The 51,658-nt window shown below is 43.1% G+C and overlaps 1 protein-coding gene across 1 annotated transcript; it reads right to left on the bottom strand.

Moving 5' to 3' along the window:
• Positions 1-530: 530 nt before the first annotated feature.
• On the bottom strand, positions 531-22,874 carry WDR41 (WD repeat domain 41). The gene is made up of 13 exons (XM_056848136.1): positions 22,815-22,874; positions 19,625-19,737; positions 15,964-16,012; positions 14,428-14,559; positions 12,902-12,964; positions 12,530-12,641; positions 11,649-11,711; positions 10,027-10,134; positions 8,219-8,400; positions 5,535-5,656; positions 3,263-3,351; positions 2,535-2,668; positions 531-713 (listed from the first exon to the last, which is right to left on the bottom strand). The coding sequence occupies exons 1-13, from the start codon at positions 22,863-22,865 to the stop codon at positions 561-563; spliced, it is 1,371 nt and encodes a 456-aa protein (XP_056704114.1). The 5' UTR covers positions 22,866-22,874; the 3' UTR covers positions 531-560.
• Positions 22,875-51,658: the final 28,784 nt, after the last annotated feature.

Genomic DNA, 51,658 nt, shown 5'->3' on the forward strand with positions numbered 1-51,658 from the left:
TCACCCAGCTGGCTTCATATGGAGGAGTGGAGAGTCAAACCTGGTTCTCCAGATCAGAGTCCACTGCTCCAAACCATAGCTCTTAACCACTACCCCAAACTGGCTCTCTAATGGCTCTCTTAATGCCCTACACTACAAAGATAACAGCTTTAACCTTTGTTGGCCTGCAACACTTTAGGTTCCCAACATAACAGACAGACACACACACTAAAATGGCAAGCAAGAATATTTGGAAAAATTCAGGATCAATCTAATACACGCTTGATGTTATGGAGTAATCCCAAAACTACAATGATAATCCGGAAGAACAGAGTTAAAGCAGGTGTTATATACAAAGAGCAGCACTTAAAGTCCTCAGACAATTTCCACCTGTCTAATAATATCAACTGCAGATTCAATGACATCAAGACATATTTAATTATAAGGGTTTTAAATTTATTTTTAGCACTTGAGACTGTAACAGTGGAATCAAAGAGCTTAGACTAGTGTAACTCTGCATAGAATTGCATTGTACAATTTCATATTGTTTCATAAATACACTTATCTCTTGTTAAATGATCTCAGAGCCCAAGCTGCAAGTCTTCACTTCGTTCTAATTTATGAAATAGCATCAGGCTACGCATTCTAGACTCTCGTTCTCCATCTTTCCACAAAATAATGAGATGATCAGCAGAGCACGTTCCCAGACCATGTTCACCAAAATAAAGGAACATCTGCAATGAAAACAACATTATTAACATCATGTGATCAATTATCTGGCCTTGTTCAGCACCATAAAAAGTTGGTCAAAAAAGGTAATTCACATACAAAGAAAATGGCAAGCTCAAGATAACATGAAGTTTGATCCAAACCCTGTCTTCTCGTGGAAAGACACCTACTCATCTGAGGGATTTACACCTCTTACTGTAGTACACTACACAGATACTTGGCCACTGCCAGTGTCATACTTGGATCTCTATCCACTAGTAAAAAGTGGCCTATGTTATCACCTATTACGGTGGCAGGTAGTTTAATTAAAATACCGTATATACTCGCGTATAAGCCGAGTTTTTCAGCCCAAAAAAAGGGCTGAAAAAGCCGGCCTCGGCTTATACGCGGGTCAATACGGTAGGGGAGGGGGGAGGGAGGGAGGGAGGAGGGAACTTACCGCCGCCGCCATCGCCGCCTCCGCCGCCATTGCTGCCGTGCCCGCGTGGCTTCCCCCGGCCAGGAGCGCCCTGGAAGGGCCTCCAGAGGCCTCTGGAGGCCCCGTCGCCGCCCCTGCCGGGCGCAGCGAGGCTGCTGCTGGCCGGCGCCGGCCTGGAAGGGCCTCCAGAGGCCTCTGGAGGCCCCGTCGCCGCCCCTGCCGGGCGCAGTGAGGACCCTGCCGGCTGGCGCCGGCCTGGAAGGGCCTCCAGAGGCCTCTGGAGGCCCCGTCGCCGCCCCTGCCGGGCACAGCGAGGACCCTGCCGGCCAGCGCCGGCCTGCACACCTGGATTGAGGTAAGCCTGCGGGGGGGGGAGGGGTTATAAGTCGACCCTCGGCTTATACGCGGGTGCCTAATTTTTCCCCATTTTGGGGGAGAAATTAGGCACCTCGGCTTATACGCGGGTCGGCTTATACACGGGTATATACGGTAGGAGTAATCCATTGGAAAGGAATTAACACATCACTTGTTTGTTTCTAATCAGCTGGTTTCAATTAACTTAGGTTAACTTTGTGTTTTTTACATTTACACTTCATAAACCTCTGGAAAAACCTGCAATTACCAATCTTGGTAATAAAGAGCTGCAATATGGCAGTTGTGAATTCTGTGCAGGCAGCATGTTGTATGAGTAAATGCATAATAAGACAAGGGGAGAATGTCAAGGACTCAAGGGCCAGATAATTTTCTCTCTCCCCCAGCTGCCCCTCCTTGTTTCAGTCCCTCTCTGCTTGCTTTTTGTCTCTTGCTCTAGTTTCCCCCTTCATTTCCTAGCTCTTTTTCTTCCTCCAGTCTTCCTGTCTTCCAATCCGTTCTCTTGCCCACCTGCTCTGTCTCATCACTCTTTCATGTTCCTGCCTTCTCCCATCTGCTCTCCTCCCCCTCCCACATTACCCCATAATCTTTCACCTCCCCTCTCCTCAACTCATCTCAGTCTACTGTCTAGCACCTTTTGGGTTACTACAGCAACCTAAAATACCACCCATAGAGATACAGGTGGGGGGGAGTGGGAGGGTGAGAGAGAGGCAGACGTGCATGCACAGACATTGCTGTTTTGGGGAGGATTAGCCCCCCTCTCCCAATTTATTATTTTTTTAAATAACCTTTTCGTATTTTTCTGCAAATCTGGCTTTCTCCCAAGTGTGCTGCTACATTAATTCTATTTATGGCTCAACCTTGTGAATGTACCCCCTAAGATCAAATTAGGGTAAACATTTTCTCTTCCATTACAGGCTCACAGAAATCCAGTTTCTCTCCCCTGGTGTTCTAAATTACTGATGTTTAAATAGAAACAAACCTCAAATAAAGGAATGCTGAAATTCATCATTTACTATTCCCATTTCCAACAAACCTGCACAGCGGATGAGTGCCCAATCAAATCCCCAGTAAGATCCAAAGAATAAATAGTAGTACTCTCTGGTGCCTTTTTAGCTGTGTTGTTGGCTTGCTTGGTTGCCCTTCCAAATCCCCAAATACTAAAAAAACCTGGAATACAAATGATGTCACACATTAGACTAAGCCAAAAGTATTTAGAAAACAAAAGGATTGTGTGTCGAACGGGACATGCCTAGATCTCCCAGGATATGTGATCTGCCCAAATGAACTAGATATACTGGGAGCAATACACTAAACTGTTTTTCATAGGACTCCAAACAGGCCAGTACTATTCATGACCTGCTTGTTTCTTTTTGGTTTGCTTGGGTCATATGCCTGCACTGCCCAGTCATACAAAGCAACATAACAGCCAAAGCAACATGACAGCCAACCACAAATACATGGAAAGAAAGAAACTTCTCATCTGACCAACTCCACTAATTATAATCAGTGAAGGTTCTATTCAAGCAACAACCCTGTAGAAGCCAGGACACAAAGTCAGGAGGTTAAGTGTTTTTTCCCCTTTACCTGTTCTAAAGTTTGAATATAATACTTAACCTTACTTCAGCCTAAGGTGCTTTCCTCCAACAGAAGAGCCAATTAACTTGCAGGAAGGCTCCAAATCTGAGCCAAATGGAAAAGTGGGGTATACATATTTTAAGAAATAAATGTTATGCAGATAATCCTCACTCCAGAGACACAGACCTGATGGAACAGGTTCAGCTGTAAGTTGCTGCTTTTCTCTTAATTCCCATATCCGAACACTGCCATCTTCTGAACATGATATTAATTGTCTGTCAAAACCAAATGAAATACTTACATTTACTGGCACATAGTAAATTTGGTCAAATTTGTTAAAAATGCATAAAATTAATCAAACCCCTCCAGAACTAACATTCCCACGAAGACTGCTTTTGGCTCCAAATCCATTTAAGCAGTTGTGCAAGGTTTCACCTTGCCTCCAGTGTTCTTTAACATCTACAGTAGGGCTGTGCATATCGATACACCTGAACTGAAAATAAACCCGAAATTAGCCATCAGGTTTATTTTCGGCCGAATAACAAAACCTGGGAATCTGCCCGAAGCCAAATAGGCGATTCCCAAAAAGCCAAAAAACGTATTTGGCTTTTTTGGTGTTTGGCTATTCACCTTTGCTCAGATGTACGGCTCTGTGCCTTCTCCCATTTTTCTATCTTTGGTTTTGTCAGGACCCCATAGTCGGGGCCCTTTTGAGGTAGGGGTTGTGTTATTGGAGCTAACTTAGTCTGGCCAACCTTCCAGGTACATCACCCAAAAGAAGACTAGTCTGCGTAGAGGAAGTCATTTAAAAGACAGGGCTCACCCAGTCTTGTCCAGAGGGGTAAACCCTCCAACTAAAAGCACCAGCTTTAATAGCTGCTGACCAGGCTTCTGAAGAAGACTTCCTCACCCGTGCGGGTGAGCAATCTCTTGGTGTCTATGCTGCAAATCTGGTGACTCTACCTTGAAAAACACCACTTCCAGAGCCTCGAAAATAAATTCCATAGACTATAATTGACCCAATTTCTTTGGGTAAACCCAGAAATAAAGCTGAATACCCATTTACCAGTATGAGTACTCAGCTTATTTTGGGTTTAGTGAAAAAATTTGGGCCCAATAAACGCAAACCTGAAATTTACCGATGGTTTGGGGTTTTGTTTTGTTTTGTTGCACAGCCCTAATCTACAACCACTCGGAGTGGTCCTTCTTCAGTTTAGAGTGCAGTGCCATCAATATGCTGATGACACCAGCTATTTTTCATTTTAATCAAATCCACGAGCAGCAATGTAGTCTCTGAATGGACACCTGGGCATGGCTATGGGCTAGATGATAGCCAATGTATTACGATAGTCAGTCTAAGAATGTCAGTTCTGCCTGACCTAGAAGAAATTTCACTGACCTTGAGGAATAAGTTGCATAGTCTAGAGTTTCTCATTTTGCGGTTGAATTCCTGGCCACGAGTGCCTTTTACTAGGCTATGCTTATGAACCAGCTTCAACCACATCACTCCAACAGTGATATGGCTCCAGTACCCATGCTTTGGTAAAACTGTATACCAACTACAGCAATGTGCTCCATCTTGGGTTTGCTTCTGAGGCACAGGGCTGTGGCTCCTGCACTCCTCCAGCAATGGGTTATGTGACTTCTGCATGGAGCTGCATCTTCTTTGTGGTGGCACCCACTCTTTGGCACATGCTTCCATCAAAAATTCTATCTACCTACTGAATCCTATTTAATGGTTTTCAAGCATATCACTCCATAAAAACAAATGCTGATCCCCCATGTTATTCCTGAGCAATCAGGGGACCTTTCTGAACCATGAAGGAGTCAGCAAGGGGAGAGGAGATCTGCAATCCCATGAGCAAAACTCCTCTGCTTTACTGTGCTTCATAATCTCAACATGTCAAGGTGCCAATAAAATACCACCAAGATGAAATAATATGGGAGACTGATAGACCATCTAATTCTCAATGAAGACATAGCCAATGCAAATTCTTAAAGTCATGTAAGATCATTATCAAAGAAAACTGGCACTGAAAGTTCAGAGTGATATGATTTCACTGTTTTCCATTTTAAAAGTCATTGCATTTCACGTTGGCTCTTCTATTTTATTAAAGACGTAATGTAATATTTATACCATATGACCCAAAAACAGCTAGTAGTCATTTTGTTTTGGTTCTTTTCGGATGAATGAGCTTACTGAACACACTTTGTGTACCTGTTAATTTCATATCATCATTGCAAGTTATTCAGTATTAAAATTATTTCTGTTTCAAAAAGGGCAGCTGAGGAATAAGAAGGGCTTGTCCTGCTGCCAGGGGAATTACATATGGGAGACATGGTTAGAGGCAGGGGTGCACAGGAACAATAGGGTTTTAAAAAAAATGAAATATGGTCCTATTGATCTTTCAGAGGCTTACATATTTTTAGTGAATGAAAAACTTAGTCTAACTTGCACCTGTTTGGAACTTTTGTAATGTGTAGGACAGTGGAGTCATGAGCGGCCCTCTGGAAGGCAATCACACGCTTCATTTGAAGGTTATACACGTATATGCCCTTTCCAACAGCAGCAAACACACACTGTAAAGAAAATTCAATAGAACATCTTAACAAAACAGACATAACACTATTATTTTGTGTAATGGATTTCCAGCAGGACTGTGACATTGTTACCTTTACCAAATGACTAAGAAAGTAAGAGGTACACTGCTCCTTAAACTGTAATCACCACTATAATTACTAAAATACCGTTTTGTGTTATACTCCAATTCATATAAAATATGATATTCCAACCACTAGTAACATCCGGTAAGCCACAACTGCAGACATTTATTTTCATTCCAGAACCTTTTCAAGGCCTTTAAAACTTTTTTTTTGGGGGGGGGGGGGCATATTAGTGCCTAGCAGGACATGGTTTATTCTGAAACCCTGCTGCTTACTGCACTTTAACATTGTTTTACTAATTAGTGTGCTTCTATTGGGTCTTATTTAATAATATGTAATAAAAATACTGCATAATTAAATTTAGGATATTATTTTAATGGCTTTGTGTTGGTATGCTGCTTTGAGGGCCCTGGTGGACAAAAATGCAGTATACAAATGGAGAAAAAAAATTACCTGTTGCAAATCTGATGTAAAAAGATTATTGTAAAGGAAGCTTCAGTTTAAGCTTCTGAGTAACTTCATTGTGAAATGTGGACTATGAGAAGCAATTATTTAAATGGCTGTCATTTAATTAATTTTTACTTAACATTAGGAACAAATGCAAAGTGATTTTGCTCATGAATCTCATTTGGGACAATCCCATGCCACAGAAAATACTGTATTTTTCACTCACTAAGAAGCACCTAGTTTTTAGAGGAGGAAAACAAGAAAAAAATATTCTGAATCAAATGGTGTACTGCCCCTGGAAGCCCGGCGGGGGGGTGTCTTTAAACTCCTCCACGCTGCCATCCCAGGCAGCGCAGAGCACTTTCAAGACCCCCCCGCCTGGCTTCTAGGGATTCCCTGGAAGCCCGGTGGGGGGGGGGGTCTTTAAACTCCTCCACGCTGCCATCCCAGGCAGCGCAGAGCACTTTCAAGACCCCCCGCCCGGCTTCTAGGGACTCCCTGGAAGCCCGGCCGGGGGGGGGCTTTAAACTCCACCGCCATCCCAGGCAGTGCAGAGCACTTTTAAGAAACCCCCCCGCCCGGCTTATAGGGACTCCCTGGAAGCCCGGCGAGGGGTCTTTAAACTCTTCTGCGCTGCCATCCCAGGCAGTGCAGAGCACTTTCAAGACCCCCCCTCCCGGCTTCTAGGGACACCCTGGAAGCTCGGCGGGGGGTCTTTAAACTCCACCGCGTTGCCATCCCAGGCAGCGCAGAGCACTTTCAAGACCCCCCCGGATTCTAGGGACTCCCTGGAAGCTCAGTGGGGGGGGGGTCTTTAAACTGCTCTGCGCTGCCATCCCAGGCAGTGCAGAGCACTTTCAAGACCCCCACACACACCTGGCTTCTAGGGACTCCCTGGAAGCCTGGCGGGGGTCTTTAAACTCCTCCGCGCTGCCATCCCAGGCAGCGCAAGCACTTTCAAGAACCCCCCCCCGGCCCGGCTTCTAGGGACTCCCTGGAAGCCTGGCGGGGGGGTCTTTAAACTCCTCCGCGCTGCCATCCCAGGCAGCACCGAGCACTTTCAAGACCCCCCCGGCCAGCTTCCAGGGAGTCCCTAGAACCCCGGCGGGGGGTCTTTAAACTGCTCTGAGCTGCCTGGGATGGCAGCGTGGAGAACTTTCAAGACTCCCCCCGCCCGGCTTCCAGGGACTCCCTGGAAGCCTGCTGGGCAGGCAGCGCAGAGCAGTTTAAAGATCCACCGCCCCCCTTCCCGGGACTCCTGGGCAGGCAGCGCAGAGCAGTTTAACCTCCGCACCCCCCCGCGCTTCCCGGTCCCGAGGCTCAGCTGTTGGGCGGGACTCCCGGGAAGGGGGGCGGTGGTGGTTTAAACTGCTCTGCGCTGCCTGCCCAGGCAGCGCAGAGCAATTTAACCTCCGCACCGCCCCCAGCACTTCCTGGTCCCGAGGCTGGGCGGCTGGGAGGGGCATCCCACCCCCCAGCTGGCTGGCGGCTTTAAAGCCGGCTCCCGGGGCACGTGGGCTCCGTGCCGGGCTCCCGCTGCACTGGGGGGCTGCTGGGAGGGGCCTCCCGCCCCCCCAGCTGGCTGGCGGCTTCCTAGCCGGCTCCCGGGGGCGCCGGCTCGGGGCCGGGCTGCCGCTGCCCGGGGTCGGCCGTGGCTCCCAGGGCCTCTCGCAGCTTTGCCCTTCTCCCCGGAGGCCAGATTCACACACATTCGCTCCATAAGACGCACAGACATTTCCCCTCACTTTTGAGGAGGAAAAAAGTGCGTCTTATGGAGTGAAAAATACGGTACCTAGCTCGCTGCCACTTTGATTTCAGAAAAAACAGCACAACCCATACACATGCCACTATGCTATGTGTTCCATCCTAGCGAGTTCCATTTCCAGCCTAAGAAGGACGCTGGCACACACTCCCCTCCAGGAACGTCTCGACCACAAGCAACAAGCTGAAAGCCCATATTTAAATAAGCATTTACTAATGAGGGCTATAGTTTTGATTGGTCTTAAGTTTTATAATGTTTAAAGCTTTTACCTCTTCATCAGATGCTAAATGCTGAATTGAAATTTTATTTTGGCTGTATGATAATTTTATTTCTTGTTGTGGGTCCACATGAAGAGATGCATCCCAGTTGCATTCATATGCCTGCATTGTCCAGTCCAATGCATCCCAGACTATCAGCTCACCCACATGGGAGCCTGTGGCAAAAGTCAAATCTAGGAATATAAAAAATTAGATACCCCATAAAAAACAAATGCCAAATCCACAGAAATTTCTTTACAAATTAATCAAAAATAACCCCCAATGCATTCATTAAAATAATTTGGCTGTATATGATAATTCTGTGTTTAATAAAATCCAGCAACAAAAAAAGAGAACAAGGGCACCATTATGCATGTCTCAATAAAATGAATGAGCAATTTCACAGCTTCCTTTCATTTCAACTGTGCACCAAAGAGATATTTTAATAGTGAAATGTGGAACTTCATAGTCATGTATATATATATATATTGCTGTAAAAAGAGAGATGTAGTGTGTTTTTCTTCCTCTTTTATAACATTGGTATTTGCTTAATAAGATGAAGAAAAACACATTACAGCTGGTTCAATCAACTTACAAGAGCCACAGAACACGTTTACTGCCAGCTAGTGACTGGCAACCATCTCTTGAGCCAACCATTGTTGCCCTCTTCTCACATTATCTCCCTCCCTCATTCTGAGGTGGGAAAATATAAGCTGCTTCTAGGCAACAGATCCACAATCTCTATTAGAAAAACAGGGCATCAACACATCCTTTCAGCGCCCTCCTACCTCTCCATTCCAGAAATCAGACATTAACAGTGCATTCCTGAAGGGGGGGATGCTCTTATGAGCTGGTGTGACCCCTACGCCAGCATCCGTGCCACTTGTGCCATGTAAACTGGCCTGTATGCCGGTGTTGGGGCTCTTATGCTAGCCCCCTTGGACCACGGCGGCAGTGCGGGACTCGAGCACCAGCGGGGCCTGCTGCCGGCATTCTTCCGGCGCAAGTCCCCACACCGACATCCCAGGAGGCATTTTGGGGGCGGAACTGCCATTAGGCAGCTTCCAAACCACTTTCACCCCAGGAACACCTCCTGAAATGGCGGCAGCCCCACTTTTCCATGGGGGGGAAAGCCTTTTTTCATTTCGTAAAAAAGTCTTTTTTCCTCTCCTTGGTGGCTGGGAAGCCTCTGAGGAGACTGCTCAGCTGTGCCTTCCCAGCTGCTGCAGTCATACCCCACCCCCCCAGGAATGTGCTGTAAATCAGCCACGTAAAAAATGGCACAAAAATTCCCAGCCTACACAAATTTTAATTAACCTACCTGCTGGCACACATTTACAGTATTACAGAAAGGGGCTTTCAAGGTAAGCGAGAAGCAGAGGTGGCTTGCTATTGTCTTCCTCTGGAGAGTCTTCTAGGTGGTCTCCCAACCAAGTACTAGCTCTTCTTAGCTGCTGAAATCTGAGAAGACCGAGCCATACCATTCCACCTTCCCTCCAAAGTGTAGAAATATCATATGAATATTCTTGCTAAGCATGGTAAACACTGTCCATCCCACAGCAATTTTTTACATTGGTGGTTGAGCTGGCCTGCTTATCTGGGTACATGATGGCTGCTATATCAACTTATTAAAGGAAAATGCATTCAAATTCTGAGAATATGCACAATTCAATTTGAGGAGATGCCAAAAAAGAGTCTGATACAAAGCAGCTGGTCTTTTTTAAAAGCAAACAAAAAACATATAGATCTATGTGGGTGGTAACAAAAGACATTTTGTAATTCACAGAACACTGACAATAAAAATGGCAATATAGTCTTACCACTGACACTGATCAGCGATAGAATATTATCTTGATGGTCAAGAAGTCGTTTCACTTCAAAGACATCCCATTCAGTTCCATCTTTGGAAGCTTTCAATCTAAGAATTACTGAGAAGAAAAAGGAAGACAACATTTTTACAAAGGCATCAAGATGCTTATTGAGTGTGTAAACTGCCACCAAGTCGCAGCAACCTATGGTGACCCCAGCAAGGGGCTTTCAAGGCACGTGAGAAGCAGGGGTGGTTTGCCATTGCCTTCCTTTGTAAAGTCTTCTTTGGAGGTCACCTTTCCAAGTACCAACCCTGCTTAGCTTCTGAGATCTGATGAGATCGGGCTATACCATGCTGCCTTCTCTCCTCCATTATGTTATTAGGATACTATATTTTTGTCTGTAAGCAGAGCAGACTTGCTCTGATCTGGTGATCCATATATGATCAGCAGTGTCTCCACTAATCATGCTGGTCACCTGACTGGTGGAGCAGTTGGTGTGATAATTATATTCGCCCTTGCAATACTTCAATCACTTATACATGGCTTGTTTACCATGGCTTGGATGCCACTGAGAAGTGGGACCCCCCCCCCCACTTCCTCACAGTACTGTGGTGCTTTCTTTTCTTTTTTTAAAAACACGTTTTTATTGTACTGTGGTGCTTTCATGCACCTCCCAAGTTTTACTGAAACCTTTTCCAAACCTGCTTTGATGCAACGTTTCAGGAAGATTGCAAGACAGCCAGACTGGCACCCATGTGGATGAGAAATCAGATCTTCTGGATTCCACCCACATTTTCCTTGTCCCAGTCCCTTGAGGCAGCCATTTCCCCCAGGATTTTGTTTCATCAGCAACTGAGACATCATTACAGCAATGTATTTTATATCTATAGAAAGAGTGCAGAACTGCAGCTCTCTACAGTATGTGTATATTCACCATTCTGCTTTATAAAACTCAGCAATTTATACTTCTGAATTCCATAAATATGCCAAATAAAACAATTTTATTTTCTAGCTAAGTTATATATTATGCATGCTAAGCTTTTAAAGCAATCATGTAAGTTTAGATTTGATAAGAAAGTGTTAAATATATTTCATTTTTATCCAAAAATTCCTGGCCCTCTCCCAAAAAAACCTGGAAAAAATGTCCCTCCTCAAAACGGGTCTATTAGCAATAGAATCAGTTATTGTACAAAGTGCGAAATATATATGTGTGAGACTCACAAAAATCCACCAGGGATGTATTATGCTAGAAGTATATTCCTAGAGGCTACTGAATTTTATAAAAGAAAATATGCAATTCATTTGCTAGTCCTAAGTTAATTGTAACAAAACTAATGACTGTGAAGGATCCAAAGAGCCACCCAGCATATAGTTCAGGCATGTCCTTTTCAAAGAAAAAAAGACATCACAAATTGATTCTTACTATTGAAAAGAGTGTTTGCTAGTTGAGGAATTCAAGCACAAAATCCCTTCAATGAACAGAACTGGTCAGGCAGATATTTGGCATCTGGCCTATGGTTAGAAATAGGTATAAGGCAAGTTTTCCACCATTCTAAAATAGTATTCTTGAAATGTATTGCTGTGAATAAAAATTCAAGTATTTATCCTTCAGTATTTATGGTGATACTCACTCAATTCTTTGCCAACAGCTGCTGCAACACAATTTTTCGGCAATTCAATCATTGCACTGATATCTTTATCAAAAGAGACAAAAAAAATTATTACCAGCTAAAAGTTAACAACATCCCAATAGTGATTTATCAATAAAACCATTTGACCACCTCACTAGGGGGCTACTTAAAGCTACCAAGATATGGTTACCTTTATTTCCAGAGTTCTTGCTAAAGAAAATTTGAAGTCAGGACTATGAATATCAAAATTGCGAAGCAGGTAGTTACCAATTATTATAATAAATAGTTCTATTATTAAAATTATAACAGTAAATAATAATAGCCTATTACTAAGCCATATGAAAGCTTCTTGTTTGTACTTGACTTAAAAGACTTGTTCTGCTTTTAATTTAGCATATTTGTTCAGCTTGTAAACTGAGCTAGTTTAACCACCTTTTCAAAAAATTCTCACAAAAGAACACTGTAAAAGCAACATGTGTATTTTCTGTAAATTAATGCTTATTTAAGATACAATACTTACATGGTTGCTTGGAATCTTACATTTAAAGTATACTCCTTGAGTACATGACTTACGTGGAAATAGTCAAATTTCATTTCCAAAGGGATATATATTAAATTGGTGATTTAAACATATTGACCTAGCTCAGTTAAGTTAATGTACAGTTACTGAAGTTTGACATATTCTAAAATTCATAGGACACAGGAGACCCAGAGTACTCTTAATTCAAAAATGATTACATTGACATTTTTAAAATAGAGGGCATTTTAATGTATGTTATCTTTAGAATTAAAGAGTCTTTCCCAAGCTGATTTTGTATCATTATGTAGATCCATGTTACCTGCACTTTGTCATCACTAATGACTAATTCAATTTTTTTTACCTGAATCAGTAAGATGACTTGTCTTACATAACAGATCTAATTTTCGGTTCCAAACACACAGATCACTGCCTCCAGATAACCATACATCCAGCCTTTGAAGAACTGTCAAACACTGTAGAACCAAATTAGATCATCAGATATGTGCTCCATAACAAAGTTATTCAGGGATTTTTTCAGTGACAATTATCAACTTTACATAGTAAGACCTCAGCCCTAAAAGTAGCCTAACTGCTCTGAAAACACAAGCTGCTAAAAATTATGAAGGAGGAAAAAACATCAAATGCAGTCACCAGAGCTCTCCTCAGCTATCGAGGGATTCTCTGACTGGGTAACACAATGTGCAAAATCAAAGTCACTTCCATTTTCACTTACCTTTACAGTGGAATGAAAGCAGGATACTTTATGAATTTGACTGCCATTGTCACAATCCCAAACCTGATTTTGTTCATTAAGGAACTGAAGATGGCAACAAGGTTAACATTGTACTGTCATCAGTAAACTTACTAGTCCTCATGCCAATCACAAAAGCAACAAAACCAGGTCACCCACAGCAAAGGCAGAGGTTTCCACACCAAACAGCCTAATGAGGACTGAATATGCTCCAAGAGCACAGAATGTAGAGAGTGCTACAGTAAAGGGGAATTAGCCTACTCAAGATCCTAACAACATATAGGATCCTGGAAATCATGACAGTGCAGGACTGCCAAAACATTCACACCACCCAAGACTTCTTGCAGGTCCACAGCTTGTCACTGTATCTGGGGTGCATCATACCAATCATAAAAGCATCAGATAATAGAAACCAATATAAACAGGGTTTCTACATGCTCAAGGGATCCACAGGTATACAGAAATATACTGCTATGAAAATATTTTTTTTAAAAACAGCCTAATAAGAACTGACTGTGAACCAGGAGGTACGGAACATTGAGAGCGGTTGAGTCAGTTCAAGGGAGCGAGGGAAGAGGGGGATGATAACTCTGCTTGCCAAAGCCCCTAAGAGCTAGTATGTTGAAGGGAAAGTTTTGGGGGCGGGTCAGGGGAAATTTCTGAATTATTTATCATCCCCTTTCCCTCCGCATTGTGGGCCTAGCTTGCCTCCCTCTAATACCAAACCTCCTAGTCAGGCACCTATCAGCAAGGCAGCGAACCAGGACTACCCACAGACAAAGTAAGGATATTGGCAGGACTCCCCAGACACGTAGAAAAATATGACTCAGTAAATTAACAGAAGCAGTAAATTAAAAGATGAATTTAGAAAACACTGTGATGAGGACTCAGGCATGAAATACTGAAGGAATGTCAGTAAAAGGGGGGGGGGACTGAGCAGGTTGGGCTCAAGCCCCTAAAGATATATTGTCTATTGGAGGGGAAGATTTCCCAATAAGTTATTCCTCCTGAAACTCCCCCAAGTTGTAGGTGCTTATATTTGGGGTTAGAACTAGGACAATGGAAAGATGTAACTAGATGCTTTCATTTGCTTTCTGTCACCATGATCCAAATATTCCCAGCACAGCAGTGCTTGCATGTGCACTTAAGGGTGCACCACAAACATCTCTTTCCTCACATAGCGGGGGGGGGGGGGAAGAGACTGCACAGGGTCTCTCAACAGAATCTCCTACAGTACATGCAACTACAAAAATTTCCACTCCCTACAGCAGCTTTCTGCACATGCAGCAAAGGAGCTCTGTATGCAGAATCTCCCGCCCCCCATGTGGACCACCTTTTTCTAGAATGATGGAAGCACAGGAATTTCTCTTATCAATTCATCACCTCAGACAGAAATTTGGTCAGCCCTGAACACTTAACAAGTAGCCACGATCACCTCTGATGCCTTAGCCCATCTCTTCATTTATCCCGTCAACGTTTAGCCTAATTATATTGAGATTAAAGGATACAATAACAGTCCTATCTGCACCTGCTGTCAAAATCATATGACATTTTTCTTCACAAGCATCAGATACAGGAAAAGCTGCAAGAGCTGTGATTTTTTGAGTGTGTGCATGTAACTCAAACAGCTTCTCTCCAGTCTGGAAAAGAAAAGAAAAACATAATAAATGTGCTGAGTGTAAACAAAATTCTATAAAGGATCAATGTAAATAATTGGGGCATTCAAAAACTAAACTCTGTATTCAGTTTTTTTCTAGCTATTTGTTACAACGAAAGCTAATACTCTTTTAAAAAACTAATCAGCATTTCAGTCTTAATGCTGTGAATCATATATTTATAGGTGGTTAATATACTGATGTGATCTGGGCTATGTATACATCCAACCCCAAAGCTATGAATGATTTGTCCTAAGGGCTTTACATAGAGACTGAAAAGCATAGGAGATTGGACTGCACTCTGTGGAACTCCACAGGATAGGTCCCACACTGATGATAACTGGTCTCTCACAGCATCCCTTATTCAGCAAAAAATGATGTTTAGGATACACTGGGCACCACAGCAACTCTTTAGCAAAGGACTAGGTAGAGTGTCTAATTGTTGGCATTATAACCCGCAGGACGCATGCCTTAAATATATGATTTGGCTATGTCCAGTCATTTGGTTTTTCTGGGAAGAAGTTATTACTCATACCATTTTTGAATTAGAATGTTCATTGATTTTTAAGGATGCTTATGTACTTTTAAACTACTGGAAAGATAAAAGCCCACCTCCAGTAAATCAATGGATTGAAATCCTTAGAACTCTATCAATGTTTAAACACATGGTGTATAGACAGCAATTAAGTATGGACTTATTTGTAGATATTTGGAAACCGTTTATAGGCACTTATATGTAGATTTACCACCATATTTTTATATTTTTGTCTTTACTTTATGTATATCTTTTTCTTTTTTTAAATTTTTATTTAGTTGCTGGATTTTAAGTTTTTTTAAAAAGATTTTTTTTAAAAAATCCAACCCCTGTGGAACACCACTACATTGCAAAAACTATCCATTTACTTCTGCACTTTGCTCCTTGATGTTTAAAGCCATCCTCTCACTCCATGACGTCTACACGGAGGCAGGAGTTTTGATGACAGGCTTTGCCAGAGGTTTTTAAAAGTATATGAAGTTTACCAGATCACACTTGTCTCAGTTCAGACTGCCAGAATAAACTGATTATCAGGATGCCTATTATGCCTCCGACTTTTCTAATGCTGATCAAACTAACAGTTTATAGTCACTTAGTTTTATTGCACGCATCTACAAATTGCAATCATTAATTCGCACATCTGCTTTTAATCAAATTTTCACTTCTGATAGCCAATTTATATTTAGGTAATACAGTAGCTTCAATTGCGTGTCTCCAATTTGAACTGACCTCAATCCATGCCTATTGTTATTATCCTTACTCTTGTGAGTGCCTACAGAGGGGCAAAAAAGCAGTACAAGAAATTACGTTCACTAAACTAAATATATTCAATGTATTTCTAAACAAAAACAAACCTGAGCATTCCACAAACATACAATTCCATCATCACCTGCAGAGGCAAACCTAGTAAACAACAAATCAAAAATCAAACATACATATTTGAAGGATATGCTGCTTATAGTTAAATAGTACCTAAAAGTACGCAGTTACTTAACAATAACTATTAAGTTAGCTTGCTGTTAAAATATAGATGGTCAGGTTTTAGCAAAAACTGGTCCTTTAGATAAATGTCTAAAATCTTCACAAATACGAACAAGATTTTTTAAAAGTCTATTGCTTTGCATATATGAAAATAAAATTGAGCATAAATAAAATACCAACCATAAAGTATTATTTAAAAAACAGCAAATCCCAAAAGTAAAAACCACAACATGAAAAACCTATACAATTAGGACATTTTTCTTTCATTATACTCTTTACAAATTAAAGATAATTATTTGCACTTTTATCATTTAGTCTGTGCAAAACAGGGAAATCTGAGAGGCATAAACTCATATCATCACAGAAATGTATGCAAACAAAGAAGCATACTGGCAAGCTCCCTTGCTCACAGAGATTGCTGCCATCATATTGTATGAATTCCCACATCACATATAACACTGCTCATGCAAGTAGACCAATTATATGAGCTTATAACAGACAAATTAGCCAAGTTACAGAGTAATGTGTAATTTAAGAGCTGTGCTATACACTGTGCAGAGAAAATTGTAGTTTTGTTGAGCATACTGTAAGTAGGGAACTGCAGCAATCCCAGGTGATGCATGTTCTTATGACACAAATGTTTACAAATATGTTTTGATGACATATGTGTATACTAAAATATAATATATGAAGTGTTAGTAATTTCAGTGCAAATGGGCAACAGTTACTAAATTCTCAGAGGAGCCTCTTATTAAAAAGAGCTCAAATCTGAACTTTTGTATTCTATTTTGTATTCTATTCTATTAGCAATAGTATGTTATGTCATGGCCTGAGAGAATTTACAAAGTATTGTGAAAATAAAGTGTCTATACCTCAATGTATAAAATACACTTGCTTTTCTTAAAAAATAATTAGAAATATGAAGCGCAGGATTTCATGTGAAAGGGCTCGTGGCAAAACTCTCAATCCTACAGTTGGATTCTTTTCACCAAGCTGGTGTTTCATGGGTCACCTGATTCTTTTCCAGTCATGATCACCATCCTCTATACCTTGTCTGTTTCCTGCAGGAGCAACGAATGGTCAAACGAGCAACAGAAAAAGCTATTCTTAAAATGTGTTATGAATTCAGTCTAGTTTAATGTGTCAAATGCTGAAGTATTACTTGCAATTTTATCTCATTCCATTTTTGGAAGACTCTTGCTGAGGCTTAGCCTTCTTTAGTGATCTTGCAATCAATATGACCCTTTCTTCATGTTCAAAAACAAAAAAATAAAAGAAGTGAAAAGCAGCTGTCTGTTAGGTTGATACAGGATTTATTTAGTATCTTCAGAAACCAATCTGAGAAAATTTTCCACTCACTGGTTTTAGTTGAGCCACCGAGAAAACAAGAAAATCCTTCTGCAAAATTCTCAATAAGATGATATTATCTAAAGAGCTGAAGCATGAAACCTGGCTTACAACAGTTGACAAAAATGCACTGAAAGAACTATGAAAACTAAATAAAATCCACTGCAGAAACCAAGGAACAATGCTAATTGCAATAGAAAGAATCAAATAAGGTGGTGGGGTCCAGTTTAACAATATGCATATGACAGTAAATTGAATTAGAATACCCAGCTAACTACACTGTGCAAGGAGTATGCAATGTTTCATCTCTTATATCTTACATTGTTATTTCGGGGAGGGGAGTTATCTCTCTCTCTTGAGAATCTGCCCATAAAACATGCATTATTTTGAACTGATAAACACACATGAAGCTGCCTTATACTAAATTAGACCATCAGTCCATCAAGGTCAGTATTGGGTATTCAGACTGGCAGCAGTTCTCTAGGGTCTCAGACAGAGGTCTTTCAAATCACTTACTACCTGATCCTTTTAGCTGGAGATGCTGGGGATTGAACCTGGGACTTTCTGCATGCCAAGCAGATGTTCTACCACTGAGCCACAGTTCATCCCCTTTTGAATTTGCTTGGAAATTTTCCTCAAAACATCTTGAAAACTTCTCAAGCAATCTGACTATAATATTAATCAAAAATAGTTGTGTATCCAAGGATTTCAGTATTCATAACAATCAATAGATTTTCCTCTTTAGCAGTGGGGAATCATCCTTTGCGTGTGATACAAGAACATTGAAAAATGAAAGACTGATTTGTGATATGACCCACTGGGTTCCACAAAGACATCATTGACAAAGATATCACTTGGCTTATTTACACCTTGTGTCATTTACATATGGTTCAATCATCATGAACAGGCTAGGGTACATACAGCAACACAGAGGCCTAATTAAATTAATCATGACCAAGTTTTACTGAAAGCACTTTACTAAAGTTTTATTTGTCATGACTAACTTTAGCTGGATTGGGCCAGAGTGTTATATAAAGTTAAAAATATAACACACATAAGACAAAAACCAGAAGTGAAAACACTATTTTGCTGCACTCATCTGATACAATTTTGGCCAATAACTCCAATAAGAAAACATAGTGTTGAAACTGCAAAGATGGTGGTGGTGGTTTGAAAGGTATATTGGAAGAAGACACATGGACATTCAGGAAGTCACCACAGCCTGTTCCATCTGTCAGAGCCTTCTCTGCTCTGGGGGGGAGGGGTCCTCCCAATTAAATTTATAAACTGCCAAACAATTCCTACATTATTATAGGAGCTTCCTCTCAATATTTCTCCAAGGAGTCTGGAGAAGCTTAGAGTAGTCCAAATGCAATCCAATACAAAGTTGTGTGTGTGTGTGTGTGTGTGTGTGTGTGTGTGTGTGTGTGTGTGTGTGTGTGTAAAGTGTCTTCAAGTCGCAGCCGACTTATGGCTACCCCTTTTGGGGGTTTTCATGGCAAGAGACTAACAGAAGTGGTTTGCCAATACCTGCCTCTGCACAGCAACCCTGGTATTCCTTGGTGGTCTCCCATCCAAATACTAACCAGGAATGACCCTGCTTAGCTTCTGAGATCTGTCGAGATCAGGCTAGCCTGGGCCATCCAGGTCAGGGCAATACAAAGTTACACGCTTCTAAATCCATTGAAATCAGTGGTCTTATTAAGGTATAATTCTGTTTAGGATTGCACTGTAAAATTGTCTGCAGATGCCACAGATCAATTTGCAAGCTAAATCGTATGTAGGATCTCTTCAACAGAGGACAGGAACAAACAGACCAGCAGAGCGCCCCCACCCCAGTTCTTTGAGAAACCTTCACCCTCCCTCCAGTGTTTTCTGTCAGGGTGCTTGGGGGTAATCCTGGCTAGTTGCCAGCTCTGATTTCCTCCCAACTGTCCCATCCTATTATTTCATTCTCCAGTTTTCAGCAAGTGTGCGTTCTTAGAATTTGTTCCAGCAGGCTTTTGAGACACAATAGCTCAGCCAATTGACAGAGGTGGTTTGCAACCAAAAGGGAACAGTATGTATCTGAAACAGGTAACATACAGCATAGACCTGAAAAGGATATAAAACAGAATACCCATTTTAAAGACTTTTATTGAAGTAATCCTTATGGTACAAAAGGAGATTATAAAAGTAATATCTTACCTGTAATCATCTACTGGCACTAGAAACCGCACAATATCATGATGACCTTTTAGCACTAGGAGCTCAGTGTACGGATTTTGTGTTTGCTCTTCACCTAAGGTCTGCACAGATTTCTAGAAATCCACAGTCAGAAAAATAAACCCATAAACCAGTAAATTTGTTGTGTTAGGTTCTTTAAAATCAATAAATGTTGTTCATTTTGTACACTGCAGATAAGATAGCACCCAGCAGTTATAACTCCCATCAAGTATAGTAGCCAATGTATTTTCAAACCTCAATAAATGTAATACATTAATTTTGGACTGTTATGTTGCCACATCATAATTATGACCAGGAACTGCCAGTCATCACACATAAAGTTTAGGATTTCTCCTAGTGTTCCATCCACCACTCTGCCTCATATACCCCTGGTTGAGCTGATAGAAATGCACTCAGAACCTAAGAGGCAAGCACTAGGCTTCCTTAATAGGCCTTCACAGCCAACATTATTTATTTACTTTATTTATATCCCACCTTTCTTCCCAATGGAATCCCAAAGTGGCTTACATTGTTTTCCTCTCAACCATTTCATCCTCACAGCAACCCTGTGAGGTAGGTTAGGTTAAGGGTGCGTCACTGGCCCAAGGTCATTCAGCAAGCTTCCATGGCATAACAACCATAGGAGTATCCCAGTATGTATCTGAGCTAAAACATGAATCATGCTGTGCTCTCAATTTTGTATATTGGTTTAAGACTAGTTTGGTACTAGTTTATCCCATTGTTATGAACTGATTCTTTCAAAAGTCAGAATTCTTGTCTCTGAGTCCTGCTAGCATGGATGATCCATGGGTGCTCCAACCCAGCAACTGATAGATCCAACTGGATCCCAGTATGCCCTTAGGGCAGGCATGTCCAAAGTCCGGCCCGCGGGCCAATTGCGGCCCGCAGACCGGATGAATCCGGCCCCCGGGGAGAAGGGCAAAGCTGCCGAGAGGCCCTGGGAACCATGGCCAACCCCCGGCCGTGGCAGCCCAGTGCAGAGCTGGCGCGCCCTGGGAGCCGGCTAGGAAGCCGCCAGCCAGCTGGGGGTGGCAGGCCCCTCCCAGCCGCCAGGGCAGCGGCAGCGGGGCGCAGAGCCAGGCTGCCCCGGGAGCCACCAGCCAGCTGGGGGGAGGGCCCTCCCCCCAGCCACGGGAGCCCAGAGTGGAGCCGGCAGCCAGCTGGGGGGCAAGGGTTTCCCCCCTCCGCCGCACCGCAGAGCGGCAGCAGGGCGCACAGCCAAGCCACCCCGGGAGCCGGCTGGGACGCCGCCGGCCAGCTGGGGGGCCGCGGCCCTCCCCCCAGCTGCGGGAGCCCGGCGCGAAGCCAGCAGCCAGCTTGGGGGCGGGGGTCTCCCCACTCCGCCACCCAGCACCACGGGAGCCCGGCAGAGCCGGCGCGCCCCAGGAGCCGGCTTGGGGGCGGGGACCCTCCCCCCTCCCGCTGGAGACTGGCACGGAGTTGCCGCACCCCGGGAGCACGGCGCGGATGCCAACCCCCCTGCACAATGTAGGAAATTCACAACTATCTCCCCCCCCCACCCCCAGTGACCCCTGCTCTATGCCCAGAAGATGGCCAAGAGTTGGACGGGACCACCAGGGTCATCTAGTCCAACCCCCTGCACAATGTAGGACATTCACAACTACCTCCCCCCACACCCCCAGTGACCCCTGCTCCATGCCCAGAAGATGGCCAAGAGTTGGACGGGACCACCAGGGTTATCTAGTCCAACCCCTTGCACAATGTAGGAAATTCACAACTACCTCCCCCCACACCCCCAGTGACCCCTGCTCCATGCCCAGAAGATGGCCAAGAGTTGGACAGGACCACCACGGTCATCTAGTCTAACCCCCTGCACAATGTAGCAAATTCACAACTACCTCCCCCCACACCCCCAGTGACCCCTGCTCCATGCCCAAAGATGGCCAAGAGTTGGACGGGACCGCCAGGGTCATCTAGTCCAACCCCCTGCACAATGTAGGAAATTCACAACTACCTCCTTCCACATCCCCAGTGACCTACTCCATGTCCAGAAGATGGCCAAGATTCCGGACTTTGGACATGACTGGCTTAAGGTCACAGAGGGACCAGGAAGGAGCGGGACGTCCGCCCTGAAGGAAAGGGGCGGAGCGAGGTTAATTAGCATTTAATTTTAATTTTAAACGCTAATTTTAATTTTTAATTTCAATTTAATTTAATGTTTAATTTAATTGTAATGGTTCAAAGAATGTCAGGCAAAATGGTCGGCACTCACGCATGTTCACTTCATCAAATCTGGCCCTCTATGAAAAAAGTTTGGACACCGCTGCCTTAGGGTATTACTGGTACTATCACTGAATCCCTATCACCACTCTAGTGGGTCTCTGAAGTGAAGAATTCTCATAATTGATTAGCATAATTTCTATAAGAGCTCCCCTCCCACTGGTTGCTGCCCACAGCTCCCTCCCTGAACCCTCTGTACTCAGGAAATTACCAGCTAGCTTTCAATATAACTTCTTGGATAACATACTAGAATCAGGGGAGTGGGATGGCTCCATGTTCTTTCAGACAAGACTGATTTTCTGGACCCATTCCAATCCAGTGTCTAGTCTTTATTCCCCACCCCCGGGGGGGGGGGGTACTTTGCCAGCTGCACTGATCTATGTAATGTAACAGCCAATTTATGTCCTACGTCAAAACTGCCCTTTCACACAGCCCAAATAATGAACTTTCAATCCAATTATGCATGGGAAGATAGTTCACAGTGGGTAGCTGTGTTAGTCTGTCTGCAGTAGTAGAAAAGAGCAAGAGCCCAGTAGCACCTTAAAGACTAACAAAAATATTTTCTGGCAGGGTATGAGCTTTCGTGAGCCACAGGCCATTTATTCATGGAAGGTTTTGCATTGGATTTGTCACTCTACAGATGCACATTTCCCCATCTGAATTCTCAAAACTCTGCATGGCGGCTTATTGTTGAGTTTTGAGAATACGGATGGGGGAAAGGTGCGTCTAAAGAGTGGCAAATCCAATGCAAAACCTTCCAAGAATACGTCGTGGCAGAAGCGGCGCTTTCGTCACCCAGAAAACAGCAGCCATTCCTGCCCCCTGCAAAACGGTGCTAGATTGTGGGCGCGGGAGAGCAGCACCCCCGCGCACCGACAACACCGGAAACGCCCCTCGCCGAGCTTTTTACCTCGGCCAATCCTTGCGGCTCGCGTCCCCCTCCTATCAGCCACCGCAGCATCGCAAGAGGCGGAGTCCACACGACCGGGACAGGGCCTCTGCCACGGTCGCGTCGAAGGGATGCCGCGGGCCCTTTCCACACGGCCAGCCAGCTGACGCGCGGAACCCATCCCTACAGTTGGAAGTGCGCATGCCCGGTGCGGGCGCGAGGCCGTTCAGTCGGCGGAGCCGTTGGTTTGTTCGTTGGTCTGTTCGTTCGAAGGAGAGTAGCGCGAGCCCAGGAACGGCACCCTCGACCAATCAATCGCCGAATCTTTAGAACGGCAAGGACAACGACGCTTCCCCCAATCACCTTAGGGGCTGGGTTCGTGCAGCCGCTGCGCTGCCTCGTTCTCCCTTTGGAGCTAGGCGGAAAGGCACGAGTGCCGAATGGATCGATCTGCTGCCTCACCGTTTAAACGCTGACTCAACGTTTTTATTTTGGGTTTTGTTTTTTGTTACTCTTCGTTTGACATCAGGCACATTTGGTCCAGTTAACGTTGCTGTGTCTTGTGTTCACAGTGGCTGGGTGCTTTTAGAAGCTGCGAAACAGTCAACAGGATTTTGGCCATCATTTCAAGTACATACTAAAGTTTCTGCTGCTGATTTGCTGCCTGACATGCCCCGTTTCAAGCCTCGATGCTGCATCTATAAATAGGGTTGCCAATCTCCAGGGAATGGTTAGAAAATCTGCAACGATACATATAAGAACAATCAAAGTTATATACAGTATGTACAATCTAAGTAAGGTGCAGTCTCAGTGCACCAATTGCCATGTTCTTTCAAGTAAATGTTGAATTTTCTTCAAAAAGTCCAATAGTAGGTACTATCCCAAAAGCACACTTTGATTGTTCTTATATGTATCTTTCACTCTTGTATTGTTGATGTCATATGTATAAGCACCAATAAGAATTTTTTGCTACTTTTGTACTGGAGACTCCGTTGCAGATTTTCTAACCTTTGGTATTGGCACGGAGGTGCCTATTTTGTATTGTAATCTCCAGGTAATAGCTGGAGATCTCCTGGCTATTATAACTGATCTCCAGCCGCTAGAGATCAGTTCACCTGGAGAAAATGGCCTCCTTGGCAATTGGACTCTATGGCATTGAAGTCCCTCCCCTCACCAAACCCCACCCTCCTCAGCCTCCGCCCCAAAAGCCTCCCGCCAGTAGCGAAAAGGGACCTGGCAACCCTATCTATAAAAGAAGGCAGGAAGGAACCTGAGCATTGTGTCCTATGTCCCGAGGTGTAGAAGCTTATGTAGTGCCTCAGGACTGTAATACAAATTATTTACCTGAGCATATGTATTTATTAAAATTGAAGTGCCAGCCTACCTATGGCACTCTGGAATGCCCCTGTGTAAATGAACAGAGGGCAAATACCCCAGAAAGCTTTGCTTTCCTCCATTTTCCCTGCCTGTCTGCTATTCATTTTCTCTGCCTGCTTGTTAATCAAACAGTCTGCATAAAGCACTACATTCCACAATGTTGCAACTTCGAGAAACACAGCTTCTTCTCTGTACAGTTAGCTCAGTATCTAGGCAAAGGGAACATTCATGTTACAGCTAGAATAACTGGTTTAAGGCAGAAACGCTTGTTTACTTCAGTAGCCAAAAAGTGATGCTCATGGTCTGATTCTGAAAAGTATCTTTTATTGCCAGAAAAAGTATAAAGCTTGCTGCTTGTAGAACAAAAGTTTGATTTATTTTTGCAGTCTGACTGTTGTAGGGGATTAATTATGTGACTCTTGATGTGATTCTGTCTGTAGTCTGACTTTCGTGTTTGCGGTTTAAGACTTAGTACTATTAAACAATGAGCTGAAAACTGCAGCTGATCTCCAGCGTTATCTTTTGATTGGAGTCTTTCCTGGATAACGTTTCCAGGCGCAACAAAATGTTTGTACCCCACCTTTCCTCTTGGCTCAATGTGGTTTAGAAATTATAATTAAAAACATTACAGATTAAAACCAAATAAAACCCCTCAAATACTTCTCCAACATGTTAGAGCAAGGTAAACTGACATCTTTTGAGTTGGAGAAGGGTCCTGAAATAGAGAAAATGTCGCCTTGGTTGGTAGCAAAATCCAAAACCAGGAGCCACTTAATGCCTTTTATTAAGATCAACCAGAACACACCGCAACTCACTCAGTGTGACAACTTCCCCATCCACTCATATCTCTATAGCTGCATAATCTCTATCATTCTCTTCCTTTTCTCTTTATGTCTCATAGCTCTTTCTCACATGGTGACCATGGGTGCCACATATTTTCTAGCACCTGATTGCTGCCCTGCTTCCCGACTTCTTTATCCCCTTTCAAGATTCCTTCTTCGTTGTCTTCCTTTGCCCCATCCACACTCCCTTCTTTTCTACCCTTTTATTTGTCAGCTTTTACATTTCTTCCTTCACTTTCTGTGCCCCTCCTTTCCTCTGGAGTCTCTCAGCCTTCACCCTTGCCTTATGTTACTTCTCCAGCCCTCTGCAAGGGGTGCCAAAGGTGATAGGGGTGTGCATTTGGATATACCCAAGCTGATATTAAACTCAGAATCAGACGTTTCAGGTCAGCATGAAGATATCCAAAATGACCCCAAACACTCAAACTTCTGGGAGTAACAAATATGTATCTCCTGGAATTTCAAGAGGGCTTTAGTTTTAGGGAGGCACAGGAATGCCTCCTTAAATTTTAAAGGGAAGCTCACTGGATGACTTGAAGCCTACCCTGCCTCACTGGTAGGTTTCCTGGGTATCCCACTATAACAGAAGACTTCCTGGGGATCTTCCCTGGCCCCCATTGGCATTTCACAGGTTGGGAGGAGAAAAATGGCACAATGTCACTTCTGGCACAAACCAGAAGTGATATCATCATGTTGGGGTGAGGTTCTAGGATTTGACCAAAACTCTTATGGTTTAACCACAGCGTTTTGGCAAATCCTACAACAAGGCCAGCTTTCTCTCTCTCTCCCAACTCCTTCTGCCTCTGGGGGGAGGAAAATTGAGGGGAATTGGAGAAATGGACCCAAATTTTCAGGACCCCCCCCCCATAAAGGTCTGGAAACTTCGGGATAACAAAAAGAATGCTCTCCCTAAATCTGGATCAGAAATTAAAAATTGAAATATACACCCTGAGGCAGGTGTGCCAAACTCCAGCCATCTCCCTCAAAGTCTGGGCACTCACCACTTGCTTCTATTGCTTTTCAGGGGGGAGGGTTGCTTGAAATGAAGAAGAAGAAGAGTTGGTTTTTATAAGCTGACTTTCTCTACCACTCAAGAGAGACCCGGCTTACAATCACCTTCCCTTCCCCACAACAGACACCCTGTGAGGTAGGTGAGGCTGAGAGAGCTCTAACAGAGCTGTAACTTGTTCAAGGTCACCCAGTTGGCTTCATGTGGAGGAGTGGGGAAACAAATCCAGTTCACCAGATTAGCCTCCACCGCTCATGTGGAGGAGTGGGGAATCAAAGCCAGTTCTCCAGAATTATTTATTTATTTTTATTTATTTATTAGATTTATAACTCGCCCTCCTCAGCAAGCCGACTCAGGGCGAGTAACATCATTTTAAAAATACAATAACATACGATCCAAGATGGCGACAGTGTAACATCTGGTGTCCAAGCTCTTCAGGAAAATATTAGCATTCTTCTCCCTTTTTGCCTTTCAATTTGAGAACTGCACGAAGATAACAGCCACTGCTGTATGTACATAGTTCTCTGAAACTTGGACTGGCACAAGGAGGATTTGGTGGCGTTTACAATCTTTTGAGAATGAGATCCAAGAAGAGATAACGATCCTCTCAGGAGAAATCTGCTCCCAAGGGGAGGAAACAGCAGAGATTGGACCTTTTCCTCAAAGAAAAGGACCTGGACAATATTACTAGCTCCTTTCCAACTAAAAATAAATTTGGGGTCCTTGAAAAAGAGACTGTACAACTGGCATCCCCATTCCTCCACATGAAGCCAGTTGGGTGACCTTGGGCTAGCCACAGCTCTCTTAGAGCTCTCTCAGTCCCACCTACCTCACAGGGTGTCTGTTGTGGGGAGGGGAAGGTGACTGTAAGCCAGTTTGATTCTTCCTTAAGTGGTAGAGAAAGTTGACATATAAAAACCAACTCTTCTCTTCTATACACACCAGACAGAACAGACTTTAGAGCAGAGTAAAAAGCTGTACAGGAAACTAAAAGGTGGGCAGGAAAGCAAAACTCCTATTTCTTCTAGGTTTAAAGAAAATTGCTGTTGATGGAAAAGCACTTAATAGAAGTGAGTTCAAAGGAGCTTTTGCTGGCATAGCTCTTGGTGACTTAACTGAGTCCTTTTTGTCACATTTTTTGTATTCTAAGACAAACTTGTAGATTTCTTAATGGGATCCCAGAGTCATTCTGTATTATAACATTCCATTGATCTCCCCTGCAACATTCCTAACAGCTTTTCAACCATAATTGTGGTTTTTTTAAAATGAGTGTTTTGCTGATGACAGAAATACCTTATATACAGCTAATTACTTATTGTTGTCCGCTGCCCACCATCAACAGCAAACCATAAAAAGGTTCACTGTCTGTCCAATACGAGCATTGCATTTTATTTGAGTACTAGGTTATTCATAAAACAGTAAATAATAACAGGAAGCAGCTCATACATTCATACGCAGCTTGATTAATGGAGTTTGGAGCAGGTTCCATTGCTGTCTTAGAGGGTTCCAAACAAGAAATGGCAAAGCAAAGACGCTGTGATATTATTGCCCACCCCCAGATGGCATCATAACCTTGCTATTCTAATGTGTTTGTTTTCATAATGAAGAACTCTCTAATTCTTTGATTTAAAAATAAAAACTTTCCTCACCCTCATGGTGAATTTGAACAAAGAAATTACAGCTGCACTCTCTTCTGTTTATTTTCCCCCCCAATCCAGTTTGTACACATCCTGATACTCCAGTGCAATGGCTGTGAACTCATCCATGAGAGAGGAAACCATGTCCCTTAACTGTGTTCAGCATATTAAAGACCACCAGATAATGAGGTCCTGCAGCAAGTCTTCAGTAAAAGGCCCATTCAAATTTTAAAGATCATAACTATAGACAAATTAGTTACATTCCAACAGCTTTATGAGAAAAGTGTGAATTCAATTATGACTACAGTTTTATTACACATGAATATTAAACTGATGCTGTGTTATAATGGAATCCATATAGGATTGTTGTGTATTGGCCAACTGGATATTGGGGGTGGGGCACGATAGATGTTCATCTTGGAAAATGGCAATTATTTTAAGGTAAAACTGGTTTGCCTTATTGCTGGTCCCCTCTGCCTTCCTTCTGGCTCAGTGAATTATCCTCATTTAGAAGGACTCGGGTTCAGTCCCTGCCGTTGCCAATCAAATAAAGCTTCCACTGGAGACCTCTGAGAACTGCTAGTCTGAGTAGGCAAGAGGAATGAGTGATCAGCCTTGGTGTCTGTCAATGATTTGTTATTGTTTAGAATGCCCCCAAATGTAATGACGTTTCAGATCAAAACCAAACCACACAGCTACTTGCAAATCACATCAGCATTAACCTCATACAAATATACTTAAAGAGCAAGCAATTATCTCACCGCTTAACCTCGCTTTATTCAAGCAGGCCAACAGAAATCAGATGGCAGCATCTTGCTTGATGCAAGAAAAAAAAATCATTTGTCACCAGAATTTACAGGTACAAGATTTAGAGCTGAAAATAATGGCAGTAAAAGCCAGGGCATACAAAACCTAGGTGCCACCAGGCAGGTTTAGACTGGAGGGGCTTAGTGGGTCAGGACAGAAGCCAGGTTTTAATCTGGAGGCTAAAGGCCAAACTAGATGTGATGAATGGATTCATTCCCATCAAAACTGGGAACGAGGGTGGGAGGAGTTAAACCTCTTAGAGTTATATATAACCTTGATCCTTGACATATTGTGGCTGGCTCCGCCTCCTGCAGCAGCCATTTTGTGACTGTGCCCACTGCCCTGTGTCAGATTTCCAAAGGTGCCCTTAGGCTCAAAAAGGTTGAGGACCCCTGCTCTAGACAGAGAGCGTAGTAAAGTAAAGCAGGAAAAGGAATTTCTCCAGCTCATCCTGTTGAACCTGCTTTCTCCTGGCTTCGCTAATCCCCCGCTAGAAAATCACGTGTAGCAACCTGAAGCATTTATTTAGTGACGAAGGAAGGGCCCTGTGCTCCACCGCAGAGGCACAATGTTTGCTATGGTCACCCTGACATTCAGAGCAGGTGCAGGGACTGAATGCCAGAAGGCCCTCGACCTCATCATTTTACTTCTATCCATGTTAGGGTTGCCAGGTCCTTCTTTGCCACCGGTGGGAGGTTTTGGGGGCGGACCCTGAGAGGGGCAGGGTTTGGGGAGGGGAGGGACTTCAATGCCATACAGTCCAATTGCCAAAGCAGCCATTTTCTCCTGGGGAACTGATCTCTATTGGCTGGAGATCAGTTGTAATAGCAAAAGATCTCCAGCTAGTACCTGGAGGTTGGCAACCCTAATCCAACGTGGCAGCAGTCCCAGCCTGGCCTAGCTTCCCTATCTGATTGATATCTTCCTCAATAAGCAAGAGCGGAAGTCTCACATCTAGCATTACAAAGGGTCTTATGCAATATATGAGATAACAGAGCCAAAAAGTAATCATTGGGGGCACATACTCAAAATCATAAAAGTGGATTTGTTACCCTTTAATCTTTTAAAATTTCCCCTCTGTAATTTTCCATACTCACACTGATGACATTCCAAAAGCACAGTAAGAGTGTAGATTTTCTTAACACATTCTTATAAGGGAGATTAGAAATCTAATCAGTGTTCACAGTTGTGACTACAGGTTTAGGAGTAGGGTTGCCAGGTCCCTCTTTGCCACTGGCAGGAGGTTTTTGGGGGTGAAGTCTGAGGAGGGTGGGGTTTGGGGAAGGGAGGGTCTTCAATGCCATAGAGTCCAATTGCCAAAGCAGCCATTTTCTCCAGGGGAACTGATCTCTATCGGCTGGGGATCAGTTGTAATAGCAGGAGATCTCCAGCTAGTACCTGGAGGCTGGCAACCCTATTTAGGAGTAGAAATTGTTCTGGATTAATTTTAACAATAGTGCAACAAGTAGTTTCAGAGATTCAGAATGACAAAAGGCTGGACATAAACGCAGGAAACAAGGTATCCAATGAAACATTTATCCATGTGAAAGATTCTCCAAAGAGCCTCCCTCCTTGCTTCTGACTCTCCAAACCACATTGATTTCCTGTCCCACCCACCACACTTTCATAGACCTTTGTCATTTCTGTCTAGCGTGGGGATAATCTATCACACTTCCACAACTTTGCCTTTTGGCGATGCACTCACCCACAGCCCCTCCTCTTTACCACTCTTTGGGAAGTGTGACTGAATCAGGTACACGGTTGCCAACCTCCATGTACCAGCTGGAGATCTCCTGCTATTACAACTGATCTCCAGCTGATTGAGATCAGCTCACCTGGAGGAAATGGCAGCTTTGGCAATTGGACTCTATGGCACTGAAGCCACTCCCCTCCCCAAACCCTGCCCTCCTCAGGCTCTGCCCAAAAAACCTCCCGCCAGTGGCTAAGAGGGACCTGGCAACCCTACTCCTAAACCTGTAGTCACAACTGTGAACACTGATTAGATTTCTAATCTCCCTTATAAGAATGTGTTAAGAAAATCTACACTCTTATACTCATATGAGGTATGGTCTGGGCTCAGAAATCAGACTTCAAGCATTCAAGTTAAAAGAAAAGTTAATCAACTATTTAAAAGGGGGAAAAACACACAGACTTGTAACGCTGTACTCTAACAGCAGCGCTGGCATCAGCATTGGCTGAGGTAGAGCAGATGCCAAGGGCCACCCTTCCTGTGAAAAAAATGTTTTTTCTTTTCTCAAAACTCGCAAAGTTCTCACTGAGGAAAAGCAAAGGATGGCAACTTTTTAATGTTGTGGTGATGGATTATTTGAGAAAGCAAGCATCAATGAGGCACCAAGGGACAATCTGCCCACTCTCTTCACACACACACTCCCCCTCTCTTTGTTAACAGCAAATCAGCAGACGTAGAGGAGAATTTTTTTAAAAATTCCTGCATCTTACAGACGCAACAGAAAAAGATCTTGCAAACATTGTGTTAGACAGGGTGGCAGAAAAGTATAGATTGTTGATGTCTAATATTTGTGGTATGATAATGGTGCCAAAGGAATGCAAGCCATAGTTCTAGGGGGTGGGGGATCCTCAGGTATGCTTGGTACCTGGCACTCTCCACCGTTGAAATGTCGTGTTAGGTGCATGCTTAGGGTTGCCAACCTCCAGGTACTAGCTGGAGATCTCCTGCTATTACAGCTGAACTCCAGCCAATACAGATCAGTTCCCCTGGAGAAAATGGCCACTTTGGCAATTAGACTCGATGGCATTGAAGTCCCTCCCCTCCCCAAACCCTGCCTTCCTCAAGCTCTGCCCCAAAAACCTCCCGCGGGTGGCAAAAATGGACCTGATTGACGCGCGCAGCTGAGCTGGAATGCAGGAGTATACCTGGCAGCAATTCAGTCAACACCAGTACTGCTATATACAATTTATTTACAGTATTTACACAGTCTAGAATGCAGTTCTCTCCAACAAAATGCTCCGCCATACATCAATACTTCCTCCACCACATATCTGCACGTAGTTCATGGACTTATATATATTTACAGCCATACAGTTGACCAATCACATACATTTGCTGTGTCACTGTGCGTCATCCTGGAAATTCCCTTTTTAGGCCACTCAAGCCGGTTCAGGCTGGCTCAGTCACATGACACTATCTGTCAACTAGATCAGTCTAATCTATGTCCAAACTGCTGACTAGTCACACATTTTTACATGTTGTCACTGATATCCCTATGCATGCAGCAAACAGTTCTGGCTAGGCAAAGGCTAGAAGCCAATATTATTGAATAAGCACTCCAAATAAAATCATGGAAGGAATATTTTCTTCTTTCTGGTTTTATACAGAGTAATAGAAGACAAACAAGACAGCAAAATTTTGTATGATTTCTCCTTACACACACACACGCATACAGGGCTCCTGCCTGGCTCCTGGCTGTCTCCCTCTCCCAGCCTTCCTTGCATGGGTGAGTTAGCCCCCCTCCCCTATCCTCAGCTTGGGCAGCAGGGGGCGGGTTGAGCCAAGGACAGATGCTGTCTCCCAGCAGTCACCCAGGGTGCACAAAAACCTGGAACTATCCCTGCCTAGCAATGTTGATAGCATAGGCTATTAACTCCTGAGATTACAATAATTTAAAAGTCCTTCATTCTCTCCATTCTCCAGTTTAGGCGCTTCTCTCCGTTGTCTCTCGACACACGGTCAAGAATGAGTTCCATTGTAAAGGTTAGCCCTTCATGGCTTGAAGATGCTCCCAGTAAGAGTCCAACAAAAGAGAAGAATTCCTGGTGCGTCTGGAGAATTTATAATCTCCCTTTCAAGAGTCTATCTTCTCAGGGTGGTCCCTAAGTGTAACATTCTAGCAAAAGTGAGAGATGGTAAACCTTTTGTTCTGTTCCTGCCAGGTCCATTTGTATAACTAAGCACTGAAGTGCTCTGTGCTTGGGAGGGAGATGGCTCATCTCCTTTAGTTTTCCTTTTGCCGTTTTGCCACCAGCATTGCAACTTCTGGGACATGTATAGGGTGCAGCCCCAATTATCAAAAGATTGAAGTAAATACTTGGGCAAAGGGCATTTTCCCACACACCCTTTTAAAGTCATCTATGTCACCGGTGACCAAGATCAAGATAATTCCTACCACAGTATTCTCCATTACTTTGTTTGGGTGTGAAAGTTGGACAATGAAGAAAGCTGACAGGAAGAAAGTTGATCCATTTGAAATGTGTTGGGGGGAGAGAGTTTTACAGATACGGAGGCCCACCAAAAGGACAACTAGATCAAATCAAGTCTGAACTTTCCCTAGAAGCTAAAATGACTAAACTGAGATTATCTGACTTTGGTCACATTATGAGAAGACAAGACTCACTGGAAAAGACCATAATACTAGGAAAAGTCAAAGATAACAGGAAAGGAAGAAGACCCAACATGAGATGAATGGACTCTATAAAGGAAGCCACGACCCTCCGTTTGCAAGACCTGAGCAAGGCTGTTAATGACAGAATGTTTTTGGAGGTCATTAATTCATAGGGTCACCATAATTTGGAAATGACTTGACAGCACTTAACACACACACTCTTGGGACTGTCACTACATCCACTGGGAGTGAATTCCAAATGGAATTTGGTCCATTTTGAATCTATTGTCCATCAACTTCATTAGGTGCCCGAGTTCTGGGATTATGTGAGGAAAATATGAAGTTCTTCCTGTCCACTCCATCCCCGTATCATTTTAAAACCTCTAGCTTGCCCCCCCCCCAGTCATTTTTTTACCCTAAACTGAAAAGCCCCAAGCCTTTCCTTTTTTCCTGATAGGAAAGGTCTCTAGCTCCTTCATCATCTTGGTAGCTGTCCTCTGCACTTTCTCCAGCTGTACAACATATTTTCCTCTTGGCTCTAATTTGGTGAGAGCTCGCCTATGGTGCCAGAGGGCCTCTTTCACCCCCTTTTCCATTTGTCTTTCTCTGCCTGCTGTTGGATGTTGGGCATGATTGGTGGATAAAGTGATTTTGTGTAAAGACACCCTGACCTTCAAAAGCTCTGCAAACCCCATTTAAATCCATTTCTAAGGAATCAAAAACATGGTGGCACAATTTTCTAACTTCTAAAATATTATGTGTGTTCACATTGTCCAAAGAGATTCTTCATGCAGAGAGGAGAGGGGTTTTCTTAAGCTCCCAAATAGGAATAAACATCCAAACTACATTTCTGTCTTTCACACAATGCATGTAAACTGTGGGAGAGGGGCTCAAAAGCATTGTAAGAAGCAGTTGTGAAATCGGTTTGACTCTTCACCCTGTTACAACTAATGCTGTGAGCTTAAATCCATGTCTAACCTCTCCTTCTTTCTGCCAGCAAATCCTTTGAGGTACAGATGTAAAGCCTGTCTCATTACTCACCTAGTCCTTTTATTCTGCCTAAAACCACAGAACCGAATGTAGCAACCTCACTCACACCTTCAAAGTGTGAAGTGTAATGTGCAGAACCTGCCGCAAATGAATTTAAAACAACTGCATGTTTTCCCATGTGTTGTGTTTATACCTTTCAGTATATAAGGAAATAGAGAGTTATTATGGGGGGGGGGGTGTTCGTGCATGTTAATGTTGCATTGTAGAACTGTAGTTTACAAAATCAACATCACCTGAAGCATGAACATGGGTAGGTTTACACTGCTGTCAACAAAACTACCAACTAGTTGTTATTTATGTCCCTGACTTAACATAGACTGCTTCTTCTGGTTCTTTTCCTTCATGCTCCTTCCAAAAAAGAAGGATGCATACAGACAAACTTATTTTTAGTCATGGGTCTGCAGTGCATTCACCTCATTTTGGGCACAGGTTAACATCTCAGTCACTGGATTTAGATCAGGGGGGAGTCACTCATCCGGTTTGCAACTAAAACAGCTATGGTCTGTGTTAATTAGCTGGCCCTTGCAGCAATCTCTATGCATAGGGTTGCCAATCTCCAGGTGGTAGCTGGAGATCTCCCGTTATTACAACTGATCTCCAGGTGACAAAGATCAATTCACCTGGAGAAAATGGCTGCTTTGGAAGGTGAACTCTATGGCATTGAAGTCCTCCTCCTCCCCAAACCCCACCGTCCTAAGGCTCCACCCCCAAAATCTCCAGGTCTTTCCCAACCTGGGGCTAGCAACCCTATCTGCGCACCTCTGACTTCTTCCTAGGAGCAATTCCTTAAGTGTTAAAAGAGGATTTAACTGCTGTATATGGTAAAAGCAACTCAATTGTTCAGGTCTTCTGATATACAAGACTCAAACTCTCACCCACACAAAGCAGTTGCAAAGATAAAATGGGAACCAGGAACCCTTATTCTAACCTCAGCTCCTTGGAGGTAGGCCAAGATAAAAATGAAGCAGATAGATGTCTACAGAGCTGATAGTCATGATTGGGGATACACAGGTGTTTGGAGAGATGGACCTAAACCTATTCATCAGGTTATGATTGCTACATCTTTTCCACTGTGAAAAGCTTGCCCAGATTGCTCTGCCAGTGATTCATAGATTCCTTTAACATTTGGATGGAGAAAGAAAGAAAGAAAGAAAGAAAGAAAGAAAGAAAGAAAGAAAGAAAGAAAGAAAGAAAGAAAGAAAGAGTTGGTTTTTATATGCCGACATTCTCTACCACTTAAGGAAAAATCAAACTAGCTTACAATCATCTTCCCTTCCCCTCCCCCCAACAGACACCTTGTAAAATAGGTGGGGCTGAGAGAGCGCTAAGAGAGCTGTGACTAGCCCAAGGTCACCCAGCTGGCTTCATGTGTAGGAGTGGGGAAACCAACCCAGTTCACCAGATTAGCGTTTGCCACTCGTGGAGGAGTGGGGAATCAAACCTGGTTTTCCAGATTAGAGTCCACCGCTCCAAAACATAGCTCTTAACCACGGCACCATGCTGAGAAAGAAAGAAAGAAAGAAAGAAAGAAAGAAAGAAAGAAAGAAAGAAAGAAAGAAAGAAAGAAAGAAAGAAAGAAAGAAAGAAAGAAAGAAAGAAAGAAAGAAAGAAAGAAAGAAAGAAAGAAAGAAAGAAAAAGCTGGAATAAGATTAATTTAAATATAAAAGACATGCCAATGAAAATTAGGCTCTTACACTGTTAGCACTGGCCCATCAGATGTTAACAACATCTGATATGCAACAGTTTTACATATCCCCTTGTGGGAGAAAGATCAACTTGTGAATCGCTTTATAAATCCGCCACAGTGCTAGAGTCAGGTTACTGTAGCTAAATGGCTTTTAGATATGCTTCTTCTTTGGAGCTACCATATTTACAAATGAAAGCTTTTTCAAACCACGTCTTTTAATATAATTTGCATATTTAGTAATACATTGATTAACATTAAACACGGATTATTGCAATTTATTTCAGAAACAGATGGGATGCATTAAGTGAAAAAAAGCCAGCGCATTTTAAATAGAACAGACTCACTGGCTGAGGACTGATGAATGATGAATACAAAAAGTTTGTTAATTGACAGGGGGAGGAGGAGGAACAAGGCCTTCGGCAGGCGGCTTTCCCTTTTCAAGTGCCTTCCTTGCTAATGGTTCCATGAAGCTGGTAATAAAGTTAATTTAAAATGAATAATGTAGCTCAAAGGTGTGCTTCACTTTAATGAAAGCTGTAGCACAGATAAACGACAAAATCCTGACAGCAGATCGCAGTTGAAGAAGGGTGGGGGTGTGTGGGGGGGAATCTGACAAACTTCTTTCATCCTTCTTCCCCAGCTGTTTCCTTCTTGCACGCAGGTGTGCAGAGCTTTACCACTAGATGGCACTGTACTATAAGATACATTTTTGTCTCTCTCCTCTCATTACAGGCTTCCAAGCTTGCTGGCTCTCACCCACAGAGGTTGTCCCCTTCCCTCTTTTCAAGACCATTCACATACCAGTTATGCAAAGATGTGTGGATTTTAAACCAGTGCAACAGTCATATAGGACTGTATAATTCATATGCAACACACATTAATTCTTACAGAAATGTAACAAACAGCAAAGTCTGAAGGGATCTGGGCAGGTTCTTTTATACAACATATCTTACATGAGCCATGAGTAACGGATGTAGGATTTTAGAAGCCACCAACATACCAAGTTCAAACTGATGATCCTTGCTTAACCTACTACGGTCAAGCCTACTTGGCAGTTGCTGTAACAACAAACTGCCCAATACATGGAACAGACGAATTTCTAAGCCCCAGGGATTAGAGATCCAACCATCAAGAATCTTCTGGACAGAAGTTCCCTCTGGGCTCCCCGCTCACACCACTCAAGCCCAACCCAAACATCATGCAACAACAGATATCTTGAGTCCTTTGTTGGAGAAACCATGAACTATCAGTATCACAAATAAATAAACCACATAACTTGCTATTATCACAATCTAGTTTATTTCTGGTTACCACCCTGACACTAAGATTTCATGCAGGGATTGATCACAGGGGGTCTTGAAAGCAAGTCCACGCCAAGGAACACCAAACTCCCATGCTTTTCCTTCTATGCCCAAGAACACTGAACAATAGGGAGAAGAGGAGAAAGATTGGCAAGGGGCAGTATCGTACGTTGCATATGGCTTTGTATTAAGATTGCCAACTCTGGGTTGGGAAATTCATGGAGATTTGGAGGGAGAGCCTTAAGTGAGTGAGGAATGTGGGGAGAGGAGGGAGCTCAGCAGGGATGTGATGCCATAGAGTCCACCCTCTGAAGCTGACATTTTCTCCAGGGGAACTTATCTCTGTAATCTGGAGGACTTTTGCAATTTGTAAGAGAACTCCAGGACCTACCTGGAGGTTGGCAACTCTACTTATGTGTACATATTCCATTTCCAGCTTCCCCACTGGGAATATCTGAGGTAGCGATGCTTTGTCTAAGACCTTGGAAAGCCAATGCCAACTCTGTTTGATAGTACTCTCCTATATGGCCCACAACGCAGCCTGTGTAGAGGTACACATGAACACATGAAGCTGCCATATACTGAATCAGACCCCTTGGTCCATCAAGGTCAATATTATCTACTCAGTCCGACAGCGGCTCTCCAGGGTCTGAGGCAGAGGTCTTTCACATCACCTATTTGCCTAGTCCCTTTAACTGGAGATGCCAGGGATTGAACCTGGGACCTTCTGCATGCCAAGCAGATGCTCTACCACTGAGCCACAGCCCCTCCCTAAAATTTCAGAACTCCTAGTTGGACTACACAATTAACACATGAACACATGAAGCTGCCGTATACTGAATCAGACCTTTGGTCCATCAAAGTCAGTATTGCCTACTCAGACCAGCAGTGGCTCTCCAGGGTCTCAGGCAGAGGTCTTTCACGTGACCTACTTGCCTAGTCCCCTTAACTGGAGATGCCGAGGATTGAACTTGGGACCTTCTGCATGCCAAGCAGATGCTCTACCACTGAGCCACAGCCCCTCCCTGACTTAGAACATTCTATGTCAACTGAAATCAGTGGGTTCAGATGAAAGTAATTCTGGACAGCATTACTCTCCCTGTCATTCTGCTAGATTTGCCTGTCAGGCTACAGCAGCTTCTTATATAGCATAGGGATGTTTGTGGCCTGGAAATGTCAACTAATAATGAAGCCTACTGCTACCCGTATTTGTGACTACAAGTGTGTCACCACTCCAGCTAAACCGCCAAACTAAAAGCATGCTAAGTTATTTGTGCAGCTCTGTTCAAGCAGTTTTCCAAATCTTCTCTCACATGTATTTAAGGAAGTCCTATGAGTTATGCTGGATGCAATTATTCACCTAAAACCACTTGGCCCATGCCACATGTTGGCCCTGCAGAGAAGCTCCTGGAGCCTGAGATAAACCAGGCTATGAATGTGGGTTTGCTTGCCCACTGCTACACACAAAGCCAGCTGGATGACCTTGGGCTAGTCACTCTTTCTCAGCCTCACCTACCTCACAGGGTGTCTGTTGTGGAGAGGGAAAGGGAAGGTGGCTGTAAGACGGTTTGATTCTCCCTTAAGTGGCAGAGAAAGTTGGCATATATAAACCAACTCCTCCTCCTCCTCTTCCTCCTCCTCCTGCTCCTCCTCCTCCTGCTCCTCCTCTTCCTCCATTGAATTGGATCTACGCACCTACCAAAAGCCTACAGACGTACATCTGTATGAAATTAAGGGTTGCTACTTTTTGTCTCTCACCATCACTGAGAGCTAGTGTGATATAGTGGATAGAGCGTTGGCCTAGGATCCTAGGAGACCTGGGTTTGAGTCCCCCCTTCTACCACGGAAGCTTACTGGGTGACGTTGGACCAATCATATATTCTCAGCCTAACCTACTTCAGAGGTAGATTCAAGTCCAGTAGCACCTTAGAGACTAGCAATACTTCCGGGATATAAGCTTTTGAAAGTCAGAGCCCCCTTCATCAGATACACATTACGATGGAGATCTCTGAGTCCCTATATCCCAGTCAGAAGGTGGGAAGGAAATTAAGATGCAGGTCCAATGTGCATTGTAATCCGCTTGATTAGAGCAGAGTATAATGCTCAGGGGTAGAAAATTAGCATCTGTGGTGAGCTAAGAATCTTATGTCTCTGTTCAGCCTTTGGGGGATCACAGGGTGGTGGTTGTGAGAAAAGCCACTTTGTATTCCTATGGGGTGGGGGAGGAAGCACAGTATAAATAAATGGTGGGTTTTTTCATTTTAACATTGTAGTTCTTTGTTGCATTTCTATGAATTGATAAAGGGAACCCTGTATCAAAATGATGTTACAGGGGACACAAACCAAATACAGTTAGGTTTTGCGTATAAAAGGTAAAGGTCCCCTGTGCAAGCACCGGGTTATTCCTGACCCATAAGGTGACGTCACATCCCGACGTCTACTAGGCAGACTTTTGTTTTATGGGGTGGTTTGCCGGTGCCTTCCCCAGTCATCTTCCCTTTACCCCCAGCAAACTGGGTACTCATTTGACCAACCTCGGAAGGATGGAAAGCAGAGTCAACCTTGAGCCGGCTACCTGAAACCAACTTCCGTTGGGATTGAACTCAGGTCGTGAGCAGAGCTTGTACTGCAGCTTACCACTCTGTGCCACTGGGCTCCTTTGAGGTTTTGCATATAACTGTACACAAAGACCCACAAACTAGTTAATCTGGAGTGTTTGCACTTAAATTTACTTTTCTTATTTGATTATTTTAAAAAAATTCCTTCTGATAGAATAACACCAGTTACAAAAAACAAGAAAGAAGTCATCACAGAAAATAAAAATGCAAAGCTAAAAACAGACCCCATTAGAAAAAAATCAGCACTATATTAAAAACAAGCTATTAAAAACTACTCATTGGACATAAGCAGCATAAGAACTATCCATAAAACAGAAGCAGATCATTAAAAAGTTGATAAGATATACCCTGCTAATAAAAATCCTAGATAAAGAGATGTGTTTTGGCCTGGTGACTGAAAGAAGTAAAGTAGGCATCAGACAAGCCAGCGTGGTGTAGTGGTTAAGAGCAGTGGTTTGGAGCAGTGGACTTTGATCTGGAAAACTGGGTTCGATTCCCCAGTCCTTCACATGAGAGGCAGAGGCTAATCTGGTGAACTGGATTTGTTTCCTACACACGAAGCCAGCTGGGTGACCTTGGGCTAGTCACAGGTCTCTTAGAGCTCTCTCAGCCCCACCTACCTCACAGGGTGTCTGTTGTGGGGAGGGGAAGGGAAGGTGCTTGTAAGCCGGTTTGAGTCTCCCTTAAGTGGTAGAGAAAGTCGGCATATAAAAACCAACTCTTCTTCTTCTTCAAGCCTCAAACAAAAGGCCGTTCCAAAGGCAACGTTGCCACCACAGAAAATGCCCTTTTTCTTGTCGCCACCCACCTCACCTCTGAAGGCAGGGACACAGAGAGCAGGGCTTGAGAAGCACGTCTTGGTAGGCTGGATAGTATGGGAGGAGATAGTCCTTCAGTTTCAATTTATGAACTGACATGTCAATCCAATAGTCCAATCATATCAGCAGAAGGTTTCCAGGGTTTGCATCCTTTTTGGAAAGCTAACAATACCCGGGCAGCCTTACCAACTAAGGGGAGGAACGATACCATATTTTAAGCTTCAGCGCTGGTGCACAGCCATGACACACTTACTAAAGATTGGAACTCCTCACCCACAAACAACACTGCACCCAGGTAAAGCCTCTTTAGAATCTTGTTGATAGACAGTCCTTCAAATGTGTAGCTCACGTCCTCCCAAAATCTCATGGCCAGGAATAATAATGTAACACAAGCATCAGGGCAGCTCATGAGAAAGTAATACAAGAAACTAACCCCAACCACCAAAGGTCAACCACAGTTCCAATGCCACTGCACCTTTGAGACTTCCAGCAATGGCCACCTTTCAACCGCAAAGCAAAGGCAGCAGTCTGTGGGTAAGGAAAAGACACTTGGATAACTTTTCTTTCCCTGCCTTGTAGAGTTCTGAGTGCTCTTTTCTCTTTGAAAAGGGCAGCAGAAGTATAGCTGATTGCTCTACTTTTACAATTAACGTGCAAGGGCAACCCTAGATATCCAAGCTACCAGCATCTCCATTCTCTTGGTGCTATGGCAAAAAGAGCATTGTGGCCCCGCTCCTTCCTGGATGTGGTCCAAGGGGTCAATGTATCCAACTTGAGAATATTAGCACTACTTCAGGAAAAACTCAATACTCAGTTGGCTTTTGGAAGTTCTTGTTGCATCCAGAACCATCTCAGAAGGACCATGGGTGTTCCTCTCTGATGCAGGCATCCCCTAAGGGCTGTGCCCCAGGGAAATGGTACAGATAACATCCATCCTAGCAAACACCAACCTAACTAGAAATGTGCAACATCTCTCGATGTTCAGGCTTGAGCTTTATAGGTCTTCAACAGAAGAGCGTTCCACAATGGTGAGTCAACAACCAAGGTTGTCCCCTTGCTAGCCAAACATGTTGCATTACTGCTTTCCCCAGGTGATCACAACATTTCTGCTATTCAGTGCAAGGAGGAGAGTGTAAACTGGTTTTGCACTTGGGATATAGAACAATCTCCATGAAACATTTGGGTTTTCAGACCTATACTTTTGGAGATACATGCAATATATCATACAAGTAGAAGAAAGTCAGTGAGACCCCATGCTCAACCCCATGCTTCCAAATTAAATATCCTGTACTTGCAACTGATGTGGAGTGGGATGGTGTAACCCAGTCCTGTCAGATCTTGGAAGCTAAGCAGGGTTGGTATTTAGAAGGAGTCCTCCAAGGAAGACTCTGCAGGTGAAGGAAATGGCAAACCACCTCTGCTTCTCACTTGCCTTGCTGGGGTCCTTTGCTGGGGTCACCATAAATCAGACACAACCTGTTGGCACACATACATACATACTTGAAAGAAGACATGCACAACACTACCATACACCAACATAGTCGTGCAACAGGAAATCAGCTTACATACAAATATTATTCCCCAAATGGTTTATTAGTTAGGTCATATAATCTAACACAATTTCCACACACAAATTAACAACAAAACTGTAATAAATTCCCATCATATTGAAGAGCATTATATGATAGTTATACTCTATATACCCATTATATCTTTTTTTAATGTGACCAATAACATTTGATCTCCATAATATATAAAAAGAGGAAAATCTTTGCTTAAAGTGTGGCCTGCAATAGCTGAGATCCAGAGCTTCAGCTGCAGTTTCAAAATTACCCTCAAATTACCTCTACCCTTCTTCAAAGTTTGATTAAATAGTCCAAAGTGCTTTTAAAAAAAATGTTAGTGTACCCCTTTCACGCTTTAGGGGATTATTCTAACATGATATGTTTGCCTCCTATTGTGAGTGGCGAAAATCCCCCTGTATCCAGTGTGTTTTGTTTGGATTGAGATGGCATGCCGTTGATGGCTGTGACCTTCATGGTGGCTTAGATCCCTGGCTGGCACTGATTTTTGATTTAGTGCCGATCTGCTGCGCTTGTCACAGGCTGCAAGGTGCTTTCCATGCACTAATGGAACAGCTCAAGGGCAGAGGGGCCCTGTAAATGTCTATCTCTCACCAGCAATGTGCTAAATAAAGAGCTGAGTTTTCTACATGTGAATGACAGACACTGAAATTACAAACGGGGAGGAACTCAACAGTTCTTGCACCAGGGCCGGGGCTGAGAAATAAATAACTGCAACTGTAAAAGTGCAAAACCTGCTCTTATTCCAGGTGCTAATGAATATATATGCAGAGTGTTAAAACAGAATGCTTAAGACAAATACTGATAATATATCTTCATTTAATAGGAGAGGGGTAACAGTAGACATTCAAGATGCCGTATTGCGCACCAGTCAAGTGGAGGGTCTCACACTGGGGATGAGTTTGTGCTTATGTGTCCAGTGATGCATCTAAAGTTGCTAATAAATTTTGTTCCTTAATGATATATTCAGCTGGTATAAAAATGAATTCAACCAGAAATTTTGCCTTGTAAGAAATCACCAGATTATACTTTGCTTGCTGCCCCAAGCCAAAATTAGGAAGGCTGGCATATTTATTGTCTTACCTTAGTTACGACATTGCATATAGAATATGGCTGAGATTCTCATTTTGTCTGATAGGACAAAAACTGCACAGAATTTCAAGAAAGGTTTCCCTTATAAGCATAATCATATACAAATGAAACATAAATGGAAGCATTTTTAATGATCATATTTATTTTTTAAATTACTGTTATAATGTTATAAATACATTCTGCTTCAGGTATCAGGCTGTGCTCTAGGTATTTTATTAACTGGTTTTTATTACCAAAATATTATTTTTATATATTGGCCGGGGGTAGGGTTGCCAACCTCCAGGTAGTACCTGGAGATCTCCTGCTACTACAACTGATCTCTAGCTGATAGATGTCAGTTCACCTGGAGAAAATGGCGGCTTTGGCAATTGTGCTATGGCATTGAAGTCCCTCCCCTCCCCAAACCCCGCCCTCCTCAGGCTCCACCCTAAAAATCTCCCGCCAGTGGTGAAGAGGGACCTGGCAACCCTAGCTGAGGGCATAACCAGGAAGATGCTTTCATGTACACTGTAATAACCAAATGACTTCATCTGGTTGAAGTAGAGAATTAAACAAAACTCTGGCCTTTCCCAAAGCTGGCAAAGCTAACTAAGGAGACTAGATGGTGGCTTGGTCCCAAGAACCAATGGAAGTGGACCTGTAGGGTATGTAGTAATTGACATACAATCATAGAGTTGGAAGGGACCGCCAAGGTCATCTAGTCCAACCCCCTGCACAATTAAGGAAATTCACAACTACCTCCCCCCCAAAACCCGCAGTGACCCCTACTCCATGCCCAGAAGATGGTCAAGATGCCCCCCTCTCATGATCTGCCTAAGGTCATAGAATCAGCATTGCTGACAGATGGTCATCTAGCCTCTGCTTAAAATCCTCCAGGGAAGGAGAGCTTACCACCTCCCGAGGAAGCCTGTTCCACTGTTCCACTCTATCTGTTAGAAAATTCTTCCTAATGTCTACACAGAAACTCTTTTTATTTAATTTCAACCTGTTGGTTGAATACTGGGATGTGAAACTAGGATTCGGGATACCCAAATTCAAATCCCCACTCAGCCGTGAAGCTCACTGGGGGACCTTGGGTTGATCTTTTGCTGTCTCTCTCTGTGAGATTAAAATGAGAGAGAGGAAAAGTTTACACACTGTCCTTACTGCTTTGGAGGAAGAACAAGGTAAAAGATGACAGTTAATGGTCCTATCTGGCTTCTTCTGGCTCCAGAAAGGAATGTATAAAATGCCATGGGCTCCATCTCATATGGTAGTAGAGGAATATGACAATGATAATTCAGCAGGATGACAGAGATTCCCCTCAAAAACCTGGTCCTGCAAGAAGGGGTATTTTAAGAGCATTTGTTATGCTTTAATGTTATTCCTCGTGATAAAGTATCTATATGGCCTGAGCCCATCAGGGCTTGGGAGCTAAGCAGGGTTAGCCACAGTCAGTACTTGGATGGGAAAGGGAAACTGTGGTTGATACATGGAGGAAAGGAATAGCAAATTACGTCTGCTCATCTCTTGTGTGGAACAACCCATGGAAGGGGTCACCTTGAGTCGGTTGTGACTCAACGGCACATTCCTCTTCTTCTTCATTATCTCTACCAATGAGACAAGTAAGGGGAACATTGCCTTCATAAGCACACCTGTTATAGACGCCCATTTAGTTGTTTATATTAACAATATTCAAGATGCAGTAGTACCAGTACATTAGCCAGAAATGGGGTGCTCCTGAGGAACAGTAGCATGTTATCTGAAACATAAAAGGACTCTCTCTACCCCCAAAATCTAATGGAATCTAAGGGAAATACCCTTTTCTCAGACATTGTTTTCCTTCACACATAGGTGATAATTCTGTATCCAAAGCAGATACCAAGATAGCATTATTATAATAATAATTATTATATTTCTACCCTGCTCCTTTCCTGCCAAAGCCCCCTCAGAGCAACTTCCAATAGCCAATACATACAATACACCAAATACACTTAAAACATGATTCCAGTCTAATATTATAAAATCTTGGTTTATAGTTTACAGATTCAGATGGTGCCCTATACTTGGCTATTTGGTAAGCAGTGGCAGCCAGTGAGGTAGTAAAATGAGTAGAATGCAGCCACTGTCACTGAGCAGCAGTTAAGGAGAAGGGGACCGCAAGCCCTGACCAGCAGGCATCATAAAGCAGCAGTAGAGAAGGCAGAAAACATGGGCAAGTGATGTCAGCAGTCCATGAAAGGTAACGTGGCTTTCAGCAGCCATACACTGCAAGGTGCTGACCCACCTTCCTGCACTCACCTCTGTCAAGGCAGGATGACCATTCCCTCTTGGTTGCATCTGAATAGTACCACACCACCTCACTAGACACCACTGCTGTTTCGAATCCATTAGAGAGAGAAAAGGGCAATTTAATTGAGTCGTTTGGCATTATTTAAACCTGAACAGTATACCTGAACAGCACCTGTGGAGACACATCGTTATAGCGCCCATTCACATGAAACTGTATCTCCTTTAATTTTAGTGCAACCTAAATTGCATCCTATGCTAGACAGACAAAGCAAAGAAATTATACTTTGCATAGCACATACCTTATAGAGTATGTTAGTGTCCAATCCTAGAAATACGAGTTTCCAATAGGAACCAAATACAGACTCTTTGGCATGACCCTAAGAGCTTTTGCATTTTTGCAGCATAGGATCAGTCAATGTTTACTCACTGAATGGTTTATTTGGCTAAGGTTATTCGGCTATGTTCATGTGAACACTGTCTTTGATTCTATAATACTACATAAGAAGCAGCAACTGATAAAATATATGCACCATTACGAATAACATAGCACCGTTTTTCATTCTTGATGTTCTCCAAGATGTTATTTTAGCAAATTCAGGATCACAAATTAGCAGAAAAAGATTCAGTAAGACAATGTTGATCACTCCTTGTAGGAGATAATTTATTTTTTAATTCATTGTACTCAGAGCTGGGTCAGGAAGAAAATATTATGAGACCCAAAGATACATATAGGAAAACCAGAAGAAAAGCATCTCTACCAGCTCACCACTGCAATGATTACTAGCAGGTCCCATCTCAAAGAGGCCAGGTTATACTGATACCATATGACATGCATACATTACATACATTTATTGTTACGGCCGTTGGCCAGCATAACCATATGACAAGTCTATGAAGTTGTAAGCAGTCGTCATTGCTTTGATCATTGTGTATCTTATACTGTTGTTATTGCACAGTTCTCTGCTACTGTAATCCAGCTTTGTTGCACTGTTTGTTGTATGCATTATTCTTTGTATCCTACTGTTTTAGTTCTTGGCTCTCTAACTTCGTAATCTAGTTTCTTGCAATGTTGATTGTATATGCTATACTGTTCTTACTGCATTGTTTTAAATTGTTTGATCCGTCTTGAGTCTCAGTGAGAAAAGCAGACTGTACATGAAGTAAATAAAATAAAACAGATCTCTTGGTAAATGTTTCTAATAATAAAAGAGAAAATAAAATGATGGGTGGGTAAGTGGGGATACCTAGCACTGACTCCTGGGGATCGTCATTGGGATACTGAGGCTGGCACAGATATTGCAGCCAAAGACTTTGTCCTTGCACACTTTGGTGGAATTGTTCAAGAACATTTCATGTTTCCCATTAACTTCTCCATAATGCTGCCAAGGTCAGGGAGACATTGACTCATCGGCTGCATAAGTGCTGGTTGCTTAAATTAAAGCTGCTGTGTGGGGCAAAGTCTCTGAAAATATTTCTGCCTTTCTGATCTGTGCATTGGTGCAGAAGCCTGGCAAATCTGCATCAGCCCCTCTTCCACCGCCCTATCATTGCATTATTTCAAACTTCCCAGCATTGCATATCTCCTCCAATCCCTTCTACACCCTTCACATGCGGTAACACAAGCAGGCAGCTGAATATTCTCTTAACATGACTTAAGAAGAAACAGTTCAGTCCACATTTAGTGTTATTGCATGCAAACAAAGCAAAAACTCACCACCGCAAAATGTGTATTGTACGTACCATAGGTGAATTGACAAATCCCTCCAAAAGATGGTTCGTTCAGCAATGGTGAAAACAACGAGGTTTTGGGGAAGGGGTTAAGCTTTGAGACCCAATTATTCTTATTCCTCATCAAAGGCCAAGTCATCTGTACATTTTGCTTTCTCCTGACTTGAGTTCAAATGGATAAGAGCACAGCCCTGCAGAGGGATCTCACGTGGGATCTTACCGGCACCATCAGGAGGCAGGTGGATCCCAGTCCTGCATCTGCGTGAACGTCATGACCCTTACTTAGTTTTAGGTCAGAATGCTGACACGTTCAAAATAAAATGCTTATTTATGCATTCTTGTCTCTTTGGCTTGTGGGAACAAACCCTGTGAGTTAGGACATCAGCCCTACTGCTTGTTCTGTGTACAGCACCTAGCTGCTTTAGGTGCTTCATATATATTTTGTTATCATTAACAATGAAGAGTCTGAGGCCACCTTGAACACTAACAGAACCAGTGGGTTAAAATTAAATCAGAAGAATTTCCATCTACGGTAGACATTAGGAAGAACTTTCTAACAGTTAGAGCAGTTCCTCAGTAGAACAGGCTTCCTCAGGAGGTGGTGAGCTCTCCTTCCCTGGAGGTTTTTAAGCAGAGGCTAGATGGCCACCTGTCAGCAATGCTGATTCTATGACCTTAGGCAGTTCATGAGAGGGAGGGCATCATGGCCATCTTCTGGGCACTGGGTGTGTGTGTGGGAGGTAGTTGTGCATTTCCTGCATTGCGCAGGGGGTTGGACTAGATGACCCTGGTGGTCCCTTCCAACTCTATGATTCTATGTATTGTGGGAAAGGCTTTCCCAAGAAACCCATCCGACAAAGTAAGTTATAGCTCACAAAGGTTTATGCCACATAGATCTGCTAGTGTTGGTGTGAGTCCACCCTATTCATGTTTACTCAGAAGTAACATTCACTGGGTTCGATGGGGTTTGTTTCCAAGGCAGTGTTTTCCAGGGACCAAATCTCATCAAAGTCACTGCACTATTTCTAAGCAAACATGCTTAGAAATGTACTGCATGGGTGTAGTGCTGTGCACATTTACTTGAGATTAAGCCTCACTAAACTCAGTGGGAATTGCTTTCAAGAAAACAGATCAATCCCATGCAGCGTTACATCCTTCTATGTCCATTCAAGTCAATGGGCTTAGAAGGGTGTATAACTATGTTTAGGATTGCACTGCCAGCGTATAAGGTGCCATAGGACTCGTTTTGCTAAAACCAATGAACCCTTCTGTTACTATGATGTTGATTACTACTGCTTCTTTATTAAGTGTTATTACTACTATTACTACTATATTAGGAGCACTGACAGTTTGTGGATTATTCTTCTGGGTTTCTTAATCAATTCTGCCCGAATATTCATGTAAACTATTAATAAAATAATATATAAAAAGAAAAATGTGCCCAGAATCCTGCAACATTTTAATGCCTCATTAAAATCATTAGTAATGCTAATATTAGAAAGAACTTACTTCATCTTTCAGGGAACCCCAAAATAAATCATCATCAAACGTTTTGCTAATGCATAGGCAGAGAAATAATTTATATGTTGCTGGCATATAGGCATCCCATCCTGCTCCAAAGATGATCTAGTAAGGTCACACCATGAAAACATTTGCAACTTTAGAAACTCTCTGTAGACAATATTCTCTTCTAATTTTCATTAAACACTCAAAATATTGTTTGTGGGTTGATTTTTTTTTTATCTGTGAGAAAAATATATAGTGTGCCTGTCACCCAGGCAGGGCTTTCGTGGGACTCGAGATGCAAACAATGACATGCTTCACTGACCTGAATGACTTACAAAAGCCATTTATATTCAGTACTCTCATTTAGGCTATCTTTAAAAATGAGTAAGAGACATATATTAATAGCAAGAAACGGGGAGGATGATTGCATCACTACCCATCTCCAGACTTATTGCAACACTTCATTCTCCATCAGTTCAACTGACATGGGAATGTAAATGTCGTATATAATAGTCAGATAAAAAATTTTTACTACAGGAAGAAGCCAAGATATACCATTTTCATCACTTTGAAGCCCAACTTAATCTCTGCCCAGGGATCAAAACTTACCCACACTTTACAGGAGAGTAAGGGACACTTCATACATCACAAAAATTCCTGCATGGAAGATGCTTACATGTGAAATGCACATAGCATAAGAAAAGCCCTGTTGGGTTGGATCATAATGCCATCTGATACACCATCCTGTTTCCCACTGTAGATAACCACTTGGCCCAGGGAAGCCTACAAGTAGTAGAAGTGTGCGTTCAGAGTGTAAACTGATCAGAATCCTTGAAAGAATAACTAATCCAAATGAAATTTATTCAAAATTTAAGATCTGAACCAACTAAGCCTGGGGTGTTGGTTTGTCTGGGTGATGCCACAGTCTCTTTGCCTGCACTCTACATTTAGTCTTCATTCCTCCATGCTGTCTTTATATTTCTGTTTCTCCAAGATGGCAGTTGGGTAGTGTGGGACCTCAAGAAAAGAGAGCGACTGGCAACCACACTTTCCAACAGAACACTTAGCCCATGTTTGCACTGCACAGCATCATCTCGGGCCGGCATTTCTGTGCATGGTGCCTCCCTGTATCACATTTCTGGATTACTGGTTTAGAGATTGCCAAAGGTATAGTGTGCCAACAAGTTGCAACCAACTCATGGCAATCCCATGAAGTTCCACCTCATGGGATTTTCAAGGCAAGAGATTACCGGGTAATAGAGACATATGAACACATGAAGCTGCCTTCTACTGAATCAGACCCTTGGCCCATCAAAGTCAGTATTGTCTACTCAGACTGGCAACGGCTCTCCAGGGCCTCAGGCAGGGTTCTTTCACATCACCCACCTGCCTAGTCCCTTTAACTGGAGATACTGGGGATTGAACCTGGGACCCTCTGCATGCCAAGCAGTGCTCTACCACTGAGCCACAGCCCCTCCCCCTCTAGAGATCATTGGCTCACTCAGCATAAGCAGGGACACTCTTTGCTTGAGCCATTCCAGCTATTGCTAGAAATGGGCAGCTGCCTTGTTTGTTGCCTATGGCAATGTGGCAGAAGAGGATGGGGAGGTGGGAACAGAGGCAGAATTACTTTGTCCTAAGTCCCCCCAGCAATGAAGCATGCTGCATGCCTTCAGAAAAAGAGGCAAAGACTTTTCTGGTATCCTATGTAAGAAGAAGGGTTGATGTGCTGCATGGAGGGAGCAGCAAAAGGATCAGTCGTCAGACTTGCTGTGCTCTGTTCTCCCCCTCCCCATAACAGGGAATCCACATATAAAACAAGCTGAGGCTGCCACCCTACCTGAAATGAAAGAAGAAAACACACACATGCAGGGTCAGGGCAAGACAAGAGATGTATCAGATCTCTTGGTGAGAGGATCTCTCTCTTCATCCAAAGGAAGTCCCAAATCCCTCTATTCACACATAAACTGAGGTTGGGGATAGTAATTTTGGACAGAGGGAGGTGAAGCCCATGCCCTCTTGTGCATTTTTTCCATGTGCTCCACTGTTCAAAGCATTTAATATTCTCTAAGCAAATCTGCTAGCTTCTCAATGGGTACCAGGAACTAAGTTAAATTAGGCATGAGCTGAAAGAAAAATGCTGAAATGAATGAACCTGTCATTTGTGTTTAAAAATAGGCCTCACCTGCATCAGAATCCTGGCATTAAGAAGGCTGGAGGAATAACTCACTATGGCTGTATGTGTGTTCACCCTTCCTGGCAGAATGTTAATGGTTTATAAAACAAGTATCCTTTCTCCACTCTGTCTCTCAATATGGTAGGGAGGATTCCTTCAATGAGGGCTACAAGCCCAAAGGAAGAAGAAGATAGGAATATGTTTCCCATTGACTCAAAACAACTTGACATAACAATAGCTAGATTCAAGTCCAGTAGAACTTGAGAGACCAGCAAGATGTGGGGGAAGGAGCTTTTGAGAGTCAAAGCGCCTTGGACTCGGATCTGGCTTTTCTACCGACCAATACCATGACCCTCCTGACATAACAATAGTAAAGCAATAAAGTGAACAAGGATGTCCAAATTCATTTTTCTAATCAGCATTATTTGTAAACACATTTCAAGAACTTAAGAGCTGAGTGAAGATTTCCCAATCTAAGTTTCAGAATTTCCTGATATGAATTCCACAGAATGTACAACACAATAAGACCAATCAAGAGTAGTTTAGCAGTAATGTAATTTGCAAAGTATATGATGCATGTAAGTAACTATGCAAGTTATTTATTTGCAGTTATTTATTTGCAGTTCAGAATATTTTTTTAACATGAAGGGTTGGATCCAGCCAGGTTTCTCACTCAATCTCACCCAATTCCCCTCCTTACAATACAGCCCCTGCTCCGCATGGCTTTTGTCCATGCAGGTCCCATGAACACTAGCATAACATTTGGTTGTCAAAGGGGACCCCTTTTCACTAGATAAAAAGTTAAGTTGGATTCAACCCAGTTGAAGTTATCCACTTGTTCATCAGAAACTTTCAGCAATTTTTGAACATGTCTAACAGCACAATCATGGAGACATCCTTGTCTTCAGTAAAGTCTCTGCTAGTTTCTACTTGTGCATGCTGCTGACTGTAGTATATGCAGGTGGGACTTGAACTGATTTCTCAGGACAAACCTCCAGTGT

The sequence above is a fragment of the Euleptes europaea genome, chromosome 4 (genome assembly GCF_029931775.1).
Source record: "Euleptes europaea isolate rEulEur1 chromosome 4, rEulEur1.hap1, whole genome shotgun sequence".
NCBI classification, from domain to species: domain Eukaryota; kingdom Metazoa; phylum Chordata; class Lepidosauria; order Squamata; family Sphaerodactylidae; genus Euleptes; species Euleptes europaea.

Excerpts from the sequence above, each read along its gene's own strand:
- WDR41 (XM_056848136.1), bottom strand. The coding sequence starts at position 22,865 with ATGCTGCGGTGGCTGATAGGAGGGGGACGCGAGCCGCAAGGATTGGCC. Across the intron at positions 12,642-12,901 it reads GCTTTCATTCCACTGTAAAG|TGTTTGACAGTTCTTCAAAG; the intron begins GTAAGTGAAAAT and ends TTGGTTCTACAG. Across the intron at positions 8,401-10,026 it reads ATCGCTGATCAGTGTCAGTG|ATTTGACTTTTGCCACAGGC; the intron begins GTAAGACTATAT and ends TTATATTCCTAG.